The 71147-nt window shown below is 39.8% G+C and overlaps 4 protein-coding genes and 2 long non-coding RNA genes across 10 annotated transcripts; 3 read left to right on the top strand and 3 right to left on the bottom strand.

Annotated features, from left to right (window-relative positions):
* Window positions 1-18656: 18656 nt before the first annotated feature.
* LOC126604233 (proteasome subunit beta type-4-like) lies at window positions 18657-21415 on the top strand. Of its 2 annotated transcripts, none has more exons than XM_050271393.1 (7): window positions 18657-18807; window positions 18895-18959; window positions 19133-19209; window positions 19911-20040; window positions 20187-20346; window positions 20463-20648; window positions 21119-21415. In XM_050271393.1, the coding sequence occupies exons 1-7, from the start codon at window positions 18802-18804 to the stop codon at window positions 21230-21232; spliced, it is 738 nt and encodes a 245-aa protein (XP_050127350.1). In that variant the 5' UTR covers window positions 18657-18801; the 3' UTR covers window positions 21233-21415. The 2 variants fall into 2 exon arrangements, with proteins under 2 accessions (XP_050127350.1, XP_050127349.1); XM_050271392.1 differs by having other exon boundaries at window positions 18685-18807; window positions 18892-18959.
* Window positions 21416-21781: 366 nt separating this feature from the next.
* Window positions 21782-24358, bottom strand: LOC126604234 (probable ubiquitin-conjugating enzyme E2 18). Its single transcript, XM_050271394.1, has 6 exons — window positions 24182-24358; window positions 23984-24087; window positions 23599-23701; window positions 23394-23457; window positions 22484-22572; window positions 21782-22253 (listed from the first exon to the last, which is right to left on the bottom strand). Exons 1-6 carry the CDS (start codon window positions 24209-24211, stop codon window positions 22158-22160), a joined length of 486 nt encoding a protein of 161 aa, XP_050127351.1. The 5' UTR covers window positions 24212-24358; the 3' UTR covers window positions 21782-22157.
* A 1821-nt stretch (window positions 24359-26179) lies between these two features.
* On the bottom strand, window positions 26180-48423 carry LOC126604506 (D-2-hydroxyglutarate dehydrogenase, mitochondrial). Of its 4 annotated transcripts, none has more exons than XM_050271780.1 (16): window positions 48238-48423; window positions 47542-47906; window positions 46931-47032; window positions 46693-46740; window positions 46499-46569; window positions 46014-46132; window positions 45671-45766; window positions 45464-45573; window positions 45263-45343; window positions 44857-44957; window positions 44509-44617; window positions 44008-44113; window positions 43719-43804; window positions 43509-43634; window positions 43294-43392; window positions 26180-26382 (listed from the first exon to the last, which is right to left on the bottom strand). In XM_050271780.1, exons 1-15 carry the CDS (start codon window positions 48347-48349, stop codon window positions 43300-43302), a joined length of 1725 nt encoding a protein of 574 aa, XP_050127737.1. In that variant the 5' UTR covers window positions 48350-48423; the 3' UTR covers window positions 26180-26382; window positions 43294-43299. The 4 variants fall into 4 exon arrangements, with proteins under 4 accessions (XP_050127737.1, XP_050127736.1, XP_050127734.1 ...); XM_050271779.1 differs by lacking the exon at window positions 26180-26382 and adding an exon at window positions 42575-42979; XM_050271777.1 differs by lacking the exon at window positions 26180-26382 and adding an exon at window positions 42575-42886.
* Window positions 48424-49250: 827 nt separating this feature from the next.
* Window positions 49251-52896, top strand: LOC126605256 (CDK5RAP1-like protein). The gene is made up of 3 exons (XM_050272627.1): window positions 49251-49666; window positions 50089-51152; window positions 52039-52896. Exons 1-3 carry the CDS (start codon window positions 49353-49355, stop codon window positions 52551-52553), a joined length of 1893 nt encoding a protein of 630 aa, XP_050128584.1. The 5' UTR covers window positions 49251-49352; the 3' UTR covers window positions 52554-52896.
* Window positions 52897-58809: 5913 nt separating this feature from the next.
* LOC126601776 (uncharacterized) lies at window positions 58810-59598 on the bottom strand. Its single transcript, XR_007615811.1, has 2 exons — window positions 59452-59598; window positions 58810-59055 (listed from the first exon to the last, which is right to left on the bottom strand). It is a non-coding gene; the product is annotated as an uncharacterized LOC126601776 (long non-coding RNA).
* A 7219-nt stretch (window positions 59599-66817) lies between these two features.
* LOC126605565 (uncharacterized) lies at window positions 66818-67617 on the top strand. Its single transcript, XR_007616986.1, has 2 exons — window positions 66818-66924; window positions 67008-67617. It is a non-coding gene; the product is annotated as an uncharacterized LOC126605565 (long non-coding RNA).
* Window positions 67618-71147: the final 3530 nt, after the last annotated feature.

Genomic DNA, 71147 nt, shown 5'->3' with positions numbered 1-71147 from the left:
GGTAATTCTAAACAACGCAGAATTGTACTCAGCCACTGACTTGAAACCCTAGATCCTTAGGTGAGACAATTCATAGCGAACTCTTGGAAGAATCACCGTTGTCTGGTGATTGTATCTACTTCTCAAAGCCTACCAGAGAGCTAACGAATCTTCAACTGTTAGGTACTCACTCTTTAGTGTCTCATCAAGATGGCGACGAATAAAAATCATAGCCTTCGCCTGCTCTTAAGAGGATGAGTTGTTCTCTTCCCTGACGGTATCTCCAAGATTCCCTGCTTCCAGATGGATCTTGGTATCCAATACCCATGTAAGGTAATTCTTCCTGGTAATGTCCAGGGCAGCATATTTAAGCTTTGCCAAGTTCGTCATTTTCTTTTCTGAAAGAAAAATGAGATGTGTAAGAACTTGCAAGAATATGTATTCCTGGAGGAATATAGTGTTAGAACTTCTGGTTCTTACAAAATTTTCATTTTGATCTTCAAGCCAAAATGATAAGCACTCGAAACTTCTGGCTCGAGATTTTCAGGGTGAATGAGAAGGGCGATTGTACTGCACCATTCTCATTAAAATAATGTAACATAGAATGGGCGATTATTCCGCACCATTCAAGTAGCAGAAAAATTTAAATACGCATAGCAGTGTGGGCGATTATACCGCACCACCTAAAAATTGTAATGAAATTAAATTGCAGGCAAATTAAATATGCAGGATATGGCGGGCGATTATACAGCTCCACCTAAAATTTGCAGTAAAATTAAATCTGTAATTCAAGATAGGCGATGATACCGCACCATCTTGGATCGCAGTAAGATGAAATTTGCAGTTCAAGATGGGCGATTGTACTGCACCATCTTGGATTGCAGTAAAAATAAATACTGGGTTAGTAATCAATATCTAAACCAAACAAGAAATCAAAGATGTATGTAACCGCTAGTTTGAGAACTAGAAGCAGGCATGGAGCAAACAGTTCGTCGCGAGGGTACACCGCGCAGTTGAGGCAGAGGAAGAAGATGAATAGTAAAAACCTTAGAGGAAACATTTTTTCTTTCGACGAATAGAAATGATTTTCATTCGGCGAAGAGGAATGAGAAATAGTTATATTTAGAGACTCATGCTGATAACGTGTTATAAAAATGTAAAAGTTAGAGGGATAACCTTTTTGATAGGTGCAAAGCAGATGTAAAATATCATACTAAAACTATAGCTCAAGTGAATGACAAATAAAAGATGGAGGAAGATATTTCTTTCTTTCTGTTCTTCTGTATTCTAAATTAACCGAAGTTGAGTGCTCTATTTATAGAGCGAATCCATACGTACAAATTCTTCAAGTTTGAAACTTACAACTTATGACTTTGAAAATACAAAATTTTGTTTCCAAAGTCTTCATCATATTTATGTGGGTATTGACAAATAAATTATGTGGGCATTCATCAGATAGCCGATGGTTTCATCAACTAATGTTTTCAACTGCCAATGGTTTCAACAAAAATATACTTTTGGTTTTGTTCAAGAAAAACAAAACACTTTTGTATGCTTCGGTCATATCGGATAAATAGTCTTCGTGGTTCTAAGGTATTCGGATGATAGACCTTGTGATAAAAAAATTCGGATTTGAACCCCTCGTAGTAAAGTCTATTCGGATTTATGCCCCAAAACTTAACTTCTGTCCTTTTCTATTAGTCTGCACATGAAGGATCCCAAAAGTAGATTGTATGCAATAGCTGGGATCCCAGAACCTGCATTCGCAACATCTTAGAGGTCCAGTTACAATTTCTAAAATATTTAGACAAAATTCCTACCAAACCCACATTTTCTTGGCACAATTCAAGAACCAAATCAAACCAATCAAATCCACGGACAACTTGAATTGGCATAGAATAAATCATGAATTAAATGGTTTAAATTGTAAACAAAATATGACCCAAAACACTCAACTTTGTCAAAATTAGATTTCTTGAACCAAACAATTGCAAACCCAAATCAGAGGATGCCCAAGCAATTCAATCACAACAATTGAAACAAAAACAAGAATTGGAATTCGTAAAAGAGGAATTCAATCACTGCAACAAATGACGGCAATTGAAGAACCAAACGGAAAGAGAGTGAGAATCGATTTGGAAAGCGTTCCTTTCTATCTTGGGTGATCGCCATTGATCTCAAGAGGCAATGGAAACTGGGTTATGGGTTGGACTGCAAGAATTTGATACAATTGTGTTCAACGATTAAGGCGAATCAGAGGTCCAAAGGGGGAGAGAGAGAGCGCAGTGGTTTGGGCAATGAAACTCACATGCAGACTAACGGAGGAAGAACGAAGGTTAAGTTTTGGGCACAAATCCTAACAGATTTTACCACAAGGTATATATCCGAATTTTTTTACCACATAAGTTATTATCCGAATACCTTATGACCACGAGTACTATTTATCCGATTTGGTCTAAAAATAAACACATCATGTGCAAGGAACTTGATGAACCAAATAATGCAAAAACTTTTTTATTTCAATTGAACTATTTTTGGTTGGTCACAATTCAAAAAGTGCTTTTATGGCCACTATAAAAACTCTATAATTCAAATCCGAGGGTAATAGTATAATCTTATATCAAATATGTATACAATTAATTGCATTTCAAGTGCATACGGTCCAATATCCTAGTGAAAAACAACAATAATGTATTTATTCATTCTGAAAATTCTTATTACAAAATCTAAACAAGAAAAATGGATGTTTCTGTTGTAAAATCATTTTGTGAATGACAATGAATTATGACGAGAATAAATGAGGGAATAATTGACTTGGCAATCAAGTTAATGAAATCTAGGACTCTTGGTGCCTTAAGAAAATAAACATATTGGAGTCCTAATTAAATGCGAACAATTATGTACATTTATTAAGTAAATACAAGGAATAAGAGTCATGATGGGACTCTAATTGATTAGATTAGATATGATTTGGGTTGATATCCTTTCCGATAATAGGGAGGAATTGGTTGAAACCCTAGCTATATAACCTAAGAATAGTCCCTGCTTCCATACCAACTGAAACTTATGAAAACTACAAGCATATTTCGATAGTATAGTTCATTGACAGGTACTAGAAGTAGAAGACTACTTGTACTTTGTTGCAAGGATCAATGACTTCATTTTCATAACCATGTGTTCCGTATTTTGCAAATAAGTTTAATATAATTAGTCAATCTTTATTTTATATTGATTTGATTTATTCATGATCCTAATGTCTTATTGTTGTGATTTCAAAATATGTCTTACATCTGCTGGCATGTCTGAATGTTTGCGTACCCGTGACAAGTCAAGAGCCGGCAAAAATATGATGTGCGGTGTGAGTATAAGACTTGCCAACTAGCGGGTCGGAGCTGTCAACTGTTAATGTGTGTTTAGGCGCTCAAGTGCATCCGGGCAATTTTTCTTAGCATGTTAGTTATATTTATCCCTCATATCTTCTCCCTAGAATGTAAAACAAATTAATAACACACTCACTATTGAGGATCTGGATTGCATACCAAGTTCATTGCTTGAATGAACTTCTGGTTATATGCATAAGGGATAGAGAATAAAAGTAATCGAAAACCTTTGTTACTCTTTCTCGACGGAACAAATTAAAAACCGAGGATTGATTTAGTGTATTGTAGCGAAAGACAAGGGTGTGCAGTTGTTACAGCGGAAACAGTAAGTCGGGCAGAATTTGGGTGTACATATTCAATAGTTCTCTTGGTCAGTAATTCATTGGAAGATAAAACTTTGACAATTGCTCAATGGAATACTGCAAATTAAGTAGAGAAAAAGAGATGAAAAGGCTCTGGGTATGGCAAGAAATCCAGTCCAAACGCGGTGGCAACATTCAGTTTATGACCTTCCACATCCCTCTGCTGCAATCTTAAGTTCATCTAAGTTCACGTCTCTATCAGGTTGTAAAATCAGCCACAACAAATGACGTTCACTTAAATCTTAGTCTTGATAATATTAAGAAACGACCTCAGTTTATGAGTACTGAATAGTTAGCTGTCGCTAACCGGGCAATACTTTTCGATTTGGTTTCTATCTGCATACAAAGATAGTTTCAATTCTCTAAGCAATCAATCTTCATAAGATGATTTCTGATGAAGTCAATGAAAGCTTAAAATAAAGAAAAATGTGTGATGCAACCTGATCAACAGCAAAGAACTAGGTGTTTTAATTAGCGCAAAACTCTTACTACTGTGGCTGGATTTGAAACCATCTTGATTTGGCCAAAGAATTAAAACTAAAAACACATTATGTAACAAGAAAATTATTAAGGCAAAACTGCAAAAGCTTTTTATTTCGAGTGAACTACTTTTCGTCACAATCCAAAATCGTGCCTCTATTGGCACTTCTGCCCCTCATCTAGGAAATCCCCACCCCGTTCCCTCTCCCCCTGAGGGAATACAAACTATTTACTTTTGAGGGAGGGAAATTCAGCAATATTATCCAACGCGAACGGAGCCTTTGGCTTTGCCTGCCGTGAACGTTTTCCTTCAAACCCTTGCTTCCCTCTTCGATCCTTCTCTGGATTCCAGGAGCGGTCATTCTGCCTATTAAACTGACCTGCATTATTCTGGTGATATGCAGGGCGGTTCTGCTGATTTGCAGGATACTGCTGGCCATATGTAGGGCGGTTCTGCTGATGATATGTAGGGTGGTTCTGATGATGATATGCAGGGTGGTCCTGATGATATGCAGGGTGCTGCTGGCGATATTCAGGATGCTGTTGTTGATCTTCAGGATGCTGTTGTTGATCTTCAGACTTCGAGGGCTGCTGGACAACGGCGGGTTTGTCCTTCTCTGCCTTCATTTTCTCATACTCTTTCAAAGTGAGTACACGAGTAAACTTTTTCTCGTCGGGAGCAGTTGGAGCAGCAGCAGTTGCAGCGGCACTGGAATCATTGGCAGCTCCTCCATTCTCGCCACCTTTGCCTTTAGTCTTCTTCATCTTCCTCCGTACACTCCCATTTATTTTTCGCCTCACAAATCCTTCAGAACTCTTCTTGCTGCTGCTTTCGTTGACCCCATTACTCTCCAATTGGGTTTTATCACCCTGTTCCGGGGTTTTATCTGCCTGCTCCGGGGCTTTATCCCCCTGCTCTTCCTGTTGGATTTCCACAACAGCTTCAGCCTTCTCCTTCTCCACCCCATTGATATTTCTCTTCAAATCAACGCCAGAACCGCCATTACTAACCGTCCCAAAAGATATCTGCGACACAGCACTAGTAGTACTAGACACAGATCTAGCATCCTCGGTTTTAGGCCTAGGAGAAAATCTATGTGAATTGAAATCCCGCTGCCGGTTATACCGATTCCCGCTGTCGTAGAATCCAGTCGTAGAATTCCTTTGTCCTCCGTAACATAATTTTTTTTGAATATCGAGTCGCAATTTCTGCTTCTCCTCTTCCTTCTTCCTCCTCTCCTCCTCGGCCGCCTTCCTCTTCGACTCCTCCAGAAACGAGCCCTCAGCCCTCTCATCGACCACAACGATGAGTTGATGGAAATCTCTGACACCCAACAGTTCGAAGGAGTTGGAGAACTGGGCCATGATTGGAATAAGGAAAGTGAATAAAGTGTTTGCTAGGGTTTCTGCTGAATAACAAGAGACAGAGAGAGGCTAGGGTTTCTGAAGCTTTGATCAGCCCGATTTATATGGGTGCTGATGGGTTGGTTATACTTGCTGCCCAAGCCAAATACCCCAAAATCCTATCCTGATACGACTTAGCCTTTTGGTTAAAATATTTGCGTGCTCACCAAGTAAATTGCAAATCGAGTATGTAATTAGCTTATACAACTAAGAAAAATTTGTTTTAGCAAATATACAGGCGGACAATATTAATTGCACTTGGAAAAGAATTTTAATTGGCTTGGCAATATATTAATAAGGAAATGATAACCACCCCTCATTTTAACCTGTTTAATCAGGTATATCATGCTCATTTAGTTTATTTAATTTGACGACTAAAATTTAAGAAAGTCCATGAGCAGCTAAAAGATGTGTAAAAATTACTTTCCTATTAATGTTTGAGAGAGAAAAAAATGGAGCTTGCAACTTAATATTAATTGCATTTATTAGTTTTGCAATTTTTTTTAATTAATTGTATTCAAGCACATCAATAGCAGTTATTTCTTATTTATAAATAATATTTAAAGAATAATGCTAGAGAGACAAAATTTGCAAATTAAATTATGTGTCATCGATAAGAATGAACACTGTGAACACGAAAATTTCCTGAAACGAAAGAGATAAGAACAACGTGCACAAACAAATATTTGTGTTTGATGATTTTGGGTTACAATCTCTCTCTATTTTGATCCTCTGATTCGATCTCCGTAAGGTGTTGATTTGTGGATGTTTCGTTGATCCAAGGGCCGTTGAGGCTTGATCTTAGATGAACTGTTGGAAGTTTCTTCAAAGGGCCGTGGGCTTGATCTTTGAAGGTGGATTTGAGCGGATCTTCAAGGAGCCGTTGGGGCTTGATCTTGAGGATGAATGTTTCTTTAAGGGCCGTTTGAGGCTTGATCTTGAATAACGGTGATGAGCGGATCTTCAAGGGCGTTTGGGCTTGATCTTGAAGAACAGTGATGAACGGATCTTCAAGGGCTTTTGGGCTTAATCTTGAAGAACAGTGATGAACGGATTCTTCAAGGGCTTTTGTGCTTGATCTTGAAGAACGGTTGGATGTGTGGATCTGTCGACGTTTGTTGATCCAAAGGGCCGTCGGGGCTTGATCTTGGATGAACGGATGATTGTTGATCCAAGGGCCGTCAGGGCTTGATCTTGAATTAGTGAAAGGTTGATTCAAGGGCCGTCGGGGCTTGATCTTGAATTGGTGGATGATTGTTGATCCAAAAGGCCGTTGGGGTTTGATCTTGAGATGAACGATGAACGAAGAACGAAAAACACTTCCTTCAAGGGCCGTCGGGGCTTGATCTTGAATTGGTGGATGATTGTTGATCCAAAGGGCCGTTGGGGCTTGATCTTGGAAGAACGATGAACGAAGAACGAAGAACACTTCCTTCAAGGGCCGTCGGGGCTTGATCTTGAATTGGTGGATGATTGTTTATCCAAAGGGTCGTTGGGGCTTGATCTTGGAAGAACGATGAACGAAGAACGAAGAGAGCTTTCTTGATTCTTCGGGAACCTGGATGCTTGAGAGCTTCGGAGTTTCAGAGCTTCAGAGCTTCAAGAATTTTGCCTAATGATTTTGGTTCCCCCTCCTTAAATGAATGAATTAGCCTTCTATTTATAGAATTTTCCAATGCCTAATTTTGCATATAATATTCCAGATGAAATAAGTTGTTTCTGCTAGGTGTTGACACGTGTCCTGTTTGATGACTTTTCCAACTTATTTCGATTTTTTGTTTAGACACACGCTACGTGTAAAATTTATGTAATACATGAGCGTTGAAACTTTGATTTATCGGTCAACATTTATTTACCGAAATTTCGATGTCTACAAATGCCCCCACTTCAAGGCGCGTCGTATACATGTGCTTGTCACGTGTAGGAGATGCGTTTTGAAGTCCCTTACTGTAGATGTCGATCCAAGGGCCATCGAGGCTTGATCTTGAATTGGGCTGGAGATTTCTTCAAGGGCCGTTGAGGCTTGATCTTGAATTGGTCTTGAGATTTCTTCAAGGGCCGTCAAAGCTTGATCTTGAAGGTTGAAATTGGACCACAAGGAGTTTCATGTGGTAGATGATCCTTGGCTTTGGTAGTGGATGAATCGGCACGTATTTTGTTGCACTTGTTGACTTTCCACAGCTTTGATCTTGAACTGGATTGGAGGACTTTCTGGATTCCTCCAATTGTTGACTTTCCATAGTTTATTCTTGAACTAGGTTGGAGGACTTTCTGGATTCCTCCAATTGTTGACTTTCCACAGTTTATTCTTGAACTGGGTTGGAGGATTTTCTGGTTTCCTCCAATTGTTGACTTTCCACAGCTTATTCTTGAACTGGATTTGATTCAAGGGTGGTAGACACTTGATCTTGAATCGGACTTGTGATTTCCTCAAGGGCCGTCGAGGCTTGATCTTGAATTGGCTGGAAGCTTCTTCAAGGGCCGTTAAGGCTTGATTCTTGAAGGTTGACTCGAACACATGGCAAACAGGCACGAGGTGGAGGTGACGACTTGTTGCTTTGTTCAATATTTCTAATTCACACCTGAGCAGTTTGGTCAACGGTATGATCTTCAAGATTGATGGGCTCTTCTTCCAGTTGGTGACTTGATCTTTAAAGATTTGACCCAAGGGTGGTGAAACGGCACCTGCAGCCCACAACGCCTAGCAAGTCGACCCAAGAATTTGAGGGTCAAAACGAGTCCTCCACCCAGAGTGATGGCAAACCTGATGATATGAGATACTTTTGATTTTGAAGAAGTAGCGGATGAATCGGCACGTGCTTTGTTGTGCTTGTCTCCACATGCTTCAATGTATCATTTTCCCTTGTCTTATCTCTTCTTCTGGCAGAATGTAGCATCTTCTCGAGTTCTTCAGCTCAGACTCCTTCTGCTGAGCTGACTTTGCAGGCTGCATTCTTCTTTGCTTGTTTCTTCAGGCAGATGTGGCAGCTTTTTGAGTTCCTCAGCTCGGACTCCTTCTGCTGAGCTGACTGTGAAGACTGCATTCTTCTCTGCTTGTTTCTTCTGCATGTTGTCTCCACATGCTGCAAGGTATCATTTTCACTTGCCTTATCTGTTCTCCAGGCAAATGTGGCATCCGAGTTTGAGTGGAGGTTCCGGCATATTGTTTTCTTTATCCTTGTCTTTGTAGGTAAGAACAAGGACAAAGGAAAGGACAGGGAGAACGCATGATATGAGATACTCTTGCTTTCTACCCTGGTGATATGAGATACTTTTGCTTTGGTGTCATTTGTTTGCAGAGGTACCCCAAGGAATAAGAAACACTGAGTGACTCGAGATGCTTTGTTGGGAATGCATTCTCGGAGATGAAGAAAGGTTCTCGGAGATGAAGAAAAGTTATGTATGTCTGCCTTGCTATGGAGGGTGAAGGTGGACAGTTATAGGAAATTCTTTAGTACCTGTAGAGGTACTATTCTTTTACTCGTGTCGGCAACCAATGCGTGATTGATCAGTATGGCTTCACATGCTTTCTTCTTTATCAGAAATCTTCGACAAATTGTCCGTAATTTTTGTCAAGCTGAGTGTGCATGTGACAGGTGTTGACGAGGCTGAAAAAGACTGGCGCCTCTTCTATATCTGGGATCGGCGCTTCGACAAATTGCCCGTGATTTCCGCAAAGCTGAGTTTGCGCGTGACGGGTGCTGACGAGGCAGAAAAAAGACTGGCGCCTCTTCGATATCTGGGATCAGCGCTTCGACAACTTGCCCGTGATTTCCGCAAAGCTGAATTTGCGCGTGACGGGTGCTGACACGTCTGGAAAAGCAAGATGCTTCTCCGATTTCTGAGCTTGCCTCTTCGATTTTTGAATTGGCCTCTTCAAATTCTGAGCTCGCCTCTTCGATCTCTGAAATCCCGTCGAGTGTTGATTTTTTATAGAGGCACGCAGTTCGTTTCAAAGCTCACTTGAATTTCGCTTGTAGAAACTCCCTTTGTGCACTTCTAAGATCTTGATTTTGTCCGACTTCTTATTTCTTCAACACCTTTGAAAATGTCTGGACCCTCCGACCGTCGTTTTGATTTGAATCTTGGTGAAGAGGCAGTCCCGCCTTCTCCAAACAACATATGGCGCCCATCTTTCATATCCCCTACTGGTCCTCTTACCGTTGGGGATTCGATGATGAAGAATGATATGACCGCTGCGGTGGTGGCCAGGAACCTTATCACTCCCAAAGATAACAGACTACTTTCCAAACGGTCTGATGAGTTGGCTGTTAAGGATTCTCTGGCTCTTAGTGTGCAATGTGCAGGTTCTGTGTCTAATATGGCCCAACGCCTATTTGCTCGAACCCGTCAAGTTGAATCATTGGCGGCTGAGGTGATGAGTCTCAAACAGGAGATTAAAGGGCTTAAGCATGAGAATAAACAGTTGCACAAGCTCGCACATAACTATGCTACAACCATGAAGAGGAAGATTAGCCAGATGCAGGAATCTGACGGTCAGATTTTACTTGATCATCAGAGGTTTGCGGGTTTGTTCCAACAGCATTTGCCTTCGTCTTCTGGGGCTGTACCGCGTAATGAAGCTCCAAATGATCAACCTTCGATGCCTTCTCCTTCTGGGGTTCCGCCGAGTGATGATGCTCTGAATAATCACCCTCTTGTGCCTCTCCGATCTGGGGCTCCGCAGAGTACTGAGGCGCCACCTAATCAATGAAGGCTTTTTTTTGTTTGCACTTCTTTTTTTTTTTTTTTTTTTTTTTTTGGGTATGTAAATGTTCCGTCTGTAATTTTTCCAGAGAAATCGATGAAATGGACTTTATTTCTCTCAATGCATTTGTTTTTTTTTTATTTTTTTTTTTATTTTTTTTTTAAATTTTTTTTTTATTTATATATTTATTTTTAATTTATTTTTTTATTATTTTTATTATTATTATTATTATTTCTTTTCAGATGGTGCAATCCGCACCATCTTTTTTTTTTTAATTTATTTTTTATTTTTTATTTTTTTATTTTTTTATTTAATTTTTTTTTATTATTATTAATTTTTTTTTTTCTTTTCAGATGGTGCAATCCGCACCACCTTCCTTTCCCTATATGGTGCCAGACGCACCATGTTCCCTCATCATCATTTTTATTATTTTTTTTTTCTTTAATCATGGTGCAGTGTTCCACCATCTCATTTTTTTAATATTTGTTGTTTTGTATAAATTTTGATGATGGAATGGGGAATTTGCAGGGAGGACGAAGACGATGTAGAGCTGGAGTCGAGGCTTCATGACCAGCTAGTCGTTTGACAGCGGTTATTGAAGTTCTTCGCCGTTGCTGTTTGCCACTGCCACTACACAACCATTGCACCGCCACTGCATTCTTGTTGCCCTGCACCGCCGCCATTGCACAGCAACTACACAACCATTGCACTGCCGTTGCTGTTTTCCTGCGAAGATGAGGACACACCGTTGCCTAAGGACGAGCCGAGATGTTGTTGTGCCATGCAGAGGGTGACCCCTGGATCCTGCACAGAGCTTAAGCAGCAGCAGCTGTAGCAGGCGGGTGGGGACGTTCAAGCGAACCAGTCGTCGCTGCTGCCGTCACGAGGACCCAACCGTCGCTGCTGCGGTAGTTGCCGACGATTCGATCTTCCATTCATAGCCTCAACTCCGTCACGGAGGAGGACGTCGCCGCCGCTAATGAAAACCACCAAGTGTTCATAGCCTTAACACTTGTTCCTTCGCTGCAACTTTAGGCTTCGCCGGAGCTGCTGCTTTCTTCTTCTCATCTCCTTTGAGAGTCTGACTAAAGCTAGAAGCAGCCGCGGAAGGTTTTGACGAAATGGAGCTCCTTTTGCGGCAGACAATGATGGGTGCAGTACACTTCTGCTTAGCAAGCAAGGAATCTGATCTTTCAAGCTGCTCAGGGCGTTTGGGTTGCTGACTTGTGGCGGGTGCAGGAACTACGGAGTCTGATGGCTCAGATGAAGGGTCGTGGTTGGGCCGAGTGATGAGATTCTTCTTCTTCATTTCATTCAAGACGAGGCGGCGGAGTTGGTGAGCAGTCATTGACCCGAGGGAGGATTTGGGGAAGAAGACGACGACTTTGTTTAAGAGGAGGAGCAGGGGAGTGTTCCATAATCCTTTTGAAAACATCTCCATAATGAAGGGTGCTTTCTGCTTCTACGCAGATTTTTGCTATGGTCCGCACGGCAAATTCAGGGTATGCTCCTGTAGCAGTCTCGCCACTTAGCATCACACAATATGTGCCATCTAGAACGGCATTGGCAACATCAGTAGCTTCAGCCCTAGTTGGATGGGGAGGTTTGATCATTGACTCCAACTGCTTTCAATCCTCCAAAGCTATCAGGAATGTTTCCGCCTAGCATGTTGTGTCCTATGTTTAGGACCTGCAAGTAGGACAGCGTACCTAAGTTTTCAGGAATGGTTCCGGACAAGGAATTGTAAGACAAATCAAGGAAGATCATGCTGCCATTGCTGGTGAATGTGTAAACTGTCAATCCAGAGTAAATTCTAGTTGACGAGCATGAGTGAACCATAGGAAACTTTTCTAGTGTCTCTGCCCGTTGAAGTGATGCTTCCTGATCTAGGATGTCTTCACGCATTTTGGCTATTTTTGAAAGCTTCAAGTCTTTTTTCGGTGGCATCAGATCGGATGGTCCTTGGAAAATGTACAGACGAGTTGAAAGCCCAAAGCGGATGACATCACCAACGCGTAAATCAACGTAAACCTTTTTTGTTCACCTGATTCTTGTTAACGAAAGTGCCGTGAGTACTCCCAAGATCGTAAATATACGCCTCCCCACTTCTCTTGAACTGAAGAATGGCATGGAAGCGAGAAACAGTCGGATGCTCCAGCACAAAGTCGCAAAGGTCGATTCGGCCAAACATGTACGCTCCTTTCTCGTATACATCGAATTGGTTGATGATAGCACTGTCCTTGAGAACCTCAAGCTGGAACTGGTGGCGCGGAGCTGCACTCCAGGGCAGAATCGTGTACGGAATCGGGACGCTGTGAGATTGCGGCTTCGAGTTTGATGACTGCTTGTCATTTTCTTCGGCTGCTTCGGTTGAATCGTTAACGGCGGGACTGGATTGGAGCTGGTCTTTGGGGATTGGGGATTCGGACTATAATTGGGATTTAGGGATTTCAAATGAAAGAGAAAGAGAGAGCTGGGCCTGGGCTGATGCCTTTTGTTGCTGCTGGAGCTTGGTGTTGGGCCAAGACATATATATATATATATATATATATATGTTTCCTCTTTCTTTTTTTTTCTTTTTTTTTTCTAAATACATAATAACATATGTATTTTTTTTTTCTTTTTTTTTCTTTTTTTTTTCTTTTTTTTTTTTTTTGAAGAAATTGTAATTTAATTTTGTACAAAGAAAATTGCAAATTTTCTTAACAAAATAAATTTGTAATGAAATTGACCTTCTTTAATAAAACATTTATTCTTTTGATTTTGATGTGACTGAACTCAAAAAAAAATTGAACATTCGAGCTGCCTACGTACCCCTCCAAAGAAGAGATCAAGTCGTAACGTAGTTCAAATACATACATATTTTTGGTATTTTCTTTTTGTGCCGTTTTGCAGTTTTAACTCATGCAGGCAAGGAGTGTTGGTGTCGTTTGCAGTTTCAACTCGTGCAGACAATGAGCATTTGGTGCCGTGTTGCAGTTTCAGCTCGTGCAGGCAATGAGCGTTTGTGTTGCCTTTTATGCTCGTGCAGACCAGGAGCGTTGTGCCATGCAGTTTAGGCTCGTGCAGGCGAGGAGCCTTGGTTCGTCAAGCGATCTGAGAGAGTCGTTCCTCGCAATCTTCATAGCAAGGAGCCTTGACTAAGTAGTTGAAGAAGTCTTCAGGAAAGAAATCGTGCATCGTGATGGGGATGGACAATCTATGTGTCGAAATTTCATCATCTTCAACACGTTCATGTTGCTTTGAAGGTTGACAAGAGCTGCTTTGCCCCCTTTCCGATTGGTGGACTTGTGGAGGAGACGTATGCTTCTTGTGCAATTTCTTAGGAGTGACTTGAGTCCATCCTTCAACTTTGCTTGTCTTTGAGGATGCCCCCAGCGGTTGAGGTGAAAACTTTGAGTCGGAATAGCCAAAAGTGAAGGTGGTATAGTTTGACTTCACCACATCATCAAGATCTAGCTCGATGATTCCTTTCTGAGCCAGCTTCATGATGAGATCTTTCAGCACGAAGCACTTTTCTGTCGGATGACTGATGAAGCGGTGGAATTTACAGTACCTTGGACTGTCGGTGCGATTCATCTCTTCTGGCCGTCTGCACTCAGGCAAGCCGATCACCTTCTTTTCCAGCAAGTCTTCTAACATGGCAACCACATCAGAGTCGGGGAATGGATAAGTCTTCTCCTCAAGCTCCTTCAAAGTGCGTCTACGCATCTCTTGATCACGAAAAGCTTCAGTTTGAATCGCCTTGCCTCGTGTAGGGATTTTGACGGGAGCTGTGTTGACCGTCATTGCTTCCTTGGTGGGTTTCCACGCGGTCTTCTCCAACTTTGGCCCAAGAACTTTGTCGTTCTTGTAGTCGGCGATCGGTTCTTTCTTCCTATGATGGGCGATGCTCAACTCCATGTCATGGGCGCGAGTGGCCAATTCCTTGAAAGTCCGTGGTTTAATGCCTTGAAGGATGTATTGCAAACCCCATTGCATGCCTTGGATGCACATCTCGATTGAAGAGGTTTCCGAGAGCCTGTCTTTACAGTCGAGGCTTAGAGTGCGCCATCTGTTGATGTAGTCAATGACTGGCTCGTCCTTCCACTGTTTTGTGCTCATTAGCTCTAGCATGCTCACAGTGCGGCGGGTGCTGTAGAAGCGGTTGAGGAATTCCCGCTCTAATTGCTCCCAACTGTTGATGGACTCAGGCTCCAGATCCGTGTACCACTCAAAGGCGTTTCCTTTCAGCGAGCGCACAAACTGCTTGGCGAGGTAGTCCCATTCGGTCCCTGCGTTGTTGCAAGTTTCAACAAAGCGGGCAACGTGCTGTTTTGGGTTTCCTTTTCCATCAAACTGCATGAACTTTGGTGGTTGATAACCCCTCGGCATCTTCAAGGCATCAATCTTCTTGGAGTAGGGCTTCGAGTAGAACAAGGAGGTATGTGAGCTCCCTTCGTACTGTGCCTTGATGGTGTTGGTGATCATCTCCTACAGCTGCTGGATAGAAAGAGATCCCATGAGTGTCGCTGCTTGGTCTGGCTCCAGCTTCACATCGTTTTTCTCCACCGTAGGCTCATCTTCTTCGTCATCTCTTCTCTTTAGTGGATCATGCTCTGGGTCGGGTTTATCGCCATCATGCGCCTCTAGTCGGTTGACGAGTGCTGCAATTTACAGGTCTTTTTCTTCCACAGTTCGGGTTAGCCTTGCGATTGCTTCATTCATCTGAGCCAGCTGCTCATCGATTGAAGTTGTTCCAATGGTCATGACTTGCATGGCTGCACTGCCGCTTGAATCGGCATCGGAGAGCATGGATTCGGAGTATTTCCTTGGGCTTCCCCCCCTTGGTGCCCTTAGTGAGGCTAAGGTGATCAAAGGCTCGTGCCTTGGGTGCTCTTGTTCCCTTGGCAGAGTTGATGCAGAGGTGAAAGAGGTGGCAAAAGTAGCTCTTGCCATGCTTCGAGTCGTGATGCCTAAAGTGACACCACTTGCGACGAGGACGCTCTTGTTCTTTGCGCCAGTTGCGGGAACAGTTTGAGCCTTCCTTGATGCCATTGATTTTGGAAGTGTGCTCGAATTTCTTGAACGGAGAAAGAGATGAGAGGTAGAGATTGTCCCACTGGGCGTGCCAATTTGTGAACACGGAAATTTCCTGAAACGAAAGAGACAAGAACAACGTGCACAAACAAATATTTGTGTTTGATGATTTTGGGTTACAATCTCTCTCTATTTTGATCCTCTGATTCGATCTCCGTAAGGTGTTGATTTGTGGATGTTTCGTTGATCCAAGGGCCGTTGAGGCTTGATCTTAGATGAACTGTTGGAAGTTTCTTCAAAGGGCCGTGGGCTTGATCTTTGAAGGTGGATTTGAGCGGATCTTCAAGGAGCCGTTGAGGCTTGATCTTGAGGATGAATGTTTCTTTAAGGGCTGTTTGAGGCTTGATCTTGAATAACGGTGATGAGCGAATCTTCAAGGGCGTTTGGGCTTGATCTTGAAGAACAGTGATGAACGGATCTTCAAGGGCTTTTAGGCTTGATCTTGAAGAACAGTGATGAACGGATTCTTCAAGGGCTTTTGGGCTTGATCTTGAAGAACGGTTGGATGTGTGGATCTGTCGACGTTTGTTGATCCAAAGGGCCGTTGGGGCTTGATCTTGGATGAACGGATGATTGTTGATCCAAGGGCCGTCGGGGCTTGATCTTGAATTAGTGAAAGGTTGATTCAAGGGCCGTCGGGGCTTGATCTTGAATTGGTGGATGATTGTTGATCCAAAGGGCCGTTGGGGCTTGATCTTGGAAGAACGATGAACGAATAACGAAGAACACTTCCTTTAAGGGCCGTCGGGGCTTGATCTTGAATTTGTGGATGATTGTTGATCCAAAGGGCCGTTGGGGCTTGATCTTGGAAGAACGATGAACGAAGAACGAAGAGAGCTTTCTTGATTCTTCGGGAACCTGGATGCTTGAGAGCTTCGGAGTTTCAGAGCTTCAGAGCTTCAAGAATTTTGCCTAATGATTTTGGTTCCCCCTCCTTAAATGAATGAATTAGCCTTCTATTTATAGAATTTTCCAAGGCCTAATTTTGAATATAATATTCCAGATGAAATAAGTCGTTTCTGCTAGGTGTTGACACGTGTCCTGTTTGATGACTTTTCCAACTTATTTCGATTTTTTGTTTAGACACACGCTACGTGTAAAATTTATGTAATACATGAGCGTTGAAACTTTGATTTATCGGTCAACATTTATTTACCGAAATTTCGATGTCTACAAACACGTTTATCAATACTTAAGTAATAATCTAATCATCAACTTTCATGTCATTTAGTGTGAGGCTTAGCTCACTCCCCTACCCTCCTTCCCTTAGTGTAGATACTATTGTTTGTTAAAAAAAATGGTGGATTGCCTTCATGAATATGGAATTTCTTTTCAATTCAGTTCATTCTGGATTCCAACACTCTCCTCATCCCTTAGTTTAGCTTTTAGAGTAGTAATTCCACTCGTAATAAAAATGCTTGTTAAACTGAAAATTCTATAACTACAAAACTAGTTTTAGCAATAGCAAGTTGTAGGGCTTAAATATGTTTTAAAAGGACAATCTCAATCCAACAAGACGTCTAGAGTATACAGTCTTACCCTTACTTTGCAACAAAAAAAAAATTCTACGACTTGAACTCATGACCTCTCGTTCACAAAGAAGCAGCTTTTCCACTACACCAAGGCTCGCAAACTATAAATATGTGATTTATGGAATTTGAGATACATAAGAAGACTTGTAGTTTGAGCCGTTCCAGTCCTTCGTTGAGTAGGTCATGTCCCTTTGCTAAAATTTAAAGTTTATAGTTATTGTTTTCATATTCAAATAAAGATGTAGAATAAAAAAAAAATGAAACTTTAATGAAAAACTCCTGATACTGTTCATTTTAATGAAAAACCATATTTTTACACTAAAAAGTCAATTATGGTACTATTCATTTTACCCTTTATTTTGTCTTTATCATTAAAACTCAAAGTTTTCAAGCTCTTTTCATTAGTTTTCCTTAAAAAAAATGATGGGATAGTGAGAGAAATGTTAAATACACGGAAAGAGAAATGTAATAGATTGATTCATATTTTAAATTATGTTATACTATTCTTTCATTTTTGTTAAGTAAATATGCCCTTAAAATTAAGATAACACGTCAGTCAGGAAAATTTCTTACACTATGTATTAGGGCCAAACTAACCATGAGAAAATTAAATTCTAGAACTATCGTAATTCTTTATCATTATCTCTAAAAAAATTGAGACTCTACTAGAAAATCAATCAATTGACAATGTAAAGAGTAATCTAATTATTTATAAGTACATGTAAGATCCCTCATTTCATCAGTTTGATATTCATTCTCAACAATCTCAAATTCCCTCACTACTTAAGCCAACCCAAATGTTCTTAAACACCAAGTCACTAACAGATCGAAACCCTACCAAAATGTTAGTGACATAGATGCAAATATTATTATCACTAGCCTTTTTCCCACAAGCGTTAACGTGTGGCAACACATAATTTGCTCTTTTGTAGTTTATGATTTTTTTCAAAAAAATGGTTATTAACTCCCCCAATGTGGGGGTTGTTTTCACACCCCATAATTAAATTTTCTTCCTACAATTCCAACTTTACCCTTCCTTTTGTTGAATTCACCCCACCTCCCAAATACAAAAAAATCTAACATAGCCACCCATCCACCACCACCACCCTTCTCCCGTGATTCCATTCAACCTAGCCAAAACACAAAATTGAAATTTCATGCAATTAGCTATACACTTTATAAATCTAAACTAACTTATCAGGGAAACATAAAAATTTCATCGCAACATCCAAACAGTCTATCATGGAAATGATGGAAAGGGGTTTTTAACAATTTTATAGGCTGCATTTTCATCCATAATCATAGTAGCCCAATGCATGTGTGATCATTCCCCTCAAACCTATGTCAAATGCCAAACAAAAGCATAACTATGAAAGAAAGAAAATTAAAATTGAATGGGGTCATCAACAAAGTTGTGGTTGTGGTTGTGGGGTGGGTAGCTATGGGATTTTATTGTTTGTGGGTGAGAGGTGAGGTGGATTCAACAAAATGAAGGATAAAGCTAGAATTGTAAGAATAAATTTTGAATGTGAGGTGTTTTCAACAAATTGTGGGGTTTAAATAAAACAACCCTTCTTTTAATTATTTTATTAATTTAATACAACGTAGACTCAAAGCAATCAGATTATATAAACTGGGCTGGTCATAAAATATTGTTGGGCCTAAAATTTCAGTCCATTTCCACCTGGACCATCCTGCAATTTGTTGAGCGAAAAGAAAATAATAATTTTTTGTACCCTCTTTCTTTTTATTTTTGGTCACAAACTCATTCAAATGCACCAAAGAAGGCCACATCGCAGGCCGGAGCAAATTACTACAGAACAGAACAGAGGTGCTGGAAACTAAAAGCTGCGATTTCAAAATCTCCCAAAACAAAAATGAGTGTAAGTTTCAAGCACCCATTCGATTTCCCAAATCTCAGATTTTTGTTTAATTACTTTGATTTAACTTTTCTAATTATCTTTGAGCAGTTGGTGGAGTCGAACCAATCCAAACCCGGCCTACTGTGCAATCCTGAAGGCTCGCAGAGAACCCTGTATGCTTTCTTAATGTTTCATTTTTACTTTTTCATGTGTATTTTGGTTTGTATGGGGATTTGGGTATTTGGGGTTTTGAGGATTTAGCTTTTTGTATGAAAATTTCAATCCTTTAATTTTAGTTTTTGTGTTTTTTTTTTTTTTTTTTTTTTTATAATTTTTTTGCTTGAAGGTACCCATATGTAACAGGTACATCTGTTGTGGCTCTCAAGTATAAAGATGGAATTTTGATGGCTGCTGATATGGGAGGTTAGCTTCCAATTCCATTAACATTGCATCACAAAAACAAGTTTTTATTTTTCTTATTTTTTGGCCCATTATATGATTTAAATTGTTGTTTGGTTACTGGGAAACTAGAAATTGATGTTAATGCTGTACATAGATTTTTTTCTGGCGTTCGAAGAAAAAGTGGGACTCTTTGCTCCCTTTCTCTTAGCTTCTTATAGTGAAAATTGTTATGAAATCTTTGAAGTTGTTCGAGCTGGCTTATCGTATTTGTTTCATTCTATCTGAAGGAGAAATAGTTCAAATGTTAATGCTGTGTATAGATTTTTTTTCCTGAGTTTTAGATCCCCTAATGTGGTTGAAATAAAGTGACGATATTTAATGGCTAAACTGGTAGAATCAAAAACAGATTTTAACTTCTCGCATTTTTGTGAAAGCTCCAAGATATCATGGAGCAATAAAACAAAGACCTAGCAGTTTGTAGTCTGTCTCATTATTGTTTATAGTTATGAAGAATAAAAAGGGTATTTTAATTTTTGTTTCATTTCGTAGTTCATTTCTTCTATTTTTATGTTATGGTCATCTCTATATCAGTCATGCAAATCATTTCTTTTTTTGTCTTTGGAGATCCAATAGTTCATTACTCAAAATTTACCCATGTATGTTCCTTTTTATGTGTCTGTTGATATTTCTTAATTGTATTAAAATTATGGATTTGTTGATAGGTTCATATGGGTCTACCCTGCGATACAAGAGTGTGGAGCGAATGAAGCCAATTGGAAAGCATTCTCTTCTTGGTGCAAGTGGAGAAATAAGTGACTTTCAGGAGTTATTACATTATCTGGATGAGCTCGTGTAAGTATTATTGATTAAGAAAAAAATATGAAGGTTACTGTTTAGCTACCTTCCTTATTGTTTTCATTGTGCTTTTTTCTATGATTATTTGTATTACTTGAAACAGTTGGTTAAAGGATTATTCATTCTGATTTTTCTGGTTGTAGCCTGTACGACAACATGTGGGATGATGGGAACTCTTTGGGACCTAAAGAGGTGCACAACTATTTGACCCGTGTGATGTACAATAGGCGTAACAAGTTCAATCCGTTGTGGAACTCTCTTGTCCTTGGTGGAGTGAAAAATGGACAGAAGTATCTTGGCATGGTAGGCCTCATATAAACCTTCATGCTGTGTGCTTTTAGAAGATATGTTTTTCTTTTTCCAAGAATAGAAATCCTGAATCAGGTGACTTAGTTGCTTGTCATACTTTTTATCTTTAGGTTAGCATGATAGGTGTCAATTTTGAGGATGATCATGTAGCTACGGGATTTGGAAGTCACCTTGCACGGCCTATTCTTCGCGATGAGTGGCATGAGAACTTGACTTTCGAAGAGGGTGTAAAGCTGCTGGAGAAATGCATGCGTGTCCTTCTCTATCGAGATCGGTCTGCTGTGAACAAGCTTCAGGTATAATTATTGCATAACGTTATTTTCTCCATCTTTTGACAATCCATAAATAAGTTATAGATTTCTTTGTTTTTAGGCTGTTTAGAACAACAGGTCTTTTTACTAGCAATTCAAGTGGGAATTCGTATGTGTCTATCTGTTTATTTTCTTTAACTGGCATATATTCCACCTGTCTGTTGTCTTCAATCTTTTTCGGCATTTATAAACCTTTTGTATGGAACCTGATAAACCTTGCTATGCTGTCCATAAGAGTTCTCATAACTCTCTCTCTCTCTCTCTCTCTCTCTCTCTCTCTCTCTCTCTCTTCACATGCGTGCACGTTCGAATACTTCTTTTTACTAGTGATTTGTCACTCAGTAGTTATGTGAGACAATGCACTAGGGTGTGCTTCTCATGGATTCCTAATTTCAGCTTTCTAGTCCTGGATCCTAGCTGCCGTAAGATCACACATTTCAAACGTGTAATTGCAGATAGCTAAAATCACTGAAGAAGGTGCAACGGTCTCTCAGCCCTACTCTTTGAAGACGTTCTGGGGTTTCTCTGCTTTCGAGAATCCAACATTGGGTGCTGAGGGGTCCTGGTAGAGAGCCAACTCGGAGCTAATGTTTGGTGTGTTTCTAGAGTTGTAGGAATACCCATCGTCTGCTTTATTTTGGCGTTGCACCACTCGACAAGCGTGAACTTATTGTAGTGATACTTAAAGAGACGTCTGTTTTTCTCTTGAATTATCTGGGCAATATGTGATTTGCAAGTTTTATCTTCTGTCATATTGACAAGAGAGCGATATTATGCGTATGCGTATGCGTGTGCTTGGGCATGTAAGGAAGAAGAGATTGATCGTTTTACAGGAAGGCAGTGTGCTAAATGTGCTAAATTGAACGACTTCCCCTGAATATTGCACATTCAAGAAAATTGTAAACCTTGAAAGACGAAAGGGATTCACAGAATTTCACTTCCAGAGGTGCTCAGAAAATAAACGACTTAACCTGAATATTGCACACAAATTGGAATAAATCCCTAAAGCAAAACAGCAGCATCACTTCTCATCAATGGTAACAAATCCCTAAAGCAGCAAATGTGTTTCGTGAGACAAGTATATGTAGACTAATCAAACACAATCACAAGACTGAAAATACGAAAAACACTCAACACACGACAGTATTAGTATGGTATAACAATCCAGGAAGACACATGCCAACAGTAATCACTTCCCTTACGAGAGGCGAGCATACAAGTCTAGAAAAAAAAACTCAGGAAGATAAGGGGCTTAAATTATAAAAGCTTATACCAACTTCTGACCTCAGTTTGTTCCTTACAAATCAGTTGAAACACAAATTGTTCCCTTCTCTTTACAAGTACCGGGCATTGTCAATTTATAAGAGTTACTCAGCAATAGGGACAACTCCCAGTTTTTATAATTGCTTCTTTTCTTTTGTCTTCGTTGTCCTTCGAACAGGAAAGCCATTTACTCTAATTTCTTGACAAATGACGGAAGACAGTGCATGGTTATTACACTTTATCGTCATGGAACCACCACCTCGTTTCCTTGGGAGATCTGCCATTTCTACAATTCTTTACATACCGATCATTATCTTCCGGGCGTTGCTGCAGGCATACACAAAAGGGCTTCAGATACACATCCCCAAAAGATTTACAATCTATTAGACCATTTAATTCATAATCAATTAGGGAATGTCCATCTTTCACAAAATAATGATTGGTTATTTCCCTGTTTGAATGTTTTAGCAGAATAAATGACGGGACATGATCTAGCTTGCTAGTTAAAAGAACTGAAATCACCAAAAGTGCAAAAATTAAAGAAGTACAACACAAACCTTCACGGTGGAGCTTGATAGCATGGAGAGAATGCTAATACAGATGGAACTAACAGTCATGGCTGGTGACCATGAATCGTACAAAATATCTACAAAATTCCATATCAACAACAGATCACATCATGTGAGGCCGTGAGGGTAAAATGAAACAATATATTGTCTTAAATACAGTATAACTAAAACTTTCACTCATTGGATTCATAATGGTTCAAGATACTGTTTGATACAGCACGCAGTAAGTAATGACAACCTAAAGATGTTGTTAAAGTATACCATCCCCGGTTTAGTATCTAATATAATTACTCAAATCTCTGGTAAATACAAATTTAGCTCAGTTAACAGACTGAACATATTCAGAAAGGCAGTGACCAACCAAACCTACAGCAAAAATCAACACTCAGTTGGATTTCCATGGCCTAGTAAACTACAGCGAAAATCAATACTCAGTTGGATTTCCATTGCCAAGCTTTGCTAGGCAATACCAGAAAATAATTTATTATGTACAACCAGTCTCCCTCCCTCCCTCCCTCCCTCCCTCTCTCTCTCTCTCTCCCCGTTTATCTCCCTCCTCCTCCTCCTTCTGCAATACAGTCTTGATAAAGGAGTGAAGGCTTTATTATCTAAAACAAAATTTGTTTCGCTAGCTGAAAACTACATCTTTTCAGCAAGAGATTGAGATAAAGGTACGGCACTTTCGGGCAACACTTATCACATGTTTCAAACAATAATGATAAATTATGCGTTAAAAAAATAGAAGCAACAACGGAAGATGTAAGTCCATTGTAAGGACAAGTATCAATTTCAAGTTTCAACAAATGAGTGGGTGAAGCAATCCAGCAAAAGAACAATTTTTGTGATGTAATTAAATACAAATCAGATATCAAAAGCTTGACTGAAACCCATAGATTACCTAAACAAATATGACCGTTGCTATAAATATGAGGATGTAGTGGAGCTGGAGGGACAAATATAACCTGTTCAAGCCGCCACAAGTTTACAAACCAAAACCGGTTAAGTCACCAGCTTTATGAAAATCAAAACTACCCAAGACAACTAATTTGCAAATATATGTTGAAGCAAATTCATATCACACAATCAGATGGATTTGCACAGACCTGCGGGGCTTCCATTGGGTAATGCTCAGGAAAATCGACCTGAAGCTGAAAGGTCTCATTAGAATAGAGAGTTCCAGGAGCTCCATTGACTTCAATCACCCACCTTTTGGATCACAAATCCCCAAAAAACAGTAATTGAATTGAACCAAAGTAATTGCAGCACAAAAACACAAACATTGAAGGCAAAAATACACAACATAAACCCTAAACAGTTGAATTTCAATCTCCCTCATCAAAACAGTTTAAAAGGCGGTAATTTAGACCCAAAACCAAAGACCCAATAAGTATAAGACTATGTAAATTCTGAATCCTACTATTCCTCCAATTCCAATGAATCATCCTTTCTCGAGAAACAAACAGAAAGTAGAAGAACAAAAGAGAAGACCTTTGGAGATTATCGGTGACTTTGTGCTTGAAGCCCGCGGGAGGATTGACCTGCCACTCCAGAAGCTCTTTCTGGAGCCGATTGCAAGCAATCTTACTCAAAGTCTGAAAAATCCAAAACCCAAAAACCCAATCAAAAAACAGAACCCAGAAACAGAAATTGCATGGAAAAGTGATTGGGTGTGAAATTAGGGCAAACCTTGCGGCCGGAGGCGGAGGAGCTGGTCATGCTTGGGGAGAGAGAGAGAGAGAGAGAGAGAGAGAGAGAGAGAATGTGGAGGTGTTGACGAGGGAGAGGGAGGGGGAGACGGGGAAAGGGACAAAGGGGGCCACGATTGGTTTCACAACTGGTGTTGGTTGTTCCCCCGTTTCCGATTTCTTTATTTTTATATCTTTTTTATTCTTTGATTGTTATTATCACTCCAAAAATCTATTCACACTCCAAACTTTCTATATTAGAAAAGAAAAATACATTTGTGAAGAATGTAGAATGAGATTTTTAGAGTATCAATAACACTTCCCATTCTTTATTCACATTTGTTTTTCTTCGCCAAGTAGGCTCTCTTGGTGTGCACCTCGCCGCACAACGTCGTTTCATCTTCTAATACGAGAACCAGCTATTCACCACAGCAGTCCGTCCTTTTGGGGGCCGGAAAGACTCACATAGACATTTCCACTTTCCCTAGTCACCATCGTGTAATGCATTAGCACTATGAATTAAACTCAAAACGTACCGTGTGTAATACGAACTTGAAATTCGTTTCCAACTATTGAGCTACCTTACTCTCTCTAGTTTTTTTATTTGACCTTTTTTTCAAAGGAAAACTAATGACAAGGGCTTGAAAACTTTGAGTTTTAACGATAAGGACAAAATCAAGGGTAAAGTAAATAGTATCAAGATTGACTTTTTAGTGTAAAAATATAATTTTTCGTTAAAGTGAACAGTATCAGAAGCTTTTCGTTAGAGTTCCTTTTTTCAATAGATTTTGGGAATTAGATCCTATTGTGACTACTTTGTATGTGATTCGTTGTCATCAGACCTAGTGGCAAATTATCTTTTCTTATTTCAGTATATGCCTTGGCCAGTGGCCACTTAGCTTAGAAAGTGAAAGCCGAAAGGCAGTTTGTATATTTTAACCAAGGTCTAAAATATCAATGATATCGGAAATATCGGTAATCTAAAACATGAAAATTTCAATAGAAATATCGAGATATTATCGATATCGATAAAAATTGAATAGAAACCACGGAAATTATAAGAAAAACTTGAAAATTTTTATTGAAACTTTGCATAATGTTTATTTAGTCAATTATCTATTAATTTATCATAAAAAATTAGAAGGAAATGCATTGCATGATGGATTTAACTGATTTAAGTTGATTATATAGCGAGCTGGCAAACATTGTGAGTGTAGAAAATATGTAGTAATTAATGAAAGAAGTTTAAACACCATAATCATTTATATATAATGAATTAGTACAATATTTTACACTTTATACATTGCATAATAAGATACATGAGTCATAGAGTTCCTATCAAGGTCTAAATTATCGATGATATCGGAAATATCGGTAATCCAAAAACACGGAAATTTCGATAGAAATATCGGGATAATATCGATATATATATTTAGATCTTGATTTTAACTAAGGTTCAACTTTCACCCAACTTCATGTATTAGGTTCAATATTATTTGTCAGCGGTTTGGAAAGATTCCAACTTAGAAGCCTCTTTTTTTTTTTGGTAAAACTTGAAACCTCTTTTAACATTGAGGTTTTTAAACTATTGTTGTAACGATGAGTCTATATGGTCGGCCGAATTAAAAACCAAATCAAACCTAAGGGGCAGCTGAGGCAACTTTCTGCTCGAAAATTACTTTTAGTAATGTTCGAAGTTCCACACTCAGCAGTTAAAGGAAGATCAATTTCTTTAAGCCATTCGAATTAGCCTAATGCCGACGGTGGGTAGAAATAAACTAGGTATAGGGTTCAGAACTCTCTAATATAAAACCCTAAAAAGACCAGTATCCTTGAATCTTTCTACCATGTAAAGAAAACCAACGTGTGTAATTAGGATTAGCATTGACACCCCGCAACCCCGATATTCCCATATACTAGAGTAGACACGTGCTGGCCGACACCCGAGGGTGACGAAACCATTTGAACATGCATGCAAGTTATATAGAAAGAAAGAACGTAAGTAAAATGTGTAAATTTGAATATAATGAAGTATGCAATTGCAGGAACGTGTTCATCACATACAACTAATCAAGAAGAGTACAAAAGGAATATTTTAAAATAAATGAGATTACAAAGAAAGTGGATCCTACACAGAGAAGACTCAAAGATATGTATGCGAATGTGTCTTGACGTCGGGATCTTGTGCCTCGATTCTAACTCCTGAAGGGGGCGCAAAACCAAAAGGTGAGTTGACCAAAGTTTATAATAATAGTACTAATAATATGAAAACCATTTTCTTTTTTAACATACTAACCCCCTGTTTTGAAAACACATATATAGTACTACATAGTAGGTTTTCTGAAAACTCTAGCATGCCATGAAAAACATTCATAAAACATGTACGTGTAAACCAGTGCTCAGTAATGGTAATCTAGTTGCCGGAAGGCAAATCCGCAAAACATCCGTAAATCACATCAATGATGTACTCAACTAGGGGTATCATAGTGGCTCGAAGACATAACCATCACCTAAAGGTAAAGCTGTACAACACCGGGTTACACCAGTGAAGAAAATAGGGGTTCATCACCTGAAGGTGAAGCTGTATGACTCTGGGTTACACCAAAGAAGAAACATGTTTGTACCATACTTGACCAATCCCGAAACTACTGAGCACCAGTTAACGTTATACTGTCAATGACTCAGAAGAGTTTCCCTCCAACCAGGAGGCCAATCATAGCGCGATACGTGTCACCATCAAAAGCCAATCACAACACGACACGTGTCAATGTCAGAATGAAACTAGAAACTCTCTTCTATAAATAGAGATCATTCTTTCACAATATTTCCTAATGTCATTTGTACTAAATTATTCACTAGTACTCACTAAAGGAGAGCTTGAACCTATGTACTTATGTAAACCCTTCACAATTAATGAGAACTCCTCTACTCCGTGGACGTAGCCAATCTGGATGAACCACATACATCTTGTGTTTGTTTCCATGTCCCTATCCATTTACATACTTATCCACACTAATGACCGGAGCAATCTAACGAAGGTGACAAACTTAACATTTTCTGTAGTACCAAAGTCTTCACCGATTTTGTGCATCAACATTTGGCGCCGTCTATGGGAACGACACTTATTCCCACTCTCTTCAGCTTTGTCAAGGTGGTTTCCACTATTTGTACACTCTCTTTTGACCAGGCATCCCTCTTCAACATGGGGAACGAAGGAAGTCACAACACATAGAATGACACCCCTCTTGCACTTGGTGCAAGGCAACGAAAGAATGAAGGAAAGAGGGTTGCTCTTCAAGCTAAAGTCTATGAGTTAGAAGCTTAGAACAACAAGATAGCAATGAAGAATGAGGTCCTCTAAGAGCAGTATGAGAAGCTCTTTGAGACGTTCCACGAAATTAGGCGTACTCAAACACACGAGCTCGTTACCCCTGTGGACATCAACCAACATTTGGGTGCCCCCTACACAGAGGGTCACCTTCCTTCGACATGGGTATCCCTGATGAGGAGCAAGCTAATCATTAGAACATTGATCAACATGAGACTTCTCTCAACCCAGCTGCTTCGACCCGAAGCAGGAGAAGTGGAGGAAGACATCTCTTTATAGAAGGAGTGGAAGGATCGAAAGCCGTATTTCGTGACTGTCGAGATTTCTTAAAGCAACGTCGAGACAATCCCATACATGTAAGCTTGAAGATCAATAATCCAAGGGTCTCTGAAAGACTCGGTCCCTTCTCATGTCCTAGGCCGGCTACCAATTTGGGGAAGGGGCAACAAGTCCTAAAGAAACACGAAGGTATAGGGGACTCAGAGATGTTCCGACAGTCATACCTTAGAAGTCAGTACGGCGAGTCTCATTTTAGTAAAAGGAGTAAGGGACACTATTGCGATAACCAAGGGTATCGCCATGATAATGCCCGCCCCCAGGCAGTCAATACAGTGGACCAAGCACGTGTCAAGACAGGCCCTACCCCGAGGTATGAGACATACACACCTTTGAAAGCCACATGCGTGGCCATTTACCCAAGCATAGCACACCTGATACCTAAGCCAATGCTGAGGCAGTCGAGTTACAAGCCTACGAAGAACACGGGCACGTTTTGCTGCTACCACGAGCATAACGGCCATGACGACGAGAAGTGTATCACCTTTCGTGATCATATTGAAGCTTTGGCGCATGAAGGAAAAATTGATCAATTCCTCTTTCACCCTTCAAGGGATAACTGTAACCAACGCCAAGTGAATGTGATATATTCCATAAGCGGCGGCACACCCATATCTGAATCTTCCAACAGAGCCATGAAAAACAGCGAACGAGCTTTAAGGCCTGGTCACCAAGTGTTTCATGTGGAAGACATCAGGGGAGGCAAGTATTAAAAGCCTAACTGTGATCCAATATGTTTTTACCCTGAGGAAGAAAGAGGTATCATATACCCTTACAATGACCCACTAATCGTGGAAGCTCACATAGACAACTTTGAAGTACGACGAATCCTGGTAGAAACGGGGGCTTCGGTCAATATCATGTTTGCTGAAGCTTTCAGGGCACTTAATGTAGCTGAACACTTGCTCGATCGCTTGATTTCTCCTCTGATAAGCTTTTCTGGTGATATCGTGAAACCTTTGGGGAGCATACATTTACCTTTCACCATTAGTACGGGCCCTTACACAGCTACCATTACCACTAACTTCCTGGTGGTTGATTGCCCAATGGCATACAATGTCATCGTGGGACGCACATGCATCAATGATATCAAGGCCATGGTATCTACACATGTGTTGTTGATGAAATTTCCAACCCCCTATGGCAATGGTTACATCATAGGAGATCAACTTAGTGCACGATCATGTTACAACACTTAGGTTAAGCAACAACACCTACCTGTGCCCAAGGAAACCTTTTCTATACATGACCAAGTCATAAAGACCAGCCCAAACGAAGCCAACTTGGATCTTCACGGTGGCAACAGTCAACCCGACGATCCTCAAGATGACTCTTTCCCCCAGAAAGCACAACCCGCTGAAGAGTTGGAGAAGGTCTTTATCTCAAAAGATTATCCGGATTGTATTGTGAAGATTGGCACCACCTTGTCACCACATATTCGGTTGGCATTGATCTCTTTTTTTGCAAGAGAACATTGAAGTCTTCGCCTGGTCATACGAGGACATGCCAGACATCTCTTTCGATATCATCTGTCATCGCTTAAGTATTGACCCCAAGACCAAGCCAGTGAGACAGAAGCGAAGATCCTATGACGCTGAATGGTACGAGGCAATGAAGGTAAAAGTTGAAAAACTCAAAGGCATAGGCTTCGTCCGTGAAGTCAATTATCCAACTTGGGTAGCAAATGTTGTCCTTGTTAAGAAGAATCCGACCAAGGAAACTCTCCTGCTCCAAAAGGTCTTGTGGAAAATGTGTGTCGATTACACCGACCTAAACAAAGGATGCCCGAATGATAGTTTTCCTCTTCATCTCATAGACAGACTTATAGACTCTACGGCAGGGTGTGAACTCCTGAGCTTTATGGATGCTTACTCAGAATACAACCAAATCATCATAAACCCTCCGGACCAAGAACACACAACCTTCACTACTGACAGGGGACTATATTGCTATAAAGTCATGTCATTCGGCCTAAAGAATGCAGGAGCGACTTATCAGAGATTGATCAATTCAATATTCGCCGAACAAATTGGGAAGAGCATGAAAGTTTACGTTGATGATATGCTATTCAAAAGTAAACATGCTGACCAACATATCACCAACCTATCTGAAACTTTCACCATTCTGAAGAGGTATCGAATGAGGTTGAACCCCAACAAATGTGCCTTCAGCGTAGGCTCTGGCAAATTCTTAGGCTTCATGAGAAGCCAACGAGGCATTGAGGTAAATCCCGAGAAGATCAAAGCAATCATCGACATGAAGGAACCGGTAGCTTCAAAAGACATCTAAAGCCTTACTGGCAAGGTGGCAGCCTTAACTAGGTTCATCTCTAAGGCTACAGACAAATGTGCTCCTTTCTTCAAAACACTTAAGGGAAGTAAGAAGTACATTACATAGACTGATGAATGTGTTGAGGCATTCAAGAACCTCAAAGACTACATGAGTAAAACCCCTCTGCTCTCCAAACCTAAGGTTGGTGACACTCTCATTATCTATCTGTCGGTATCGGCTTCAGCAGTAAGTTTCATTCTCATTCGAAATGATGGTAATGTCGAACTGTCTGTCTACTACGCTAGCAAGGGCTTACAAGATGCGGAGACACGATACTCCAACATTAAGAAATTGGCTCTAGCATTGGTCATGTTTGCTCGAAAACTTCACCCTTACTTCCAAGCACACTTCATCATCGTGTTTACCAATCATCCTCTTCGACAAATACTTCAAAGTCCTGACACTTCCGGGTGAATGATCAAATGGGCGATAGCATTGGGTGAGTTTGACATCTCTTACCAACCAAAGCCAGCTGAGAAGAGCCAAGCAGTGGCAGACTTCATCGCCGACTTCACATATCATGTTGACATTGTTTCTACGCTTAAAGAAGTGGTTTTATTACTTTCGGAAACTCAGAAAATAGAACCAACAGCCCAAGCATGGAGTCTATATGTTAATGGCTCGTCCAACCAACAGGGTTGTGGAGCAGGACTAGTTCGTACGACCCCTGACAAAGTGGCGATAGAGTATTCTCTTCGTTTCAAATTCAAGGCGTCGAACAATGAGGCCGAGTATGAAGTCCTCCTAGGAGGCTTACGTTTTGCCAAACACCTTAGGGTTAAACGAATTGATATCTTCAGTGACTCCCAATTGATGGTTAACCAGGTCACCAACAACTTTGACGCTAAGGATAGCTTCATGGCAGCATATCTGGCACAAACACAATTGTTACTCAAGCACTTCCACTACTAGATTACCCAAATTCTTCGAGCAGGAAACAGTCATGCAAATGATTTGGCTCGCCTCACCTCAGCAATGGAAGACAAGATTGGGAGAAAAATTCAGGTCGAATTGTTGGCAGCACCAAGCACCATGGCTGCGAAAGTGTGCAACTTACAACATGGGGATAGTTGGATTACCCCGATTTATAGATTCCTTGCTCATGGCACCTTTCCAAATGAAAAGGTCAAAGCTAAGCAGATTCGATACAAGGTTACCCGTTACTTGATCATTAATGACCAACTCTACAAGCGGGGTTTTAACCTACCATACCTAAGATGCCTTACGCTCGCAGAGGCAGAAACTGTCATTCGGGAAATACATGAAGGAGTCTACGGAGATCATGCTAGATCTCGATCCCTAGCACACAAGGCTTTTTGTCGAGGATATTACTGGCCAACACTCCACCAAGATGCCATCAGAATATCATGCTTATGTGATAAGTGTCAACGCTACGCAACTATTCCTCACTCCCATCTCCAGCTGCTCACTCCTATGATTAGCTATTGGCCTTTCACCCAATGAGGACTTGATTTAATCGGCCCAATGCCTGTAGGGAAGGGCAAGGTTCTTTATGCAATCGTTGCAGTTGACTACTTCACAAAGTGGGCCGAAGTACAACCCTTGACAACCATTACTGAGGTAAAAATAGAAGACGTCGTATGGAAGAACATCCTTTGCAGATTCGGCATTCCCAATGCGATAGTCACTGACAACAGGCGACAGTTCGACAACAATAAGTTCAGGATGTTCTGCTCTAAGTTCAACATCAACTTATGTTTTGCCTCCCTAGCTCATCCCCAGTCTAATGGACAAGTTGAAGCCATCAACAAAATAATTAAACGAACTTTGAAAACCAGCTTGGACAAGGCTAAAGGTTGTTGGCCAGAATTTGTACCCCAAGTTCTTTGGTCATACCGCACTTCGTATCGAACATCAACAGGAGAAACCTCATTCTCATTTGCATTTGGTACAGAGACAGTTGTCTCAGTAGAGTTTGAGCAAGCAACATTCAGAGTTCAAAACTACGTGCAAAGCAAAAATGACAAACAACTTACCCTCAACTTAGATCTAGTCGAGGAACACAAAAACCAAGCTCACTTGAGGAATGTCGCCTACAAGCAGCGCATCTCCAACTACTATGACTCAAAGGTCAAACCTCGTTCTTTGAAAGTGGGGGACTGGGTATTGAAGAAAAGATTACTCTGCGACAGAGTCTCGAGTGAAGGAACACTTAGTTCAAACTGAGATGGACCGTTTGAAGTTATTGGCATTAGTCACCCTGGCTCCTACAAGCTTAGAAGCTCCGATGACAAGACCCTTTGCCATCCATGGAACGCTGATCACTTGAAGTACTATTACAAATAAACTCACATTGTACAAGTGTTAAGCTTCAGCCATTCGACATCCTATCTAACGAAGACTATTTGGCATGAATTCAATAAAGAGGTGATTTAGACAACTCGATCCTAATCCTCTTACATTCCTAGCAATGAAACACTCGGGTTCAAAGTTTCAACATGAAACAAAGTCTAAGTATATGTCAACAAGATTATACAAATAAACGAACAGCTTCACAGTATATTCGTTCAATCATACATTCCAATACATTCATACATAAGCCAACTATGCTTTGAAAGGGTTCAACATACTTTGTGTCATTCGACACTTGCTACAATGTACCTAGACACCTTGCCCTTATTCTCACCAACCAGGTGATGAAATGTACAACCCGTACTCTAATATCATTTGGTAGCTTGCCGCTCATGCCACCAACCAGGTGAAGAAGGAACTCATCTTCATGCCATCAACCAGGTGATGAAATGTACAACCCGTACTCTAATATCATTTGGCAACTTGTCATTCATGCCACCAACCAGGTGATGAAATGTACAACTCGTACTCTCCTTCATGTCACCAACCACGTGATGAAATGTCTAACCAGTACTCTAATATCATTTGGCAACTTGCCACTCATGCCACCAACCAGGTGAAGAAGGAACTCATCTTCATACCACCAACCAGGTGATGAAATGTACAACTCATACTCTCTTTCATGCCACCAACTAGGTGATGAAATGTACAACCCGTACTCTAATATCATTTGGCAACTTGCCATTCATGCTACCAACCAGGTGAAAAAGGAACTCATCATCGTGCCACCAACCAGGTGATGAAATGTGATGAAAGGTGATGAAGGAACTTACATTCGTACCACCAACCAAGTGATGAAATAAACTCACCATTCATTCCACCTACCAGAAGACGAGTGGTACAACTTGTACATGTGAACTCCTAGCAATCACAAATAATCAAAAACCCTCAGGCTTGACAACTCAACTAGAGGAGCACTTATGCCCAACAAGAGGTATAGTCACCAACAAAGTCTTATTACAAGCCAACAACAACTTCAGTGCATGGCATACGAAGATCAAGCTATTCAGCCCTTTTGCATCTGCTTCAGACATTTCCCCTCTGTAACAATGCAAACACCACAACTCGTACAAAGCTTCACACACTCTTGATCAAGACAGTGTGAAGCAAAACCAATTTATGGTTCCAACAAGAGCTTCATCAAAGAAGTTCAACCACAACTCGTACAAAAGCTTCACACACTCTTTATCAAGATAGTGTGAAGCAAAACCAATTTATGGTGCCAACAAGAGCTTCATCAATGGAGGGCAACCACAATTCTCAAAATCTTCACACACTCTTGATCAAGACAATGTGAAGCAAAACCAATTTATGGTGCCAACAAAAGCTTCATCAATAGGGGTAATCACAATTCTCAAAAGCTTCACACACTCTTGATCAAGACAGTGTGAAGCAAAACCAATTTAGGGTGCCAACAAGAGCTTCAGCAATAGAGGACAACCACAATTCTCAAAAGCTTCACACATTCTTGATCATGACAATGTGAAGCAAAACCAATTTATGGTGCCAACAAGAGCTTCATCAATGGAGGGTAACCACAATTCTCAAAATCTTCACACACTCTTGATCAAGACAATGTGAAGCAAAACCAATTTATGGTGCCAACAAAAGCTTCATCAATAGGGGTAACCACAATTCTCAAAAGCTTCACACACTCTTGATCAAGACAGTGTGAAGCAAAACCAATTTAGGGTGCCAACAAGAGCTTCAGCAATGGAGGACAACCACAATTCTCAAAAGCTTCACACATTCTTGATCATGACAGTGTGAAGCAAAACCAATTTATGGTGCCAACAAGAGCTTCATCAAATGAGTTCAACCATAATTCTCAAAAGCTTCACACACTCTTCATCAAGACAGTGTGAAGCAAAACCAATTTATGGTGCCAACAAGAGCTTCATCAATAGAGGGCAACCACAATTCTCAAAAGCTTCACACACTCTTGATCAAGACAGTGTGAAGCAAAACCAATTTATGGTGCCAACAAAAACTTCATCAATAAAGGGCAACTACAACTCATAGAAAGCTTCACACACTCTTTATCAAGACTGTTCGAAGCAAATTCAATTTATATGGTTCATCCAAACCTTCGACTACTACAAGGTGTGGCTTGCATCACAATCTCTTGCTCAACAGTGTGGAAACAAAATTTGTATATGTTGTCTCTCCCACATTTTCAAATTTCTAGTTTCCCAAAAAAACAAAAAAAGGAAATTGGGAAATTCAACAAATTTCTAGTTTTCAAAAAAAAAAAAAAAATTGGGAAATTCAACAAAGCTTCATCAATGGAGGACAACTACAAATTCTCAAAAACTTCACACTATCTTAATCAAGATAGTGTGAAGCAAAATCAATTCATGGTACCCAATAAAGCTTCACCACAAAAGCTTCATCAATGGAGGACAATTATAAATTCTTAAAAGCTTCACACTATCTTGATCAAGATAGTGTGAAGCAAAATCAATTCATAGTACCCAACAAAAGCTTCAATTCCAAAGCTTCACCTACAAAGCTTCAACACCAAAGCTTCACCTACAAAGCTTCAACACAAAAACTTCACCTACAAAGTTTCAACTCCAAAGTTTCACCTACAAAGCTTCAACACAAAAGTTTCACTCACAAAAGTTTGACCCACAAAAGCTTCACCCATAAAACTTCACCCACAAAAGATTAACCCACAAAAGCTTCACCCATAAAAGTTTGACCACAAAAGCTTGACCACAAAAGCTTCACCCACAAAAGTTTCACCCACAAAAGCTTCACCTACAAAAGCTTCACCCACAAAAGTTTCACCCACAAAAGCTTCACCTACAAAATCTTCACCCATAAAAGCTTCACCCACAAAAGCTTAACCTACAAAACTTCACCCACAAAAGCTTCACCCACAAAACTTCACCCACAAAAGCTTCACCCACAAAAGCTTAACCCACAAAAGCTTCACCCACAAAAGCTTCACCGACAAAAGCTTCACCCATAAAATCTTCACCCATAAAAGCTTCACCCACAAAAGCTTAACCTACAAAACTTCACCCACAAAAGCTTCACCCACAAAACTTCACCCACAAAAGTTTAACCCACAAAAGCTTGACCCACAAAAGCTTCACCTACAAAAGCTTCACCCATAAAAAATTCACCACAAAAAGCTTCACCCACAAAAGCTTCACCCACAAAAGCTTCACCACAAAAAGCTTCACCCACAAAAGCTTCACCCACCACAAAAGCTTCACCCACAAAAGCTTCACCAACAAAAGCTTAACCCACCACAAAAGTTTCACCCACAAAAGCTTTACCTACAAAAGATTCACCTACAAAGCTTCAACACAAAAGCTTAACCTACAAAAGCTTCTCACTATCTTGATCAAGATAGTGTGAAGCAAAATCAATTCATGGTACCCAACAAAGCTTCAACCTCAAAGCTTCACCTACAAAACTTCAACACCAAAGCTTCACTTACAAAGCTTAATATATATATATATATATATATATATATATATATATTCAAAAATTTGAAAATTCAAAAATTCGAAGAAAAAAAAATTGCCTAGGCCTCCTTTTCTTTGGGCCTAACAACTTTCATAACAAATATATATGAAGGAGGAGTTTTAGGCTACCACTTAGAAAGGAAATGCCTCATTCGTCAACTCCCTCGACCGGAGACTTGGGGGACTCCTACCATATGCTACTGTACCTTGATACTAGAAAGTCTCACAACCACTCAGTGACTTGGATTTTTCAAGTCTCCAACCGAGAAGTTTTCCTCACTCGGGAAATTAAGGGAGCACTACCTCAACATACAAGCTTCACTCACAAAGCTTCAACATACAAGCTTCAACAAAAGAAAAAATTCAAAGAACTTAGTGAAGAAGGCCTTGGTGTATTTAACACAATACGTTGAAATGAAGCAAAGCTTGTTTATTGATATCTTCGATAAGTTACAAATATGTACATATACATAAATCAAAATAAACAAACAAGAGAGATCCTTCACAAAGGTTGCTTAGGAGAAGTTTCAGCAGTCGGCAGAGACCCAGAAAGATGAGGCAGCGAAGGGTGATCATTCAGAGCTTCAGTATTGGGCAGAACCCTAGAAGGAGCAGGCACCGAAGGTTGATCATTTGGAATTTCATTACGCGGTACAGCCCCAGAAGACGAAGGTAATAAATGTCTTTGGAACAAACCCACAAACCTCTGATGATCAAGTAAAATCTGACCACCAGATCCCTGCAGCTGGTCAAGCTTCCTCTTCATGTTTGTAGCATAGTCATGTGCGAGCATGTGCAACTGTTTATTTTCATGCTTGAGCCCTCTGATCTCCTGTTTGAGACTTATCACTTCAGTCGCCAATGATTCAACTTGGCGGGTTCGAGCAAATAGGCGTTGGGCCATATTAGACACTGAGAGCCAGAGAATCCTTAACAGCCAACTCATCAGACTGTTTGGAAAGTAGTCTGTTATCTTTAGGAGTGAGAAGGTTCCTGGCCACCACCGCAGCGATCATATCATTCTTCATAACAGAGTCCCCAACGGTAAAATGACCAGTAGAGGATAAGAAGGATGGGCGCCATATGTTGTCTTGAAAAGGCATGGCTGCCTCTTCACCAAAGTTCAAGTCAAAACGACGATCGGATGGACCAGACATTCTCAGAAATGATGAAGGAGAAATGAGGTGCAATAAATCTCTTAAGTACAAAAATAAGGGAAAAATTCCTACAAGCAATAACTCTCTGAATGTACTTTTTGCCATAATTGGTGCCATTATAAAAGAAATGGCAACAGGGCCATTGGTTCAAAAATCGAAGAGGCACCACTCTTCGAATTTCGAATAGGCACCACTCTTCACACGCAACATCAGCTCATCGGGTACCACATATAAGTTTGCCAAAGATCTCTGACAAAGTTTAAACACATAATTTTGAAGGTCCAGCTACCCTACTATTACCCACAAGGGTAAAGGAACAACACCACTACTTGATAACTGAAAAAATCCCTATGTGTGTCAACCTCCGTGCTCCGTGGCAAGGCAGACTGGCAAAAATGCCCAACCTTTACTCACATTCAAGAAAACACTCCAAACAAGATTACTTGCTCAAAAATTGAAGAGGCACTGCTCTCCAAATCTCGAGAGCCAGACTCCAAATAGGATTACTTGCTTAAAAATCGAAGAGGCATCGCCCTCAAAATCTCGATAGTCAAACTCCCAACATGATTACTTTCTCAAAAATCGAAAAGGCACCGCTTTCCGAATCTCAAGAACCAGACTCCCAACAAGATTGCTTTCTCAAAAATCGAAAAGGCACCATTCTCCGAATCTCGAGAGCCAGATCCCCGACAGGATTGCTTGTTCGAAAACTAAAAAGGCACCGCTCTCCAAACTTCAAGAGCCAGATTTCCTTGGATAAAGCTTGTCTGCAATCTTCATACGCAACATCAGCTTTCCAGATACTATATACCACTTTTTCAAAGTGCTCTGACAAAGTTAAAACACGTGAAGCTTGCAGCTCCCACTACATTGCTACGACCAAGAAGGGTAAAGGAATAACATTACTACTTGTTGTTAGGGAGACTCCTATACATTTAAACCTTCATCCTCCACGGACAGGCAGACCTGCAAAAATGCTCAACCCTTCCTTATATCTGAGAGGGCACTCTCAACGAAGCCTCTCGAAATACTCAGCTTTCCTCCCCCCCAATAATACCTATGCAAACCAGCCACACCAGAGCAACAGTATCTCATATCATCAGGGTCAAAAGCAAGAGTATCCCATATCATGCTTTTTCCCTGTCTTTTCCTTTGCCCTTGTTCTTACCTGCAAGACAATGAGAAATAGAGCAATCAATTAGCACTTGGAATCAAGCTTCCAGTCAGAAACTGACTGCCTGGAACCCCTTGCCTGATTACTTACCTGGCATTGCTTTCGAGTACTCATTTTCAACATCTTATGCTTCCAGAAAAGATATCGCATCTGCCTGAGGAACAGATAGGGCAAGTGAGAAGGATACAAGGAAGCATGTGAAGACAAGCGCAACAGAACACGTGCCGATTCATCTATTACTTCGTCAACAACAAAAGTATCTCATATCATGAAGGTCGAACGCACTCTTGATTTGATGGACTTGTTTTGACCCTCAAATTCTTGAGTCGGCCTTATACTCTGGAAGAAACCAGAAAACCCTTCAGCCTAGTTCAAGAATAAGCCTGTGGAAAGTTACTTCTTCAAAAGCAAAAGTATCTCATATCATTTCTTCTTCATTTGCTTCTTTTTATCCTTGTTGCTGTTTACAACACAAGGAGAATGAGAACAATCAACCAAAAGCCGAAGTTGAACCTCCGATCCAGGTTGCTTGCTTGGAAGTCTGATTGCTTACCTTGTCTGTTACCTCTTTCGGCAAATCTCCTAACTCAGCAACTTGGGGGACTCCTACTATAGGGTTTGTATCACACTTGACCAAGCCCGAAACTATAAGTAAGCTTCAAGTGAAATTGATACATTACCTTGTGCATCTTCATCGGTTAAAGATACCACCCCTGGATGGAGGAAAAGTAATTCCATAAAAGATGCCACATCTACGTATGAGACAGATAAGGCAAGTGAAAATGATACCACACTTCGGTACTTAAAAGTTTCGTGATTACTCAATGGCTTAGATCTTGCAAGTCCCCAACCGATGAGCTTCCATCACTCGGGAACTTAGGGGAGTACTGTTTGTACCATACTTGACCAATCCCGAAACTACTGAGCACCGGTCAACGTTATACCGTCAAGGATCCAGAAGAGTTTCCATCCAACCAGGAGGCCAATCACAGCGCGACACGTGTCGACATCAGAAGCCAATCACAGCGCGACACGTGTCAATATCAGAAGTCAATCACAACACGACACGTGTCAATGTCAAAATGAAACTATAAACTTTCTTCTATAAATAAAGATCATTCTCTCACAATATTTCCTAATGTCATTTGTACTAAATCATTCACTAGTACTCACTAAAAGAGAGCTTGAACCTATGTACTTGTGTAAACCCTTCACAATTAATGAGAACTCCTCTACTCCGTGGACGTAGCCAATCTGGGTGGACCACGTATATCTTGTGTTTGCTTCCCTGTCCCTATCTATTTCCATACTTATCCACACTAGTGACCGAAGCAATCTAGCGAAGGTCACAAACTTAACACTTTCTGTTGTACCAAAGTCCTCACCGATTTTGTGCATCAACAAAACTTATATATGTATATATAGTGGGTCCATCACCTGGAGGTGAAGCTATACAACTTTGGGTTATACCAGAGAAGAAATATAAGGGTCCATCACCCGAAGGTGAAGCTGTACGACTTTAAGTTACTCCAAAGAAGAAATATAGATATATACACACACACACACACATAACACAGCGACACTGGTCGTGGCTAGTGAAGCTGGGAGTATGTCATAAATATCCTCAACTATGGCCATAGATATCTACATACTCGATTGTGTGTAAGTGTTGTATGATAACTCACTAGATAAGCACCGAAAACGTAAAACATAATCCTTCCAAATCAAATCATTGAAGCTCAAAAGCTCAAAGCATCATATCATAAACCATATTCGTAAATCCGTAATATTTCATAAAGCGGAAATCCAATAATTCATAAACTTTCGTAAAATGTAAATTCAATAAATCATAAATAGTGCATAAAACATAAAATCATGAAATCATGCTTTTCGTGAATGCAAGTCTGGCATTTTATAAAAACATGCAAGTTAAGAAGGGGTCTACTCACAGATATTTTGTTGCCGGAGAACAGCTCGAACTAGAGAGAACGATGTCATTTCCCACAGACGCACCTAAACATAAATGGAGGCCATTTAATAGACTCCATCAAAACGATAGAATTTGGAAAAACGGACAGCAAATTTGGATTCGGCACGTCGAAAAACCTAAGGAGGGATCTCGGGAGGCCACGCGCCAAGATGGGTCGCCTGAAAAGTCGTCGAAAAATTCACTAGCACTGCAGTACCTTCAGCGGTGGCGCGTGTGCGCACCGGCCATGACAGCTCGCTACACTTACCCACGCGCCAACCATGGAAAATAGGGCATTGAGTCTGGGTTAGCCCGAATCTGGGTTTTAGATTGCTGGGTTGGATCCGGGTTAGTGTTAATAGGCCAAGTGTTTGGGTTACATAGACCAAAGGTTTGGGCGGGGTTATTAGATTGGGTCCATTTATTGGGTTGGGCCCGATCATGGGTTGCGGGTCAGGTTGGATCCGATTAGGCTCACGGGTCGGCCGGACCCATGAAGAAGAAAGTCAGAAACTAGAAATTTTGGCCGGAAAACTTCGCCGACTCCCTTTAGCTTTTAATCTTAATCATAACTCACCATTTAAGAACCAAATTAAAGCTAGGAAGACAAAGATTCGGAATATACCTAAATGGGACTAAGATGCCACCGGAGCTGGCCGAAAAATGGCTCGAAAGCCGTTGGACCTCGCCGAAAAATCTGGAAAACGCTTCCCCGAGTTATTTTCGTGTTTAAACTTTCACCAAAACCATTTTTATTCAACAACTAAGTAATCTAGACCATCTGGGAAAAAGATCGAAGGATGGTTCGTGACTTACCTTCGTGGAGGACGGTGATAACTCATCGGCTGTGGTTTTGCACAGTGATGGTTCTATGCAGCGAGGGAGAAAGGGAAAACAAGGGGTTTCTCGGCCTGTTTTGGGTTCGTGAGTCCATCATCGATCACCGGGGAGAGAGTCCGTGAGGTTCTCACCGAAACAAGTCATGGTGGTGATGTGGCATGTCTGTTTACAGAGAATGAGAGAGAGAGAGAGGTAGCTAAGAGAATTTGAGAGAGTTAATGAGAGAGAGAACTTTGAGTTGAGGTGGTGGTCTGTAGGGTGGCTCGCCGAAGAAAGGTGTGGTGCGGCATGATCTCTGCATTTGCACATAGAGAGAGATGAGAAAAGGCTGAGAGAAAGAGAGAGAAAGAGTGAAGATGAGAGAAGAGATTTCTAGAGAGAGAAGTCACGGGAGGAGAAAAGAGCACCCTGGGAGAAAACCTGCCACGTGTCAGCCTGGGAGTGGTCTGAAGTGAAAAATATCTCTATTTGAAAAATTACCAAAATGCCATTACGTTCAAAGATTCGTAGAGCTTCATTTTTGCTCCAAACTGATTCCGTTCGCGCCTACGCGTTCGTAACGACAAGCACTATAAGGATACGCCAAGGAAAAGAACCCTACGTGACACGACACAACAGTTAACAAAAATCAATGTTTTTTTCCCCGAAGGGCATTTTCATAAATTCATGCTATAAAATTATAAAAACCGAAATATTTGAGGACGAGTCGTTACAAGCATACTACTACCTTGATTAATGGAATGTTCCCGGACAATTTGTCCATTGGGAATTCAATCTTCCAATGTTTGATTATTAGGCCATCTTCAACTGAAGGCTGGTCAAATGACTTGTTTTAGCCTTCTGGCCCTCCAAGATATTAATATTTTAATGAACAGTACATGGCCATATTTGCCTCCATCTCCAACCGAGGGTCATAGGGCTCGTTTTAGCACTGTCATAAAAAATCGTCTCAAACTGAGAGCCAAAGGGTCATAAGGCCAAACATAATTTATTATTTAAATTAAAAAACTACAACAACTTAAATTTAAAAACTACAAGTCAAATTCATAAAAAAAAATTTGGCCCAAAAAAAAATTAAATAAATAAATTGACAAGAATAATGACAAATCTAGCCCGACCCGGGGCTAGCTGGATTGGGCCAGCTAGTTGGCCCTTTGGCCTTTTTTTGTCCAACGGGGCCCACAAGCCCTTTGGCCTAACCCTCAGTTGGAGACGGTTTTCAGTCTATTTTCAGCTCTTTAGCCCTCTGGATCCTTCAGTTGGAGATGGTCTTAACACCCATTACAAGTATTCTTTTCCTCTCCTCATCATAACCATTGATCAGAATTATCTTAAGAGTAACGATCAAATCGTGTCATGTTTCAATGCGATTTCAGAATCGTGTAATGTTTAAAGGCGTCGCGCTTTGCCATAGCCAATAACTTTTGATTTATATTATTTTCAGAAGCTAAGAACTCCCACTTATTACTGGTACAACGAAAGTGGCAACCCAAGGCAATGGCCTTAACTCACACCAAGAAATGAAGCATACAATCCTCAAGTGCAAGCACCATGCACTAAGCATAATCCCATAATATGAGAACAAGCTATTCCAATTCGAAGGAATTGTTGTTGGGAAGATTCAACCTCTGGAGACGAAAACTGTGATATTGGCTTGCGAGCGCCATGAGCTAGGATTTGAAATTTAGCAGCAGGAGTTCGAGGGTGCCAGAGCGACTGAACCGTTGACATAAACATGAGTTAGCTGTGTAAAGTTGCAATGGACAAGAGACAACTCGAGGGTAAAGATGATGAAAGCCTCGGTTTCATCTGCACAAAGTATTAACTCTAAAAGCTTGAGCTACATTATTCGGTAAGCAGTTACAATTCAGGATATAAGACTCGTAGCAAGTTGGATATCTTGTTTCTCAATTTTAGTTACATGAGATTTTTATAGAACATCGAATCCAATGTTCTGGAAAATGTTGTCCATCATAGTTTGTCAGCTCTAAATTCCGTGTTTTGGCTTTGAGTCGTCAGTGGCCATTTTTGCTCTACACATATTAGATTCACAAACCAATGCAAGACCAGTCTTGAGGAAATAATTGCATAAACATTAAGAACGGAAAAGATTATTCACAAACCTTAATTCAGCTGGAACTAAAGGAGTGCGGAAGAACTTTGTATGGGTTGAGTATCCCTTTCGGGTCCAGCATTTTCTTGATGGAAGCCATCAGTGTCACCTGTCCACGTAGATCATATGTTCACACATTTCTATAAAGAAACTGCACATTTTTGAAGCAGGAAACAGAGGGAAACCAAGCAGGTCACTCTCCATCTCATTTTAAATAACACTCACCGTAGCAGTTGGCTTGCTGTAGAAAATCTCATTAGCTTTCATCAGTCCAAGGCCATGCTCTGCACTAATGCTCCCACGGTGCTTAGACGTCCACTCGTAGACAAATGGTTCAATTTGTGTCAAAATCTGCTAATTCGTTGAAGATATTAAATACACCGCAATAAATTAAATATATAAGTAGCTCTTTAACTAAAGGTAGAAGGAACTTACCCTATCATCGTACTGTGGAGCTGAAATATTGAGATGCAAATTACTATCTCCAAGGTGGCCATATCCAACTACGTTAGCTGAATCACCTAAACATTTAAAATACAAAAACTTAAAACTTAAAAATAATTATATAAAATACTAACCTCAAAATACAAAGAAATATAGATATCGCAAGATCACATTACGTCCACAACCTAACCGCCCAACCCTAAATAGGTCACATGGCCACTGCAGCAAGAAGCTGAGAAATATTTCACATATCATAAGCAAACAAGATGCATTTCCTTACTAAGTCTTTTTCTCATTTCCTCGACAAGATCATACATCTTTTCAACAGGTAATGATAGATCATATTTGTAAACAGCTCCTGCTTTCATCAAAGCTTCTGGTACTCCCTGCCACCACAAATAGAAGACCGACTGAAGGACCTACTTAGGATGTTTAAGAAAAGATGGAAATATTTGCTTCTTCGTGTATATGAAAAAAAATTATTTGAGGCGAAGACGATCCATGAAGATTTTAATGACATGATGGCCGAAATTATTGCTTCTTGTATTAAATAGCTATTAATGACAAGAAAATGATAGAGCTTTTTTTATTGAGCTAAAGACAGTCAACCAGAAAAATGAACTTTTAGTATCAACTGTCGACTACAATAGCTGGGAATAGAGAGTAAAATGCGGGCTTAGCAGAGAGAAAAAAGTAGTTTCTATATGAACATTACGTATCAGACTCCTGACTGTCGAATGCAAAGCATCGCATTCGTTAACCACAATAGGAGAAAATATACCTCACGAATACGCCAGAATGATGATGCTTGGTTTATGTCTTGTGCTAGAGCACCATCAGAAACCAAACCAGCTTCCATTGCATATAGTAGGAAGGCTTCAAGCTTCTGTCTGTATCCAAACAACTCACGTAGTTTTATATAAATATTCGCATCCTGCTTGTTGTTAATTACAAACCAAAGATACTGTGGAGATTATATTTTCAGTGGCGTCTCAGTCTCATCTTTTTTAACCACAATTCATTTCAGAATTAGATGTGAGGAACTAGACCTCAATGCTAAAGAAAAATAATATAAGTGAGGGTAAAAGCTCTGTCACTCAAGCAGGTGAATAAAGAAAAAGATGCCAACCTGTCATAAGTTTCATCACTGCCTGTTGTCTCAATCAAAATATAAAAGTTGTGCATTGTGGGAGGTAATGGATTCCGGATGCCATCCAAGTGATTCAGAACCTGTTACGTAAAGTATAATAAGCTTCAATGAAACAGTGATAAGGCAGCAGGGTTTTCTATGTTATGCCTTCTTCTTCTTTGGTCAATGTTTCAGGCTATGTCCAAAAACAGCCAAATTTCGTTGCACAAATTATCCAACTTTCCCAATGCTATGCACTTGATATTTGTACCGGAGCTTATTGTCATCGAAGTCAAAATAGAAGAGGTAATATACTTTGGTAGTCAAAGAAGAAAGATGAAGCCTGAAGATGAAAGCCTGATATGCACTAGTAAAGAAATGATGTAATTGGTCACAGAAAGCTGACCAAATCCAGTGACTGGCTATCCAAGAATTCAAAAGCCGATAGAATCTCCCCAAGCTTCCTCTTTGCTTCCACTAGAAGTTTCTGATAAACATTAGACAGGAAAAACAATAACTGGGTATCAACATCTGCATCCTACTGGGCTTAATTTAGTAAAACTTATGAAGAAGGATGAGAATTTCCGGTGCAACGAAACTATCTTACTTGACAGCTAAAGTAATCTTGGCATGCAAGGAAAGCTACATTTACTGAGAATAACTTTGGAGGGGTAAGTATAGAAACTTTGGTCACAATACCCAAAGATCCTTCACTTCCTGCGTCAGTGATAAACAAAAATTATAAGATGCAATCCTCACTAAAAGAACCGCAGTCTTCTACATAGAAAGAAAAAAGGAAGTGTTCAGTAAATACCTATGAACAAATGCTTTAGGTCATACCCAGTATTATCTTTGCGTAAAGTTCCAAGCATGTTAATAACATTACCATCAGCCAAAACAGCTTCTATACCTGCAAGATACGGTAAAATATACTTCAGTGCAGAACAACTATTGACAAAAGAATTACTACAAACCAGGTCATTAAAATTAACCATGACCAAGTTTCTAGCAGCTCTAAAATACTTCAGAAGTCAAAACAAGAATTCGTAACCTAAGTCAATAATTATTGGTTAAAGTTATGTGGATTCTAAACTCAGATAAACAATGACTTTTGAAGCAGATGAATGTCAAACATCAAAGTTATGTGTTTTTCTTACCAAGTACGTTTCCATGAAGTGATCCATAGCGAACAAGGCGCAAACCACCTGCATTGGTTGAAACATTTCCACCAATCTGGCAGCTTCCTTTTGCACCTAAGTCCAGTGGCATAATAAATCTGAATGGAAGCACAAAGTGCTTAAATATGACAAGGACAAAACTACCTAGATTTCAATCAGGTGTAATTTAAAAAGAGGGGAAATGTGCCTGACAACAATCTAACAGTTCAAAACAGTATATAAGCCAAGACTGAATTATAAGCAAGTTGCACAACCAGAGGTAAGAATTGTACAAGGAAGCATTTAATTACGAATACGGGAAAGGGCAGTGGGCAGGTCAGGACGAGGTTATAAGGGAGGATATAGAACTAAAAAAATAAAAATTGTATCTCTGTTCTATAGCATTTGATCCTAGCATATTGCTAAAGATATTGGGAAAGTGCAGGTCCTATAAGCAGAGAAAGTTATAACTTATAGATACTTACCCTTGGTTGTCCAAAAAAGTAATCAGATTTTCCAATATGCATCCTGCCTCGCATACCAGTATACCACTCACCTGAAAAGTTGGCAATAGAAAATTACTTTACAAGCATGCATTTCCATTGTCGCAACCATCGGTAAAATTGACTTAAAAAATTGTTGGATCGCCAGAAAGAAATAAATATCACTGCATGTCTACCTGGTCAAAAGATATAATGTTATTCATCAAACTCATATTGATAATCACCTGCAAAATAACACCACCGAAGGCTATTCAGGTGAAATTTTTTTACAAAACCACACAGATTATTCGTACTATAAAAATCTGTCACAACAAAACATTCAGATATAGCTTTCGTTTTTTATATATAGGCAGATGGTAGAAAATGCCATCAGCAACCACTCATCCATCAAATAAGCAGAACAAACCGCATTACTTCATCGAAAACTGGAACACTTCCGCCCACAAGACCAGTATTTCCGCCTTGGGGAACAACAGCCAAGCATCTGGAGTTACAATATTTAAGAATTTGTGACACCTGCAAGGAAGAAATAAATGCATAAAACCCCTTAATTCGGTAATATATTTTAAAATACCGAAGGCAATATGAGACATAGGCACAAAAAACATTCCCACTTTAAAAAGTTTTTTGTTTTGTTTGGGAAAACGATATTATTGGGATGGACTTAGCTTCACAATGGGCTAGCAATAATGTGGTTCAAATTCGCCTTTGGCAAGAATCGAACTTAAGACCTCTCCCTTACAAGTGAAGAGGAATACCACTAGCCCGTAGTACTAAGTGGCTTTTTAAAACAGTGCTATTTTGTAATACCTCATTGGAAAGAAGAACAAGGATTTGTGTATGTGTATGATCATATTTCCATTGAGGATACCAGCCTTCGAACCCACAACAATGGGGATTCATGCTTCCACACTTCACCACAATGGTAGGAAGAAGGCCAGTCCCACTTTTAAAAGTTAAAAAGTTAAAAGAATCCTGGAAACTTGTATAGTAATAATAAGACTACTGAAGAGGAAGAAGTCAACCTCCTCAGTGCTCTGCGGTTGCAGCAGAAGCTTACTCGAGCCTTTGTATTTGTGCATCCAGTCTGTATTTGCAATGGCCAGCCTCTCTTCCTCTTGAACTACAGTCTTCTCCCCTAGTACTCCCTTAAAATAGCTGATATCATCTGCATTCAAAGTCGAAAAAGACGGGTTCCTCTCAACCTTCGCCGCCAATGAACCAAAACCTCGACACCGGAAAGCCTTTTCAAGACAACCCCTTTCGACAGAATCCCGAAAAGTTTCTCCCCGATATCTTAAGAATCCGAAACATGTCTGGACACTCCACTTGTGATTACCATTGTAGAGATGGAAATCTCTACACTTGTTGACAAAACCATGAGAATAACCTATTCAAGAGTTCAATTTCTTATTATTTCTACCAGAAATTAATCCAAAAATCATTAGTTTAACAAATTAAACACAATCTTTGAACTCCAATAACCCAAAAACAAAACAAAAATTCATCTTTACATTTTCTTCAATGCCACCCCCGATCAACCAAATGAAGCATTTCTCAACCATAGTAAATAATCACATGCCTTAAATTTTTCATAGCAATTTTAGCTAGAACATCAATAAACAAATAAACAAACGAACAAAAAAAGCTAGAACATCAAAAATTAAATAAATAAAAAAATTAGTGATAAGAAAAATTGGAGCTTTTGGATTGTGAATTACCAGAAGGGGAGTTGTGGATTGAATTCTGAGAACTGGGATTCAATCGACGATCAAGGAGTGACTTATTGGAGGAGTATCTGAGGAGACGATTACTGGCTCTCACCCTCTCCATTGTTGTGACTTGTTCAGTTTTTGCTGTTTCAGTTTCTGAGTTTGAGCTTCCGGTTGGAAATGATTTTGGTACATTCCATGTTGGAAGATTTGCAGAAACAGCACCTAAAACATTTTCATTTTTGTGAAATTACCACATGAAATCAAGAGATTTTGCAATTATGCACTCAAATTTTAGACCCTTGTACCCTTCGGCACCTATGTGACACTGGCACGTCCGTTAAACAAAATTTACAAACTAAATGATGTGTCACTAATATAAAATGAACACATTTATCAATGCTTAAGTAATAGTCCAATCATCAATTTTCATGTTATTTAATTTATAAAATTTTGTCTACAAGTTTAGTCGCGTAACATTACTCTTGAGTGAAAAACAAAGACCATAACATAAGGAAAGTCTTACATATAGCGGGTCGCGTTCCTTTCTTGCAAAAAGTTAAGTTTCATGTCACGTGTGGCACAATGGATCAGGTGATCAAGCAGTTTGGATCCCAAAATGTAACAAAATATGAAGTTTGGGTTGGATAATAATTGGATCACACATCGGTCATACAACGAAATAATATCGAATTAATATATGGGAGTTTCCACCCCTAGTATCACTGAGACATTTTTTTTTTTTATAAACCCAACACTTATTAATAGGTGGTTTTTTTCTTTTTAAAAAATGAGACAACTGGTGACAAACTACGGTTATACACCACTTACTAATAGGTAGTTAATTTAAAACAATATCAATAATGTTGGTGGTGGACCTACCTGGCCTATCAAGTTTATCAGTTTGAATGTTTAATTGTAAAAAAAGATTTTAGTTCATATGGTAATTGCACAAAAACTGAAAGTGCAGGTGCCATTTATGACATTCTCCCAAATGATTGGGCCGGCCAATTGAAACGACATGTCGTCTCTGACACTATCACCGGGTTCCTGACAGTATTCGTAACCCCTATCCAACTCTCTCTGACGCATAAAAACCGAGGAGCGCGAATACAATCTCACCTATGGCGTCGTCGTTGTCGTCATCCCTGTCCTCGATCCTGAACCAGCCCCACTGCGCTCTGCGTCTCAAGCTCCAGAGGCCGTGCCGCTTCACTCTGAGGTTCCTCAATTGGGGACCGGAGAAGTCCAGTTTCCAATGCTACCACCACCGCCAGCAGCTGCCGCCTCAGCCGCAAAGGAGGAGTCTTGGCCGCAGTATCTCCAGAAGCTTCTCGAATTTCAGCACCAACGCTTCTCTCTCCGGCCAGTCCGGTGGCCCCAGCCTCCGCCACTTCGTCGCTCAAGCTGCTCTCGCCGGTGCTGAAGCCCAGCCTCAGTGAGTCCACAGTTCACGCCCACACACAGTGGCTTTCAATGCTTTTGTTAGTTTTTGAGGAATTTATGCAATGATTCGAATTGGGTTGTCTTAGAAAGGCTTAAAGTAATGATCTTTGATGTACAATCTGCTGCACAAAAGCAGCTTTTTTAAACATCCAAAATTAGCTGGCTGTGGAGTTATAGGAGATACAAGTTCAAGTTGAAATTTTTATGTGAGCAATGCTAGTGCATTTGGTCCAAAATGTTACTGTGGTGTTTTGCCATGTTTGTAGGAGAAATTGTCCGGATAGTTCATAGAGGAAAGTTGATCAATGTCTTTCGACGTTCTTGCACCCGAATTATATGTCGTGCACACTGTATCTCATGCTTAGCTTTTGTTTTTATGTTTATTTTTTTATTTTTTTTTATTTTTATGTATAGGAATGTGAATGAGACTGCTACTGAAGTTGCTCCAATAGGTCGTATCTATCACGAGACTTATGGGTGTCAAATGAATATTAATGACATGGAGATCGTTCTGTCTATTATGAAGAATGCTGGGTATAGTGAAGTCGTTGATGTTCCTGAGAAAGCAGAGGTTATTTTTATTAACACCTGCGCTATCAGGGACAATGCAGAACAGAAGGTGTGGCATCGGCTTAATTATTTTTGGTTTCTTAAGAGGGAATGGAAGGACAATGTTAAAATAGGGAGGTCGCAGTCCAAATGTCCTCCAAAAGTTGTAGTTTTGGGATGTATGGCGGAGAGGTTAAAGGACAAGATACTTGATTCAGACAAAATGGTTGATGTGGTTTGTGGGCCAGATGCGTACAGAGACTTGCCGAGATTATTAGAAGATGTAGACTATGGTCAAAAAGGAATCAATACTCTTCTTTCGCTGGAAGAGACTTATGCTGATATTAGTCCAGTTCGAATCTCCAAAAATTCAATTACTGCTTTTGTTTCTGTTATGAGGGGTTGCAACAATATGTGCTCATTTTGCGTTGTTCCTTTCACAAGAGGCAGAGAGCGCTCACGTCCTGTGGAATCTATTGTGAGGGAGGTGGGAGAGCTTTGGGAAGAAGGCGTGAAAGAGGTAACACTGCTAGGACAGAATGTAAACAGCTACAATGATGCCTCTGAGAATGAAAAAGAAGTGGAAACCGGAAATAATTGGAGATACAGCGAAGGCTTTTCCAGCATGTGCAAGGTGAAAAAAGTTGGTTCGCGTTTTGCTGATCTCTTGGATCGACTGTCCACAGAATATCCAGAGATGAGATTCCGATACACATCCCCACACCCTAAAGATTTCCCTGATGAGTTGCTGTATTTAATGCGAGACAGACCTAATATATGTAAAAGTATTCATTTGCCTGCACAAACTGGGAGTAGCGCAGTGCTAGAAAGGATGCGTCGTGGCTATACCCGCAAGGCATACTTAGATCTTGTGCAGAAGATACGGAGAATTATTCCAGATGTGGGCATCAGCAGTGATTTCATATGTGGTAAATGTTCATATCAATGTTTTATATATTTTGGTAATCTTGCTTACTAAACTTGCAATCAACTTTCGGTGAGAAGAAACTTTCAGCTTCTGTTTCCTTTGTCTACTATATTTCTGTATGTGTGATTTGTGGTGCCCAGTGGAAATCTTTTACAAGGTAATAGAAGTGATCAAATATTCTTGAAAGGAGGGCTTTACTTGCAACATCTAGTTTCTTTCTTTAAAGGTTGTTATGAGATATCAGAATTTTATGACCAACTTCAATTTTTTACTTTGGACGCTACCAGCACATGAGATCAGTTAATTGATCCTTCGGGCTCAGCTTGGACTTGTGCATGCCTTTTTCTTTCCCTTTTGATGTTTAACTGTGGGTTCATGTTTGTTTAAACTAAATTTCAGAGTTCTCGGCCACTTCTTGTATCCAGATTTGGGGAATCCTACTGGCAAACCTGTTATTACGTTTGTCCTATTTTCATGTGGATTGTTTTCTAGTTTTCTCAAGATTATGCTACTTGCCTTTTTTGTAAAATGGTTACTGTCTAACTCGGGAATTGCATCGTATTCTCACTTTTTTTCAATGTCCTTACATAATTTTATTATAGACTTTCAGTTTTTTATCTAGATTTTATAAAGCTGAACTTAAAAGCAGAATTGTTGTTTCTTGTTAATGTTCCACATGTATTCACTAGCATGCCTCTCCCAGACCCTGCGTAAAGCGGGAGCCTTGTGCACTGGGTACGACCTTTATTCACTAGCATGCCTTCTTTGCCCAAGATTGTTTTTATGCATGTTCTTATGGTTACCAGATGATTGTAAGCTGCAATATCTCATTTTTCTTTCAGCATATGCATTGTTTCCCCGTCTAACATGTATGTTTCTTGTTACAGGGTTTTGTGGGGAAACAGAGGAGGACCATGAAGACACACTTAGTCTTGTAAAGGCTGTTGGTTACGACATGGCTTACATGTTTGCATATAGCATGAGGGAGAAAACCCATGCAAATAGAAACTACGATGATGATGTTCCAGAGGATGTGAAGCAGAGGAGGCTGACTGAACTTATCGAGGCTTTCCGTAAGAGCACAGGTCAGTGTTACGACTCACAGGTGGGAACTACCCAGCTTGTCTTAGTAGAAGGACCTAATAAGAGAGCTCCAGACACAGAACTCATGGGCAAAAGTGATAGAGGTCATAGAGTTTCTTTTGCTAACGTGCCGTTAGCACATCGAGATGCTGATTCAAATGAGGAAAGGAATCCCGTAGTGGGTGATTACGTTGAAGTCCGTATATTGAAATCTACAAGAGCATCACTATTTGGAGAGGCTGTTGCAATAAGTAAATTGAGCTTGTTTTACAACAATGTGGATGAAGAAGTCGTTGCCGCCTGTGGAAGTAGAAGTTGAACCGAGCTTTTTATGGATGTCCCAGGTTTACTTTTTTACACAGCATATCCCTACGGATTAGTTCATTCATGTTTTGTCGATGGTGACCTTGGAGCTGCTTCTTGTGTGAGAGTTGAGAATTTGTGGATGCTGGTAAAACAAGGATCGGTTTCAAATTGGCGTTTCGTCTCCCTCTTTGAGAGTATGGCGCTTCGACATTCTCGCTGACAAGTGAAAACCTCAAACTTCAAGAAGGTTTAGGGTGCTGTGCAACTGTTTGCATTGATGCATGTATTCGTTGATACAACGATCTGATGAAAATACATGCATTTTGGTATTTATGAAATTGAGAAAATTGTAGCAATGATCCTTCAACTTTAACTAAATTGGGGCAATGGTATTTCGATTAAAAATTCATGACCATAGGTCCCTTAACTTATTAAAACATGCAAGTATGGTCCTTTTTGTTAACTCTTTCAGAATTCTATTAAAATGAGTTATGTTGGAATGATCATTGCTACAATTGAGTTAAAGTTGAGGGATCATTGCTACAATTTTTCTCATTTGATTTTCTATATTTGCTCACAATTCAACCTCATGTGCATGGCACGTAACTCATTTTAATGAAAGTTTTAACGGAATTGAAGAAAATGACTATAGTTGCACGTTTTGATAGAGTTAAGGGAATGATCATGAGTTTTTAGTTGAATGACTATTATTTCAATTGGGTTAAAGTTGATAGAATGTAACAATTTCTTTTTATGAAATTGAGTAATGTTATTCATACCATGTTTTTGTCACATTTTCATACTACCTTAGATGACATTTGATATGGACAGTCATATCATTTGAATTAATCAAATTTTTAAATTTAGTTCATTATTTAATAAACTAATAATTAAGAAAAAAATTAGTTAATTAAATGATGGTTATGGTATATGAGGAGTCTTTCTCATTCCTTTTCTTGGGTTTTGCAAATTTTTCAAATGATGTGGATGTTCACATCAGATGCCACCTAAGGTGGTATAAAAATGTGGTATAAAAACATGGCATGAATAGCATTACTCTATGAAATTTGAATCTCTTCAAATATGATAGAAACCAACTTACAACATAAATGCCATTGTAGCGGCATTCGTGTGGCAAGAAGTTCTCAAATAGGCTTTCCATTTGTTTTCATGAATGTGTGAATTCAGCAGGACCGTTATACATTGCATCATTATTCATAATAGATCATTTCTCTCGATGGTTTTTTAGTCAAAATTGTCTTTGAGATTTGCATAATCCTTCACTTTGGCCTCTAAGATTTGAAATCAATAGAAGTGGTCTCTAAGATTGTCCATCATCAATCATTTTGGACATTCCCCAAAAAATTATGTTAAATAAGGATCAAAATGACAAAAATACCCTCAATTTAACAAACAATAGGCTAAAATGATTTGACCAAAAATTGAGGGTTTTTTTTGTCATTTATTCTTATTTAATGAAGATTTTTCATGGATAAACCAAAATGATTGATGATGGACAATCTCAAGGATCACTTCTATTGATTTCAAATCTCATATACCAAAGTGAATAATTATGCAAATCTTAAGGACCGTTTTGGCTAAAAAGCCTTTCTCGATTTATGCAAACAAAAGGGATCGTAAAATTTTATAAGATGCTCTCAAGTGCTTTTCTAAGGATGAGGATCCTCTCTAGATACTCTTTGTGGGAATCCTAGGGATCCTCACATTATGGTCGTTTATCGTATATCGTGCAGTCAATTTCGTTAGGTACTATTTATGTTAATTTTAAATAAATAAATTTAAAATAATTTCTGACCGCACGATATACTATAAACGGTTAGAATACAAGAATCATTAAGATCTCACAACTTGAATCTGGATGGGATCCAAATCTCTTTTCTAAGTAGCATTTGGATTTTTTTTTTATAAAGGTTGACATGCTTCTAATAAAAGCTCTTATAGCACAAGTGCTTCCTGCAATAGCAAAATCTTAAACGATTACACTTTTTAACTTGTGGTGCCCTTTCATATCTCTGTCAAACTCTGGCACTTCTTTTGACCTAAAGCAAGGTTCTAAATGACGCTAGGCGCTAGTCGGATGGCGGGTTGAGGCCTATCACCTAGGCGGTTAGGCAGGGCTTAGGCAAACTAGGCGGATTTAAATAAATCTATTATATTTCGTGTAAATAAGTGTTTGCTTATACTTAAAATATAGGGTTAATCTATGTTTATTACCCTCATATTTCATGGTTTTCAACATTTAGTACATCAAGTTTTTTTCGTCCCAGAGTCATACCTAAAGTGTAAATTTTGGGACAGTCTCATACATCCGTTAGTCAAACTGTTAAGTCTCTCATTAACTGTGACGTGGCGCCCATGTGGACAATGACTGGGTGCCACGTGGATTTTTTTTTTTAAGAGAAGGGGTTCAAAAAAAAATTTCCTGCCCAAAATTTTTTTCCCACAACCATGTACCTTACATTTTTTCCCACCAAAACATTTTGAAAAAAAAGTCAAATTAAATAGGGAAAAAATCAATTCCAAAAAAACTTTGAAAATTAAAAATCTGGAATTGCAGTTCACCGGACTTGTTGGGTCCTCGAGGGGTCTTCGATCTCGCCTTCGTCCCAGTCATCAAAGCTGGTGAAGGAAGGTTAAGAAGGTTTGTTGATGGAGAATTCGAATCGAGAATTTAGTTGGGATCCGGTTCATATATGGAGGATTAGGGGAGGGAGATGGGTCGGGTTGGGAGGTGGTGGTGAGGGGCTGGTATCGCCGACATCAAGACTGGAGAGCAATGGATTTTGCTCACCACCAAACTCTCCCTTCGTCTCTTTGTTCTTCTTCATTGCTTCGGTCCTGCCGTCTGCTGCTTCACCAGCCTTTTCCTTTTGCATCAATTGATAACAAATGGAGCATCATGTCCCTTTTCAGTGCCTATTCACCGATCCAACCTTCACTGGCCGTCACTACTCTTCGCTCCTCACCATTCCCTTTCTAGAGTCGTCTTCCCTGTTTGGTTACTAAGAAAATGCCTAAGAAAGATGGTGGGCTGATGGGGCGTCGGGACGGGAGAACAAAGAGATGGTGGCACTCAGCAACTCCTCGAAAATCTGAGGGGGCTAGAAGGACGATAAACTGCAAAGCAATCGGTTTTGCTCAGTGCCGAACCCTCCCTCCCTTCGACTTTGACTTCTTCGGTATGTGAGTTCGAAGCCGATTTCCTCCCTTCTCTCTTTTGAAAAAGACTTCAACTTCGATTTCCTCAGCAGCATCGTGGCCTGCTTTTGCTGCTCTACGAATTCGAAGTCTTTTTGTGTTTTCATTCTGTGTTTGACGAAATTGAAGTCTAATTCAAACGGGTCGAAAAGATTTTGGGGATTAGGGATTTCATGCTAGGTTTGCTCAATTTTTTTTAAAACTCAAAAGATTTTGGGAGTTAGGGTTTTTGCAAAGGGTGGAGGAGAGAGAATGGAGGGGTGGTGAAGAGGTTGGAGGAGAGGGAGATGGGTCGGGTATAAAGGGTTTGGTGGGCGTAGAAGAAAGAAGGGTGGAAGGGGTTGGATGGGAGCTGGGGGGGTGGCGATGGGGTTGGATTAGAAGGTGGATGGTGATGAGGGTTGATTGCAAAAGAATGGCTGGGGGATTAAAATGGTGGGCACGGGTGAGGATTATGGGGAAGACGAAGGGGATTTGGGTTTTTTTTTTTTTTTTTTTGTTATACTTTTCTTTAAATAATTATTATTTTTTTAATTTTTAATTTCCATGTGGACCCTTTAATGACATGTGGCGTCCAATCATTGTCTACATGGACACCACGTCATCAGTTAACCGGAGACTTAACAGCCAGACTAACAAATATATGAGATTGTCTCAAAATTAACACTATATGTATGACTCTGGGTCGAAAAAAAATTTCATACCAAATATTGAAAACCACAAAACTTGAGGGTAGTAAACTGAGATTAACACTAGAATATATATAATTTCATCATAAACTACAAAATAAAATGACATATATATTATGAAGTATTGAGACATAATGAAAACATAAGGAACAATGATATAATGTGTGTTCATTTAAGTATGCAACAAGTCTCTTACAATTTATTGAAAAGAAAATAAAATGCAAAATAAAAGTTATCTATTTTCTGTTTAAGTGAGTCGTGACCTATGCGAGTCTAGGTAGGTTAAGCGGGTGCCTAGGCGTTCTAGGCGAGCACCTTAGCAGGTCTAGGCGTATTTTCTTAATTTTTAAACGCCTAGGCATTAATCGGAGCGATAACCAGTTGCCTAGCGCCTAGGCGGCACTAGGCGGAGATTTTTAGAACAGTGACCCAAAGCCCCCAACAGTAAATAATGTACAAATCAATCACTTGTGAAAAAAGTTAAAAAATAATGTGATCCGGACTTTCGAGAAATATTCTCATGCAGTCAATGACTCTACATTATTTAAATTCACAACAAACTATTAAAATTATGCATTGATTGTAAAAAAAAATTCTGTTACGTGAAACTTAGTCCAATCGTGTGATACATGATACATGTTCATGATGATCATAATCAATATTGAATATGGTAACAGGTGACATCGAAGTGTCATGAATCTTCTATATATAAAGAGAATACAAAAGGTGAACAATGATTTGGTGTCACCAAGCTTCAATAAAAAAATTGGATAAAAATGCCCCCAATACAATAACCTTCAAAGGCATCCTAAAATAATGCATCAAATAAGGCAGGACCATTTTCATCATTTTAACAGTGTTTTTTTAATAATTAATTTTTTGGTATATTTCTTTTTTTTTTAAATAATAACTAGCAGATGAGCACACACTATGTGTGTGTAAACAACCGCCCACCTCCTTCCACGTTCTCCTCAAGCACAACCGCTTCAATTCATTCAAGTTATCCAAAAAAACATCATGATTTCACTTACGTGTATGAAAAAAATGATGGTGGGACAATTTCTCTTAATAAGTGCATATTTTTTACCTTATGTAAATATTTCGATATAAAATTACTATTTTGCCCCTTTTATGTAAATATTGTGTATAAAAATGAGGGCAAAATAGGAAAAAAGGGGGGAAAGTTCAAAAGATACAAAATTACTATTTTACCCTCCTTATGTCAACATTGTGTATTTAGAAGTGAGGGCAAAATTGGAAAAAATGAGGGCAAAAAGTTGACAAGCCATCTTCTCTTAATAGAATATATTAGTACCTCACAATAGGCTAACAATAATGTGATTCAATTTTTCTATTTTTAAACACGTTTAAAACATCTTAAGAGACGTGTAATACAGGTTATAAAAAAACGATATTTCGCACACAGATAATAATGTGATTAAATTAGTTGTCAATTTTTTTTTTTGTAATAAATGATATTATCTACACTACACTAAGGTAGAGAATGGTGAGCTTAACCTTACAATAGACTAGCAATAATGCTATTCAATCAGTTATTTATTAAATATTATTTTCTCTATTTTTAATCACGTTCAAAACATCTTAAGAGAAGTGTAATGCCAATTATAAAAAAAAAGTCTTTCGCACGCGGATAATAATGTGATCAAATTAGTTGTCAAATGATTGTTTTAACAAACGATATTATCTATACTAAGAAAGAGGGGGTTGACTTAGCCTCACAATGGGTTAGAAATAATGTGATTCAATCAATTGCTTATTAAATATTATCTTCTGTATTCCTAAACCCTAAATTCTATATAGACCGATTTTATTATGTAAATTCAACTACTTTAATTAGTTTATGAGAGATTTCTTCTAGCATGATCTAAGATTATTTATTTACTTCAAATATTTGACTTTCCTTTTGTCAATTTACCCGTATAAATACATTTAAAACGTATAAGTCGCGCGTGCATGAAGGCTAGTCATGATAATACAAGCAAGAAATAAAGGAGTAAGATTTTCTGCCCTCCAAGTCTCCCTCCCCTTCTATTTGAACGGTTATGGTTAAGCCACATCAACATTTTTTGTTAATTTTTTAATAGTCAGAAGAAGACAAAAAATAATACGTGAGAGGAATGAAGGAAATGATATGAGAAAAGGAGGAAAGAGAATCCTACTTCGCAAATAAAAAGGGTGATGACTTACTTATGAGTGGCACTAACCCTTCAGAGTGCACCACCCCCACACTCATCTTTTCACTAATTGCATTCACATGCTGCCAACCCTAAACCACTCATTCTTTTGGCACTCATTCATTTCTTTTCTTTTTCTTTTTTTGGAAAGTGGGATCCAAAAGGATCGCCAACGAGGAGCTTTTATTAAAACAAACACACACTTACAAACAAAACAAAGACCTAATTTACTCCTAGAAACAAACAAAGAATGGGCCTAAAGACAAAGAAAACACATAAAACCCAACAACAGTGAAGACCAAACAAAAACAAACATCCGAGAAACATCCATTGTGCTCTCCACAGTCGATCTGAGAAGCAGCCAGCCATCCAATCCTCTGTCCACCGCCGATCATCACATCCACAACGCCACCTACACATAGCCATCAACAAGAGATAGTCGGCGCGAGAGAAGCCAACCATTTAAAAGAAGCTTTGGGAAAATCTCGAGCAACACAGCCGCAAACGGCAGACAACAAGGAGAACGTGGTGGTGTGGGAAACACCCGAGCCGGATACAACACCAGAACTTTACACACGAACTCTACAGAAACCATGGTTGAAAAATAAAGCACGGAAGGGCCATGAAAAGGGATATCCACGGGGGTTGAGGGATGGGAAAAACCATAGAGGAAAAGGAGAAGAACCATCAGCAGATGGAAGGGGAGATGAAAGAAAAAACAAAAGCAAAAAAACTAAGGAAAATGAGAAAGACCATCAGCAGATGGAAGGGGAGAAGAAAGAAAAGGAAAATACAAAAAATCACCCACCGATCCCAACCGCAACTAAGATCAGCGGCACCAAACGGAAGCACGATTGGGAAATCACTCACACAATATGGTGAGAAGCACCCTCAAACAGAGGGAAGAACTCTCACAGGGAGAGAAAATAGGCTCTTTGGGACAACTTGTTTTTCATGTCAAACGTCAAATTTTAGATTAGTCCCCATTCATTTCATTTTGCCATCATTTTTTTTTAATTTTCAAAACAGTCAACTTTTTAGTATGTCCCTAAATTTAAAGCGCTAATCATACATTTTTTTGTTATTTTTCATATATCTTTGTTAATTTGTATTCATTAATTTTCTTCAAGTCATTCGATTTGATAATCGAAAATTAAGAAAGTTTTGTGAGAAGTAAAAATAAGTGTGGATAGGACCACCCATATTTAATTGTTGTGAGCAAACATTAACAACATACTGAAAATTATCATTTCAGTAATTGCAATTAGAAAATACTCGTTCTAAATTTCATTTAAAACTTATGAGTGTGTGACAACAATATTTTATTTGATACAACGATATACATCAACATTAAAGGGCTAATAAATAAAATAATTGTAAATTCTTAATTTTTGAAATTCGAATTTAAGATATTTTATTTTATTTAAAAAAAATTATATTATCTACATTAATAGAGAGGGGATGAGTTTAGCCTTACAATGAAGTAGCGATAGTGAGGTTTAAATTTACCTTTAGAAAGAATTAAACCTAAAATCTCTCACTTACGATTGAAAAAATACCACTAAATTATAGTATTAAGTGGCTAAGACATCTTACTTCTAAATAAAGAAAGAAACAACCCATTAACAATTCTCATGCTATAAACATGAGGTTGATGAAGATGATTCGACCCATTTTTTCTAGGTAATTTTAACGAAACACTTCTGGTATTGTTCTTTTTTAACGAAAAATCACACTTTTACATTTTTCCGATACTATTTACTGCACCTTTATTTATCTTTTTTCATAAAAACTTTTTTTTAAAAACTTTTTGTTAATTTTTTTTATTTTCTAAATGCGTGTTTACGCACTACCATTGTTAATTGTTATTGTCTCTTTTTATGTTGAATTTTTTCTGGTATTGTTCATTTTTAACAAAAAATCACACTTTTACATTTTTCCGATACTATTTACTGCACATTTATTTATCTTTTTTCATAAAAACTTTTTTTTAAAAACTTTTTGTTAATTTTTTTTATTTTCTAAATGCGTGTTTACGCACTACCATTGTTAATTGTTATTGTCTTTTTTTATGTTGAATTTTTTTTGGTCAAAATAATAGCATTGTTACTGATGTATAATCGACTAGACACCTGTCTGTCCGCACTCAGTAGTCAGTACTCAATTGTCATCACCCTTGTCCTTGCCTTCTCTTTTTTTCTTTTCTTTCACATAATTTATTTCATACCAGTCAACATGTTTGGCAACTTTAAAATGAATTGCCAAATGCGAATGATATCAAACTTTGGGATATCTGCCCTACAATCTCAAATGAATCAGCGATATTTAAAGAAACAAATCAGATACGAATATATAGGTGCCCTTAAAATTATGAAGTATTGTAGCAACACCAGAAAATTAAATTTATAGATAAAATTTACAAATTAAATAATATGTTATCATTAAAAATGAGTACGTTTATCAACGCTTAAATAATAATCAAATCATCAACTTTATGCGAAAGGTAATGCTAAGAAGATAAAATTTACAAATTAAATAGGAAAGTGTTATTGACACTTCAAAAATATCATTCTACACTCCTCACAAGTATATTTTTCTTTCCAAATATAGAAAATTTGGAATGTATAATGAGATTTTTGAAGTGCTAATAACAATTCTCATTAAATAATATGTTACCATTAAAAATAAGCACGTTTATCAACGCTTAAGTAATAATCAAACCATTAACTTCTATATCATTCAATTTATAAAATTTTATTTACAAATTTAGTCCTCATAGCTTTACTTTCATATAAAACATTAAGACTACTATACTTTATGGGATGAATTCTAACTAGAATATGTAAAGAGATTTCCCAACTTAACTCAGATAAAATATTGAAACAAAATTATAAACATCCAAAGTGTTTTTTTTTTTTTTTGAAAAAAGCTTATTCACTTTTATTACAAACTAAACCATACACATAAGCAAACCCACGGCCCAAACAACACAAATAAACAAGCAAAACACATGCCCAAAAAACAAATTACAAAGGGCCAACCAGAAGTTGAAGCCTAAAACGCACAAAAGACCACAAACACAAGAAAGCTCTACACCAGGCACCGCCGATCTCGATCCAACCAAGTCCTTGTCCACATCCAAGCATCGCCAGAGTAATTGCAGCATCTCACCTCGAAGAACGTCCTGAGCACAACCGCAAAGAAAGGATAGCCAACAAGTGGTCAGAAGAAGCCAACTATCAGGATGAAGTTCGTGGCAACCCACGAACAACACTACTAGAAAAGGCAGAGACAGTGAAAAGGTGGTGGTGTTGAACACCCGAGCCAGTGGGACCCCTAGAACTCTACACACCATCTCGAAGTACCGCAACAAATCATGGTTTTGAAGCGGCTGCAGATCGGAGCTGAGATGAACAAGGAGGAACGCCACTGGGGGTAGGAAGAAATGGCCAGATTGGAAAGGAGAGTAGGGGAGAAAAGGGAGAAGCATCGGAAGAAGCAAAAAAGAAAAGAAGAAGAAGAAGTAGAGAACAAAGAGGAACTGGCAGAGAAGGGAAAAGGAGGAGGAAGGGAAAAGGGGCGACTGACTTCAGCCGAAGGCAGAGTCCACGTCGGAGAAGGTGGGCAAGAGGAAGACCCTCACCAAAACAGGGGGGGGGGGAGAAGCTCTCACAGGAGAGAAAAAAAGTGTGTTTGGCTGTTTGTTTGTTAAAAAACATCCAAAGTTACATTATTAAATTTCATCTAAATTTGCGATAATAGCTTAATTAATTAAAAGCCCTTTATTTTGTTGAGGTTCTATGACTAAATCTTCTGTATTCATTAAAATAACATTAACAAAGCACGAGTTCCACATTTCTCCCTCTAACCATCTGCCTCAAAGAACACGTCTTTGCACTAACGAATAATGATCAGGATATGATTTGAATTAGTAGACAAATAGTAATTCGTTTGGTACTTTAGGTCACACGAGTAATAAGATTAGTAATCAAATCTCATAAACTTAGTGGAGTGATAACATAACATAAACATTATGAGATTTAAATTACATCATTCGTGTGGAGCTCTGAATATGTCGATATTATGTTATCACTCAACTAGTTATATGAGATTTGAATTACTAATATTTTGTGTTGATGCACAAAACCGGAGGTCTTTGGTACAACAGAAAGTGTCAGGTTTTGTGACCTTCGCTTGGTTGCTTGGTTGCTTCAGTCACTAGTGAGGATAAGTACGTAAATGAATAGAGACAGAGAAGCAAACACAGGATGTACGTGGTTCACCCAAATTGGCTACGTCCACGGAGTAGAGGAGTTCTTATTAGTAGTGAAGGGCTTACACAAGTACAAAGGATCAAGCTCTCAATTTAGTGAGTTCTTGTGAATGATTTCACACAAAATGGCATTAGGCAATATTGTGGGGGAATGACCCCTATTTATAGAAAAACTTGTAGCTTTGTCACATTGACATGTGTCATGTTATGATTGGTTCTTGATGTTGACACGTGCTGCGCTCTGATTGGCTTCTAATCTTGACACGTGTCGAGTAGTGATTGGCCTCCTGGTCGGAGGGGAACTCTTCTGGGTCCTTGACAGTATAGCGTTGGCCGGTGCTCGGTAGTTTCGGGATTGGTCAAGTATGGTACAAACAGTGCTCCCCTAAGTTCCCGAGTGAGGGAAACTCCTCGGTTGGGGACTTGCAAGATCCAATCCCTTGAGTAATCACGAAACTTCTAAGTACCGAAGTGTGGTCTGATCTTCATCTGCCCTTCTCTGGAAGTACCTTTCCTCCATCCGGGAATGGTGTATTTAGCTGATGTTGACGCACAAGGTAATGTATCAATTTCACTTGAAGCTTACTTGTAGTTTCGGGCTTGGTCAAGTGCGATACAAACCCTATAGTAGGAGTCCCCCAAGTCGCCGAGCTAGGAGATCTGCCGAAAGAGGTGACAGACAAGGTAAGCAGTCAAACTTCCAAGTAAGCAAACCAGGAGCAGAGGTTTGACTTCGGCTTCCGGTTGATTGTTCTCATTCTCCTTGTCTCTCATTCAACTGCCAGGATAAGGAGAAGCAAATGGATAAGAGATGATATGAGATACTTTTGCTTTTGAAGAAGTAACTTTCCACAGGCTTATTCTTGAACTGTGCTGGAGGGTTTTCTGGTGCCCTTCAGAGTATAAGGCCAACTCAAAAATTTGAGGGTCAAAACAAGTCCATCAAATCTAGAGTACGTTCGACCTTGATGATATGGGATACTATTGCTGTTGACGGAATAATGAATGTGGTATGGAAAGGTGTCGTGCTGTAGTGATCTGTTTCAGCCCACCGTTGAACCTTCTGCTTCAATCTTTTGCATGGCAGAAGTGGTGTGCAACCTTTGCATTTAAATGGTCCTTCAGAACATTCCTTCATAGTGACTCATTCACGCTTGGCAGCTTCAGTGTAAAGAGCCAATATCTGATCAACTGTCATGAGGTATTTGCCGGTGGAATTCGTGACCTTGATAGCAGTTGAGGATGAGTACTCGAGAGCAATGCTAAGTAAGCGACCAGGCAAAGGCTCCAGGCAGTCAGTTCCAAATTGGAGGTTTGATTTCAGGTTCCGACTGACTGCTCTCTTTCTCCTTGTCCTGCAGGTGTGGACAAGGACAAAGACAAAGACAGGGAGAAAGCATGATATGGGATACTCTTGCTTTCGACCCTGATGATATGAGATACTCTTGTTCTTGGTGTGGCTTATTTGCTGAGGTATTATCGGGGGGAAATAAAGCTGAGTATTTCGAGAGGTTATGTTGAGGGTGCCTTTTCGAATGCGAGAAAGGGTTGAGCATTTTTGCAGGTTTGCCTGTCCGTTGAGGAGGGAGGTCAATGTATATAGGGATTTCCCAATAACAAGTAGTAATGCTATTCCTTTACCCTTCTTGGTCACAGCAATGTAGTGGGAGCTGCCAGCTTCACGTGTTTTAATTTTGTCAGAGCACTTTGAAAAAGTGGTATGTGGTATCTGGAAAGCTGATATTACGTGTGAAGATTACAGACAAGCTTTATCTAAGGAAATCTGGCTCTCGAAGTTCTGAGAGTTGTGCCTCTTCGGTTTTCGAACAAGCAATCCCGTCGAGGATCTGACTCTCGAGATTCGGAAAGCGATGCTACTCCGGTTTTTGAGAAAGTAATTATGTTGGGAGTCTTTTCTCGAATGTGAGTAAAGGTTGGACGTTCTTGCCAACCTGTCTTGCCGCAAAACACGGATGTCGACACACATAGGGACTTTCCAGTTGTCAAGCAGTGGTGCTGTTCCTTTACCCTTATGGGTAATAGTAGGGTAGCTGGAACTTCGAAATTCTCGTGCCTAAACTTTGTCAGAGATCTTTGACAAAGTTATATGTGGTACCCGAGGAGTTGATGGTGCATATGGAGAGCGGTGATTGAACAGTAAGATTCACGTGCTTTCTACTTCACCAGAAATCTTCGACAGATTGCCCGTAATTTCCGCAAAGCTGAGTGTGCATGTGACAGGTGCTGACGAGGCTGAAAAAGCAGGTGCTTCTTCGATTTCTGAGATCGGCCCTCGTGGTCTCTGAGCAGCCCAGCTTTTGAGAAAGCATTCGCCTCTTCGATTTCTGAGATCGGCCCTCGTGGTCTCTGAGCAGCCCAGCTTTTGAGAAAGCAAACGCCTCTTTGATTTCTGAAGCTCCGTCGAGTGCAGATTTTTATAGAGGCTGGCATTAAGTTCCACAGCACACTTGAATCTCTACCAGTAGAAGCTCATTTCTTGCACTTCTAAGATCTTGATTTGTCTGACCTCTTCCTTCTTCAACACATTTGAAAATGTCTGGACCCTCCGACCGTCGTTTTGACTTGAACCTTGGAGAAGAGACAGCCACGCCTTCTCCAGACAACATATGGCGCCCATCCTTCATATCCCCTACTGGTCCTCTTACCGTTGGGGATTCTGTGATGAAGAATGATATGACCGCTGCAGTGGTGGCCAGGAACCTTCTCACTCCCAAAGATAACAGACTACTTTCCAAACGGTCTGATGAGTTGGCTGTTAAGGACTCTCTGGCTCTTAGTGTTCAGTGTGCAGGTTCTGTGTCTAATATGGCCCAACGCCTATTTGCTAGAACCCGCCAAGTTGAATCATTGGCTGCTGAAGTGATGAGTCTCAAACAGGAGATTAGAGGGCTTAAACATGAGAATAAGCAGTTGCACCGGCTCGCCCATGACTATGCTACAAACATGAAGAAGAAGCTTGACCAGATGAAGGAATCTGATGGTAAGGTTTTACTTGATCATCAGCGGTTTGTGGGTTTGTTCCAAAGGCATTTATTGCCTTCGTCCTCTAGGGTTGTACCTGGTAATGAAGCTTCAAATGATGAACCTCCAATGCCTCCTCCTTCTGGGGTTTTGTCAAGTACTGAGGCTCCGGATAACCACCCTCCGGTGCTTTCTCTTTCTGGGGCTCTACCGACTGCTGAGACTTCCCCTAAGCAACCTTTGTGAAGGCTCCCTTTTGTTTGTTTATTTTGACTCATGTATATGTACATATTTGTGGCTTATCAAAAATATTAATAAATAAGCTTTGCTTCATTTCAACATATTGTGTTAAATACACCCAAGCCTTCTTCATAAAGTTCTTTGAATTTTTGCTTTTGTTGAAACCTGTATTGTTGAAGCTTTGTGAGTGAAGCATGTAGTTTGAGGTAGTGTTCCCTTAATTTCCCGAGTGAGGAAAACTTCTCGGTTGGAGACTTGAAAAATCCAAGTCACTGAGTAGTCACGAACTTTTGAGTACCAAGGCGTAGTAGCATATGGTGGGAGTCCCCCAAGTCTCTAGTCGAGGGAGTTGACGAATGAGGTGTCTTGCTAATAGTCCATGTCGTAAGTACCAAAACTTCATTCTTTTGTTTTCTAAGTGGTAGCCCCGGACTTTTTCTTCATAGATTTTGTTGATGAAGGTTGCTAGGCCCGAATAAGTGGAATTGCAGAAGGTGTAACCGTTGGTGCATTAACATCATAATGGAAGCATCACAATGATGGAAGCATCACAATGATGAAAGCATCATAATGATGAAAACACCATAATGATGAAACATCATAATGATGTTTCTTTGGTGGAATTGTTTTTCATTTCCCCTAACAACCGGAATTGTTTTTCAACATAACACCATCATCTGAAGGTCGAATCACAAAGTTGTCTTCATGAAAGTTGTTCGTTAATTCCTTAACTACAACATATCCAAATTGGAGAGCCATCGGAGCAGTACAACTCCAGAAATCCAGGTATGATGAGTGACTGTTTATCATTTGTCTGTCAACCCGTCAGATTTGTTGTGAGCTTCGAAACTCCATTTTCTCTTGTTCAGATCGGTATGCTTTCTTCATTGAAGTTGTTCCTCAGCTTGTGAACTACAACATATCCAAATTTGAGATCCCTCGGAGCTGTATAACTCAAGAAATTCAGGTATGATGAATGACTGGTTATTATTTGTCTGTCAACCCGTCAGATTTGTTGTGAGCTTCGAAACTCCATTTTCTCTTGTTCAGATCGGTATGCTTTCTTCATTGAAGTTGTTCCTCATCGACTCTTTCATAACATATCAAAAATTCAGGATGAACTAACGGTTAAATATTTCCAGATCTTCGAAACATCACAACAGCTTCGAAATCTGCAAGAAGCCGACTATCATGTTTGGAGCTTCAACACTTTAATTTCCGTCGCTCAAACAGAAATGGTTCCTTCTTGAAAGTTGTTCATATGCTCAAGAACTATAGGGTGTCTAAAATTCAGCTCCATTGGAGAAGAGCAGAGGTTGCAGAAATTTGATAGATGAAAGGAGGCGGAAGAGGGAGAGAGAGAAAAAGTCTCTTGGGTTGGATTTCTATTTTGGGGCAGATTCCAATTTTTGTAGCACCTTCATTATTGATGAATTGCTTGTACTTTTGTCCATTATGAAATTTGGGACTTTGGCTTGTTGTTGGATCTATTATAATATGTTTGGGAACATATATAAGTGAATAAATAAGAAGGAAAATTTTGGGCCCTTGTGGGTGTAAAACAAAAAATGTTTATGTTTACCCAAGTGTTTTTGTACAAGTTCAAGGGCATCTTGGGTTTTGTGAACAAAATTTGTTTATTTGGAGCAAGGTTTTGTGTTGAAGCTTTGTAGGTGAAGCTTTGGTGTTGAAGCTTTGTGGGTGAAGCTTTGGAGGTGAAGCTTTTCGGGTGAAGCTTGTTGGGTGAAGCTTTTTAGGTGAAGCTTTGTGGGTGAAGCTTTTTAGGTGAAGCTTTTCGGGTGAAGCTTTTTGGGTGAAGCTTTTTAGGTGAAGCTTTTCGGGTGAAGCTTTTTGGGTGAAGCTTTTTTAGGTGAAGCTTTGATGGTGAAGCTTTTTGGGTGAAGCTTTTTAGGTGAAGCTTTGTGGGTGAAGCTTTGGAGGTGAAGCTTTTCGGGTGAAGCTTTTTGGATGAAGTTGTTTTTTTTTTTTTTTTTTTTTTTTTTTTTTTTTTGGCGCTTGACACGGTCTTCATTTGCTTGTTTTGTAGTGACTGTGGAAGACATATTGCTTTCTGATTGAGAAGGGTTCCGGCATCGCTTGCTATGAATGTAAAAGAGTGAGGGCTGAGTTGGCTAAATTACCTCTTTATTGAATTCATTGCCAAATGGCCTTCATTACATAGGATGCCGAACGGCTATAGCTCAACACTTGTACATCGTGAGTCTATTTGTAGTAGTACTTCAAGTGATCAGCGTTCCATGGATGGCCAAGGGTCTTGCCATCGGAGCTTCTAAGTGTGTAAGAGCCAGGGCGACTGATGCCAATGACTTCATACGGTCCATCCCAGTTTGGACTAAGTGTGCCTTCACTCGGGACTCTGTCGCAGAGTAATCTTTTCTTTAAGACCCAGTCTCCTATTTTGAAAGAACGAGGCTTGACCCTAGAGTCATAATAGTTGGAGATGCGCTGCTTGTAGGCGACATTCCTCAAGTGAGCTTGGTTTCTGTGTTCCTCGACTAAATCCAAGTTGAGGGTGAGTTGTTTGTCATTTTCACTTTGAATGTAGTTCTGGACTCGGAATGTTGCTTGCTCGAGCTCAACAGGGACAACCGCCTCTGTGCCAAAGGCAAGTGAGAATGGAGTTTCTCCTGTTGAAGTCCGATATGAAGTGCGATATGACCAAAGAACTTGGGGTACAAATTCTGGCCAACAGCCTTTAGCTTTGTCCAAGCTGGTTTTCAAAGTGCGCTTGATTATTTTGTTGATGGCCTCAACTTGTCCATTAGACTGGGGATGAGCTGGAGAGGCAAAGCATAAGTTGATGTTGAACTTAGAGCAGAACAACCTGAACTTCTTGTTGTCAAACTGTCGCCCATTGTCAGTGACTATCGCATTGGGAATGCCGAATCTACAAAGGATGTTCTTCCACACGAAGTCTTCTATCTTTGCCTCAGTAATGGTTGCCAAGGGTTCTACTTCGGCCCACTTTGTGAAGTAGTCCACTGCAACGACTGCGTAACAGACTTTGCCCTTCCCTGCCGGCATTGGGCCGATCAAATCAAGTCCCCACTGGGCGAAGGGCCAAGGGCTGATCATAGAAGTAAGAGGCTCTGGAGGGGAATGAGGAATAGCCGCATATCGTTGACATTTGTCACATGAGCGGGATACTTTGATGGCATCCTGGTGGAGTGTTGGCCAGTAATATCCTTGGCGAAAAGTCTTGTGTGCTAGGGACCGAGATCCAGCATGATCTCCACAGACTCCCTCATGTATTTCCCGAAGGACGATTTCCGCCTCGGCAGGCGTAAGACACCTTAAGTATGGCAGGCTAAAACCTCGCTTATAGAGTTGATCATTGATGATCAGGTAGCGGGTAGACTTGTATCGAATTTGCTTAGCCTGGACTTTATCATTTGGGAGGGTGCCATGAGCAAGGAAATTATAGATCGGGGTGATCCAACTATCCCCCCGTTGTAAGTTGCATACTTCTGCGGCCATGGTGCTTGGTGTTGCCAACAGTTCGACATGAATTTTTCTTCCAATCTTGTCTTCCACAGCTAAGGCGAGGCGAGCCAGGGCGTCTGCATGACTGTTTGCCGCTCGAGGAACTTGGGTGATCTGGTAGTGGAAGTGCTTGAGCAAAAGTTGTGTTTGCGCAAGATATGCTGCCATGGAGCTGTCCTTAGCATCAAAGTTGTTGGTAACCTGGTTGACCACTAATTGGGAGTCACTGAAAATATCAATTTGTTTAACCCCGAGGTGTTTGGCCAAACGTAATCCTGCTAGAAGGGCTTCATACTCGGCCTCATTGTTTGATGCCTTGAATTTGAAACGAAGAGCATACTCCATTGCTACTTTGTCGGGCGTAGTCAAGACTAGTCCCGCTCCACAGCCCTGTTGGTTGGATGAGCCATCAACATACAGACTCCATGCTGAGGTCGTTGATTCTACTTTCTGAGCTTCCGATGGTAATGAAGCTACTGCTTCAGGTGTAGAAGCAATGTCAACAGGATATGTGAAGTCGGCGATGAAATCTGCTACTGCTTGGCCCTTTTCAGCTGGCTTTAGTTGGTAGGAGATGTCAAACTCACCCAACGCTATTGCCCATTTGATCATTCGCCCTGAAGTGTCAGGACTTTGGAGTATCTGTCGAAGAGGATAATTGGTAAGCACGATGATGGAGTGCGCTTGGAAGTAAGGGCGGAGTTTTCGAGCAGACATGACCAATGCCAGAGCCAATTTCTCAATGTTAGAGTACCGTGTCTCCGCATCTTGTAAGGCTTTGCTAGCGTAGTAGACAGGTCGCTCAATATTCCCATCCTTTCGAATGAGAACGGAACTTACGGCTGAAGCTGATACCGATAGGTAGATAATGAGAATGTCTCCTACCTCGGGCTTGGAGAGTAGAGGGGCTTTACTCATGTACTCCTTGAGGTTTTTGAATGCCTCGGCACATTCATCAGTCCATGTAATGTACTTCCTACTTCCCTTAAGTGCTTTAAAAAAGGGAGCACATTTGTCTGTGGCCTTAGAAATGAACCTGGTTAAGGCTGCCACCTTGCCAGTAAGGCTCTGGATGTCCTTTGAAGTTACCGGTTCCTTCATGTCGAGGATTGCTTTGATCTTCTCGGGATTAGCTTCAATGCCTCGTTGGCTAATCATGAAACCTAAGAATTTGCCAGAGCCTACGCCGAAGGCACATTTGTTGGGGTTTAACCTCATTCGATACCTCTTCAAAATAGTGAAAGTTTCATATAGGTTGGTGATGTGTTGGTCAGCATGTTTGCTCTTGACTAACATATCATCAACGTAAACTTCCATGCTCTTCCCAATCTGCTCGGCGAACATTGAGTTGACTAGTCTCTGATAAGTCGCTCCTGCATTCTTTAGGCCGAAAGGCATGACTTTGTAGCAGTATAGTCCTCTGTCGGTAGTGAAGGCTGTGTGTTCTTGATCCGAAGGGTTCATGAGGATTTGGTTGTATCCTGAGTAAGCATCCATGAAGCTCA

This window comes from Malus sylvestris, chromosome 15 (assembly GCF_916048215.2).
Source record: "Malus sylvestris chromosome 15, drMalSylv7.2, whole genome shotgun sequence".
In the NCBI taxonomy this organism is placed as follows: domain Eukaryota; kingdom Viridiplantae; phylum Streptophyta; class Magnoliopsida; order Rosales; family Rosaceae; genus Malus; species Malus sylvestris.
The sequence above is the reverse complement of the archived record's forward strand: the minus strand, read 5'-3'. Positions and strand labels throughout refer to the sequence as shown.

Coding starts and splice junctions, on each gene's coding strand:
- LOC126604506 (XM_050271780.1), bottom strand. CDS start 48,349: ATGGAGAGGGTGAGAGCCAGTAATCGTCTCCTCAGATACTCCTCCAAT. Junction 46,741..46,930: donor GTGTTCCAGTTTTCGATGAA/GTAATGCGGTTT, acceptor GTTATTTTGCAG/GTGATTATCAATATGAGTTT. Junction 43,393..43,508: donor ACAGCAAGCCAACTGCTACG/GTGAGTGTTATT, acceptor CTACGTGGACAG/GTGACACTGATGGCTTCCAT.
- LOC126605256 (XM_050272627.1), top strand. CDS start 49,353: ATGGCGTCGTCGTTGTCGTCATCCCTGTCCTCGATCCTGAACCAGCCC. Junction 49,667..50,088: donor GGTGCTGAAGCCCAGCCTCA/GTGAGTCCACAG, acceptor TTTTATGTATAG/GAATGTGAATGAGACTGCTA. Junction 51,153..52,038: donor CAGCAGTGATTTCATATGTG/GTAAATGTTCAT, acceptor TTCTTGTTACAG/GGTTTTGTGGGGAAACAGAG.
- LOC126604234 (XM_050271394.1), bottom strand. CDS start 24,211: ATGACCAGCTCCTCCGCCTCCGGCCGCAAG. Junction 24,088..24,181: donor CCTCCGCCTCCGGCCGCAAG/GTTTGCCCTAAT, acceptor TGGATTTTTCAG/ACTTTGAGTAAGATTGCTTG. Junction 23,458..23,598: donor ACCCAATGGAAGCCCCGCAG/GTCTGTGCAAAT, acceptor CGGCTTGAACAG/GTTATATTTGTCCCTCCAGC.
- LOC126604233 (XM_050271392.1), top strand. Junction 19,210..19,910: donor GATGGCTGCTGATATGGGAG/GTTAGCTTCCAA, acceptor ATTTGTTGATAG/GTTCATATGGGTCTACCCTG. Junction 20,649..21,118: donor CTGCTGTGAACAAGCTTCAG/GTATAATTATTG, acceptor GTGTAATTGCAG/ATAGCTAAAATCACTGAAGA.